The sequence below is a fragment of the Somniosus microcephalus genome, chromosome 3, assembly GCF_052327205.1.
Source record: "Somniosus microcephalus isolate GS21.2 chromosome 3, FLI_Smic_1.0, whole genome shotgun sequence".
Classification (NCBI taxonomy): Eukaryota; Metazoa; Chordata; class Chondrichthyes; order Squaliformes; family Somniosidae; genus Somniosus; species Somniosus microcephalus.
This window is the reverse complement of record NC_140989.1, coordinates 44175302-44247390: the sequence shown is the minus strand read 5'-3', so window position 1 is coordinate 44247390 and position 72089 is coordinate 44175302. Positions and strand designations below refer to the sequence as shown.

The 72089-nt window shown below is 45.9% G+C and overlaps 1 protein-coding gene across 1 annotated transcript; it reads left to right on the top strand.

Annotated features, from left to right (window-relative positions):
• The first annotated feature begins 29624 nt into the window (after positions 1–29624).
• grem2b (gremlin 2, DAN family BMP antagonist b) lies at positions 29625–47122 on the top strand. The gene is made up of 2 exons (XM_085980280.1): positions 29625–30060; positions 43818–47122. Exon 2 carries the CDS (start codon positions 43819–43821, stop codon positions 44320–44322), a length of 504 nt encoding a protein of 167 aa, XP_085836406.1. The 5' UTR covers positions 29625–30060; position 43818; the 3' UTR covers positions 44323–47122.
• The last annotated feature ends 24967 nt before the right edge of the window (positions 47123–72089 follow it).

The following is a 72089-nucleotide window of genomic DNA, read 5'->3' as shown; positions in this document are numbered from 1 at the left end:
CATACAGGAGAGAGTAATTAGAAAGGAGAGAGCAGTCATACAGGAGAGAGTAATTAGATAGGAGAGAGCTTTTGTATCTGTTAGCTCACCTCCAGACTTTGTTCAGTAAACGCCTGTTAAATCAACTCCTGCATTCCATGTCTCCATTAACACACGGATACAACAGTGGCGACGAGGATGGGATTCGAACCCACGCGTGCAACGCACTGCTACAAACGGGAGTAATTTGGAAATGGAGCGAAGACTGTAAACGTGCCTTCCATAAATGCAAAGGCTTGATCACATACATGGAAGTGTTGGCTCATTACAACCCATCACTGCCAATCAGACTGGCGTGCGATGCATCCCCTTACGGCGTAGGAGCGGGATTATCGCATAGATTCCCTGATGGCTCGGAGCGGCCGATAGCTTTTGCGTCACGCTCATTGAACTCAGCTGAGCGTAACTACGCCCAGATCGACAGGGAAGCACTCAGCCTGGTGTGGGGAGTGAAGTAATTCAACCATTACCTACACGGACAAAAATTTACCTTGTTGACTGACCATCAACCCCTCGTCTCCATATTCAACCCTAAAAAGGGCATTCCCATTATGACAGCGCAAAGGCTACAGAGGTGGTCCCTTTTCCTAGGGGCACACCAATATGACATAGAATACAAAGGATCAAAACAGCATGGGAATGCTGACGGTTTATCGCGCCTACCGTTGCCAACGGTAGAAGAGGCACCTACAGCGGACCCAGTGGAGATGTTCCACTCAACCATAGTGGAATGTCTACCAGTAACAAATTCTACCATTGAAAAGGAAACGAGAAATGACCCAACTCTCTCACGAGTCTACGATTTAACGGTGAAGGGATGGCCAGCACATGGCGAACCACTGTTGCCAGCATTCTCGCAAAGAAGAGAACAGCTGTCAGTGTGCCGAGGAACCTTGATGTGTGGATCCAGAGTGGTGATTCCACCCAAACTCTAGGATAAAGTGCTAAAGGAGCTTCACGAGGGGCATCTGGGTGGAGTGAAAATGAAGAACCTAGCCAGAGTGTTTGTGTGGTGGCCAGGTATCGATGGAGACATCGAAGAAATGACCACGAGCTGTCTAGGATGCCAGAAGGTCCAAAACGCCCCACCACAAGCCCCTCTACATCCATGGGAGTGGCCCTCATCTCCATGGCAAAGGGTACATATCGACTTTGCTGGTCCATTTATGGATTCAATGTTCTTAATCGCGGTTGATGCACACTCCAAGTGGCCGGAGGTAATAAAGATGTCCTCCACCACCACGGAAAAAACCATCACAGTATTAAGGACCATATTTGCCAGGAATGGGCTGCCTGAACAGATCTGTTCTGATAATGGACCGCAATTTGTGTCCGAAGAATTCAGGAAGTTCTTAAAAAACAATGGGGTTAAGCACTACACGTCCGCCCCATACCATCCCGCCACCAATGGATTAGCTGAAAGGTTTGTCCAGACCTTCAAGAAGGCCATAAAGGCCATGGGTAATGAAGACATAAATCTACAACATAAGGTAGATAACTTCTTGTTTGCGTACAGGAATGCAACACATGTGGTTACAAACCAAACTCCCGCCATGATGTTTTTCAATACAAGACTAAGATGCCGGCTGGATTTGATCAAGCCAAACATCAGAAGGAACGTAGAGAACTGGTAATTTCAAGGCATGAATGAAAGGCCAACTAGAACCTTCCAGATAGGTCAACAAGTTTTGGCCCGGGACTACCGTACCGAGAAATGGCAGCCTGAAACTATTTGCACACGACTAGGACCGCTGATGTATACCGTGGACATTGGAGAAAGCATAATAAGGCGCCATGCTAACCAGATCATAGAGTCATCCAAAAAGGGACAACCTACACCACAACTCTATACGCCTAATGATGAAGCAGAGATACCCATAATATCTACCTCCGATCCGGTGATACTGGAACCAGATGAACCCGACACTGGCATTCAAGCCGAATCGACCTTGCCAAAAGAACCTACTACACCACCGAAAATGACTGCACCACCGAGGCGTTATCCGGACCGAGTCAGGAAGCCTCCAGAGAGACTGACTTATAATTGATTAACTGCAGCAAATGTGTAGATTATTGTTCTTGTAAACATGTTAATTAATGATTACTTAAAATGTTATGTACTAATTATCTAAAAGGGGAGGAATTGTAATGTATGTACCTTTAAGAGCCCCTGTGTACTGTAATACCGGTAGTGACCACTCGGGTATATAAGCCTGTATAGCGTCTTGTATCTGTTAGTTCACCTCCAGACTTTGTTCAGTAAACACCTGTTAAACCAACTCCTGCATTCCGTGTCTCCATTAACACACAGAAACAACAAGAGCAGTCATACAATAGAGAGTAATTAGATAGGAGAGAGCAGTCATACAGAAGAGAATAATTAGATAGGAGAGAGCAGTCATACAGGAGAGAGTTATTAGATAGGAGAGAGCAGTCATACAGTAGAGAGTAATTAGATAGGAGAGAGCAGTCCTACAGAGGGAGTAATTAGATAGAAGAGAGCAGTCAAACAGGGTGAGTAATTAGATAGGAGAGGGCAGTCCTGCAGGGGGATTAATCAGATAGGAGTGTGAAGTCCTACAGGAGAGAGTAATTATCTATGAGACAGCAGACCTACAGTAGAGATTAATTAGATAGGAGAGAGCAGTCCTACAGGAGAGAATAATTTGATAGAGAGCAGTCGACAAGGGGAGTTATTAGATAGGAGAGAGCAGTCCTACAGGCAGAGTAATTCGATAAGGGAGAGCAGTCCCACAGGGGGAGTAATTAGACAGGCAATAGCAGTCCTACAGGAGAGAGTAATTAGATAGGAGAGCGGTGTGATAATAATAATAACTTCTGGGAAGTTATGTGCACATCACTTCCTGTGAACTGTGAACTCTGTGCATACATCACTTCCTGTGCACACGTCACTTCCTGTGTTTGGACTAGTATAAATACTGAACTGCTCAGTATGGTAAAAGGGCTTCACCTAGAGGCATGGTGAAGACCGCTCTTGTATATAGTTTAATTATAAGTTGCTTAAAGCTTACTTTAAAGTTCCTTGATGTGTGAGACTCTTTTGTTACACCAATTTAAGCAACTTAGTATTTACACTCACAAATACTAGACCTTCGGACAAACTCGGAGTTAAGGATCCAGGGAACCACCCATCATGGAAAACATCCTTAAACCTACTCGTCTGGACTTGGACCCAAATGCACCAGCAGCTGGCAGGGTATGGAAGCATTGGTACCGTACTTTTGAGAATTTTCTTGATGAATGTAAAGCGAATGCTTCTACTAAACTGAGGATACTTATCAACTATGTGACCCCAACAGTGTTTGAATATGTTGATGAATGGGATAATTACGATGAGGTGATCCGGGCACTTAAAAAACTATATGCCAAGACCGCAAATGAGGTCTATGCTAGACATCTACTGGCCACAGCCCGACAAGGGCCAGGGGAATCGATTAACGAATTCCTTCAAGAACTTCGCAGGCTCAGCGTAGATTGTAACTTTCAGGCAGCCTCGGCTGAGCTGTACCGCGAAGAAATGATTCGTGATGCTTTCATCTGCAGGATTGCCTCTCCATTTATACGCCAGCGTCTACTAGAAAGTAAAACACTTGAGCTACAAAAGGCTTTTGACCTGGCTTGTTCTCTGGATTTGGCAAAGAAAAATGCAGACCTCTATCAGCTGCCCAGATCTCGATCTGCTGCTGTAACTGCAACCAGACGATTCAATTGGCCTCAGGTGAGCCCTATCATGGAGGAATCTAATCCTGATGATACTTCTGATGAAGAAGAGGAGTATGACCCCACTTTAGCAGCCTCTTGGCAATCTAGGAAGGAATGCTTCTTTTGTGGAGATTCTTTTCACCCTAGGAAATTCTGCCCTGCTCGCAATGCGATCTGCAGTCATTGCGATAAAAAGGGACACTTTGCAAAAGTTTGCCAATCAAGAGCCTCTACGAGGGCCTATCCAGCTAAGGCCTACCAAACTGCCCCAATTAGGGCCTATCAAGATGCTCCGGCTAGGACCTATCAAGCTTCCTCTCGAGCTCTCTCCCGAAGAAGCACACCTAGATTTTCAGCCACTCTCTGTGCAACCACACCAATTGCAGCTGCTTGCCCACAGAACCTGTTTCATGCAGCTACAAAAGTTTCAATTAATGGGCATAGCTTCACAGAATCACAGAATCACAGAATCACAACAGTGCAGATAGAGGCCATTTCGGCCCATCGAGCCTGCACCGACACATATCCCACCCGATCCCCGTAACCCCTACACCAACACATATCCCACCCTATCCCCGTAACCCCACGTATTTAATCCCCCTAACACTAAGGGTCAAATTTTTTTTTTATCATAGCCAATCAACCTAACCCGCACATCTTAGATGCCTTAATTGACTCAGGAAGTACTGATAGTTTCATTAGAGAACAGATTGTTGTGAAATTGATACTACATATCTTCCCATCGGACCAGGCAATTGCGATGGCTCAGTCATCACTTAATACCAGAATCTCCGGCTTTTGTATTATTGATATGACACTTAATGGTCGCATGTATCCCTCCACCCGACTTTCGGTGCTCAAGGACTTATGTAGTGATCTCATCTTAGGGCTGGATTTTCAAAAACAGCATAAGAAACTCACCATTGAGTTCGGTGGATCCAAACCTGGACTTACTATTTCTAATATACTGTCTCAATTACCGTTTTGTGCATTATCAGCAGCTTCACTTGATGAACCCTCATTATTTGCCAGTATTCCTCCTCGATGCAAACCAATAATAACGAAATCGCGGCGCTTTAGTCAGGAAGACCAATCTTTTATTGAGGCTGAAATCTCTCGACTTTTAGCAGAGGATATCATCGAACCATGTTCGTCGCCCTGGCGGGCTCAAATTGTCATCGTCAAGAACCCTCTAAAACCTCACAAACAACGACTATGCATTGATTATTCGCAAACCATCAATCAATATACTGACTTGGACGCCTACCCATTGCCACGCATTGATGATATGGTTAATAAACTGGCCGAATACAAAGTGTTCTCAACTTACGATTTAAAAAGTGCCTATCATCAGGTACCCTTGAAGGTCTCAGATAAGCAGTACACGGCCTTTGAGGCTAATGGATGGCTGTACCAATTTCGTCGCCTCCCATTCGGGGTTACTAATGGAGTGGCTGTCTTCCAACGGACAATGGATGGCCTGGTTAAGCAGGAAAACTTAAGGGACACTTTTCCCTATCTTGATAACATTACTATTGCAGGTCACGATCAACAGGAACACGACGCCAACCTCCAAAAATTTCGGGATGCCCTCCATCACCGTAACTTAACTTTGAATGAATCTAAATCTGTTGAGTCGCAACCGACCATCAACATCCTTGGCTACTGCATAGGCAATGGTATCATTAAGCCAGACCCAGAAAGACTTCGCCCGCTCCAAGAGCTCCCGTCACCTAAGAATCCGGCTTCTTTACGTCGGGCTCTTGGTCTGGTTGCATACTACGCTAAATGGATTCCTAATTTTTCAGACAAAATCCAACCCTTGCTGCATGCTCGGTCATTTCCATTGGAAACAGTGGCTGTTGCAGCCTTTAACCTTCTCAAAAAACAGTTGGAGAAAGCAGCTCTTCACTCCATCGATGAGAATCTCCCTTTCATAGTCGAATGTGATGCCACAGAGGTGGCGATCTCGGCTACTCTAAATCAGGAAGGTCGTCCTGTAGCATTTATCTCCAGGACCTTGCAAGGTGCCGAGCTACATTATCCTCCGGTTGAGAAGGAAGCCACAGCCATCATAGAGGCGGTACGGAAGTGGAACCATTTCCTAGCTCGCCAGCACTTTACACTAATCACGGACCAGCGATCAGTCGCCTTCATGCTCGATAATCGAAAATGAACCAAAATTAAGAATAATAAAATACAGCTTTGGAGGATGGAACTGGCCTCTTTTGGTTACACCATTCACTATCGACCTGGCAAGGAGAATGTGGCCCCGGATACCCTCACACGAGCATTCTGCTCCACTATGTCGTCCTCTACTCTCATAGATGTCCATAATGGATTGTGTCATCCTGGCGTTACGCGCATGCTACATTTCGTACGATCACGGAATCTCCCCTTTTCTGCTGGAGATGTAAAGAAAATGTGCTCAGAATGTTGGCTTTGTGCAGAATTAAAACCTCAGTTCTTCCGCCCCTCAGATGGTATGCTCATACACGCAACCCAACCGATGCAATGACTTAGCATCGATTTTAAGGGCCCAGTACCCTCTTCAACTCGGAACACATATTTGCTCACCATGATTGATGAATATTCACGTTTTCCATTTGCCTTCCCCTGCTCCAATATGCTGGCGTCCACAGTAATCTGCTGCCTTGAGCAGGTATTTTCTCTCTGTGGCATGGCGGCTTACATTCACTTGGATCGGGGTCCATCCTTTATGTCAAGGGAACTCAAGGACTACCTCTCAGAACGGGGAATTGCTACAAGCAAAATGACGCCATATCATCCCATCGGAAATGGGCAGGTAGAGAGGTATAACAGTATCATCTGGAATTCCGTACATCTTGCTTTAAGATCTCGGGGCCTACCAAACCAGCAATGGGAAACAGTGCTTCCGGATGCATTGCACTCTATATGGTCCCTTCTTTCTACAGCCACAAATACTACACCTCATAAGCGGTTCTTTGGATTCCAGCGTCGCTCATCTTATGGGACATCCCTCCCGTCATGGCTAACTACTCCTGGACCTGTACTACTCCGAAGATACGTTCGGACGTCTAAAAATGACCCTCTTGTAGACGAGGTCGAACTAACCGATGCCAACCCCACCTATGCATACATACGATATCCCGATGGCCGAGAATCTACCGTATCATTACGGGATCTGGCTCCCTGCCCACCAGGACCTAGTGGGACATCGAGTGATGGTATTTTACCAGGAGCCTCTTGGAACCTACCGGGTATCCCTCTCCAGGATCCTGATCTGACACCAACTAGCTTGGTGCCGGTAGAACCCCGTACTCAAAGTTGCGACCCTCCCAGTACCGCGCACCAAAGTACTGATCCGCCACAGACCAGCTCTGCACCTCCCTCTGAACAGAGACAGACCGACTCTGCACCTATTGGGACTCGTACACGAAGCCATGATCTCCCCGACCCTTCACAGGGTAATCCAGGCCACAAAGACTCTGACCAATGGCCAACAGCATGTAAGCGGACCAGCGACCCTCTACGACGGGAACCCAAATGGGTGCGACTCTTCCTCGTTCGGCGGCTGCGGAATAAAAGGAAGACATAGAAACATAGAAACATAGAGATAGGAACAGGAGTAGGCCATTCGGCCCTTCGAGCCTGCTCCGCCATTCAATGAGATCATGGCTGATCTTCGTCTGAGATCATAGCTGATCTTACCAGTTCAGTACCCCGTCCCCGCCTTTTCTCCATAACCCTTAATCCCCTTAGCCTTCAGAAATATATCCAATTCTCTCTTGAAAATATTTATTGAATTAGCCTTCACAGCCCTCTGTGGCAGGGAATTCCACAGGCTCACCACTCTTTGAGTGAAGAAATTCTTCCTCATCTCTGTTTTAAATGATTTGCCCGCTATTTTTAGACTGTGGCCCCTGGTTCTGTGCTCCCCGGCCATTGGAAACATTCTCTCTGAATTCAGCCTGTCCAGGCCTGCCATAATTTTATATGTTTCGATGAGATCCCCTCTCAATCTTCTAAACTCCAGTGAGTACAAGCCCAAACTATTTAATCTCTCTTCGTAGGTCATTCCCGCCATTCCAGGTATCAGCCTGGTGAATCGCCGTTGCACTCTTTCCATGGCAAGAACATCCTTCCGCAGATGGGGCGACCAAAACTGTACACAATACTCCAGATGCGGTCTCACCAGCACCTTGTACAGCTGTAGTAAGGTATCCCTATTCCTATACTCGAACCCCCTTGATATGAAGGCCAACATACCATTTGCCTTCTTAATCGCCTGTTGCACCTGCATGCTCTCCTTCAGTGACTGGTGCACAAGAACACCCAGGTCCCTCTGCACTTCCCCATCTCCCAATCTATTGCCATTTAGATAATAATCTACCCTCCTGTTTTTACCCCCAAAGTGGATAACCTCGCATTTATCCACATTATAGTGCATCTGCCACGTATCCGCCCATTCCCCCAACCTGTCCAAATCGCACTGTAGCCTCCTGACATCCTCAACAGAGCCCACCCCTCCTCCTAGTTTAGTGTCGTCAGCGAATTTGGAAATATTGCATCCAATTCCCTGATCCAGATCATTTATATATATTGTGAACAGCTGGGGTCCCAGGACAGATCCTTGCGGCACCCCGCTGGTCACTGCCTGCCACTCCGAAAACGAGCCGTTTATTCCAACTCTCTGTTTTCTATCCGCCAGCCAGTTCTCTATCCACGTTAATACTTTGCCCCCAATCCCATGAGCCTTAATTTTGCATGATAATCTTTTGTGTGGAACCTTATCGAAGGCTTTCTGGAAGTCAAGGTACACCACATCCACTGGCTCTCCCCCATCTATTTTACCAGTTACTTCCTCAAAAAATTCCAGCAGATTAGTCAAACACGATTTACCCTTTGTAAATCCATGTTGACTCTGTCCGATCCTTTCCCCATTTGTCAAGTGCTCCGCTATTTTATCCTTAATAATGGACTCTAGCATTTTGCCCACAACCGATGTAAGGCTTACTGGTCTATAATTCCCTGCTTTCTCTCTACCCCCCTTTTTAAATATTGGGGTAACATTAGCTACCCTCCAATCCACGGGTACTGTTCCCGAGTCAATGGAGTTCCGGAAGATGATCCTTAGAGCATCTGCTATCTCCAGGGCCACCTCCTTAAGTACCCTAGGATGTAGTTTATCAGGCCCCGGGGATTTGTCGGCCTTCAGTCCCCTCAACTTACCCAACACCATATCCCTAGAGATACTAATTTCTGTCAGCTCCTCCCTCTCATTAGTCCCTATGTTTGCCGATATTCCTGGGAGGTTATTTGTGTCCTCCTTTGTGAATACAGAACCAAAGTATGAGTTTAATTTGTCTGCCATTTCCTTATTCTCCATTATATATTCTCCCGAATCGGACTGCAAGGGACCGACTTGGGATTTTACCAGTCTTTTCCTCCTGATATACCGATAAAAGCTTTTGCAGTCTGTCTTTATGTTGGCTGCAAGTTTACTTTCGTATTCTATTTTCCCCTTCCTGATTAATCCCTTTGTCCTCTTTTGCTGTATCCTGTACTGCCCCCAATCTTCCGGTCTGGTGCTTTTTTTTGCCAGTTGATATGCCCTTTTTTTTGATTTTATGCTGTCCCTAATTTCCCTCGTTATCCACGGTTGAGTCACCTTTTTAGGTTTATTTTTATGCCAAACCGGTATAAACATGTTCTGGAATTCTTCCATTCTATCTTTGAATGCTTGCCATTGTCTATCCACTGTCAATCCCCCCAGAAACACCACCCAATCAATCTTACCCAATTCCCGTCTCATACCCTCGTAATTCCCTTTATTTAAGTTCTGGACCTTAGTCTCTGATTCAATTTCCTCACTCTCCATCTCGACTGAGAGCTCGATCATATTATGATCGCTCTGACCCAAGGGGCCTCGTACAAGAAGATTGCTGATAAGTCCCTTCTCATTGCACAATACCCAGTCTAAAATGGCCTGATCTCGAGTCGGCTCCTCGACATATTGGTCCAGATAACCGTCCCGAAAACATTCCAGGAATTCCTCCTCCTCAGAATTTTTACTAATTTGGGTAGTCCAATCAATATGTAAATTAAAGTCACCCATGATGACAGCTGTGCTCTTATCGCACGCTTCTCTAATTTCCCTTTTTATGCCTTCCCTCACCTCCATATTACTATTTGGAGGCCTATATATCACACCCACTAACGTTTTCCTCCCCTTGCTATTTCTCATTTCTACCCATACAGATTCCGTTTCATCCGAGTTAATATCCTTCCTTTCCATTGCATTAATCCCCTCCTTTACCAGCAATGCTACCCCACCTCCCCTACCTTTTTGCCGATCCTTCCTAAATATTGTATATCCCTGGATGTTAAGTTCCCAGCCTTGCCCACCCTGCAGCCACGTTTCTGTAATCCCAATCAAATCATACTTGTTTACCTCTATTTCCACAACTAATTCATCCACCTTGTTCCTAATGCTTCTAGCATTAAGATACAAAGCCTTCAGGCTTGCTTTTTTCACACTCTCATTATGAATTAGTTTGGCCCTTTGTGTTTCTCTCCTTTGCTTATTGCTTCTCACCTTTCTACCATCTATTTCTGACTTCATATGACTTCCCTCTTTTCCACTACCTAGGTTCCCATCCCCCTGCCAAATTAGTTTAAATCCTCCCGAACCGCCCTAGAAAATATTACCCCGAGGACATCGGCTCCCTCACAGTTCAGGTGTAGACCGTCCCCTTGGTACAGGTCACTCCTCCCCAAGAACTGGTTCCAATGCCTCAAGAATTTAAATCCCTCTCCCTTGCACCACTGCTCAAGCCACGTATTTAGCTTATCTATCTTACTCTCTCTAAACTTATTAGCTCGTGGCACTGGTAGCAATCCAGAGATTACTACCTTTGAGGTCCTACTTTTCAATTTAGCTCCTAACTCCCTAAATTCAGCTTGTAGGACCTCCTCCCTCTTTTTACCTACATCGTTGGTACCTACATGTACCACGACAACTGGCTGATCCCCCTCCCCCTTCAGAATGCTCTGCACCCGCTCCGAGACATCCTTGACCCTTGCACCAGGGAGGCAACATACCATCTTGGAGTCTCGGTCTCGGCCACAGAAACTCCTATCTATCCCCCTTACAATTGAATCCCCTATCACTATAGCCCTATCCCTCTTTTTCCCGCCCTTCTGTGCAGCAGAGCCAGTCATGGTGCCCTGAACCTGGCTGCTGGTGCCTTCCCCTGATAAGTCATCTCCCCCAACAGTACCCAAAACGGTAAACCTGTTTTGGAGGGAGATGACCGCAGGTGACTCCTGCACTACCTTCCTGCCTTTACCCTGCCTTTTGGTCACCCATTTACTGTCTGAGCTAGCCTTTACCTGCGGTGTGACCAACTCACTGAATGTGCTATCCACAACATCCTCAGCATCGCGTATGCTCCAGAGTGAGTCCATTCGCAGCTCCAGCGCCGCCATGCAGTCCGCTAGGAGCTGCAGCTGGACACACTTCCTGCACACATAGTTGTCAGGGACAGTGTCCCTGATTTCCCACATGGCACAGGAGGAGCATGACACGGGTCTGAGCTGCCCTTCCATGACTTAACCCTTACAATACCTTTTTATTTACTACGATTTAGCTTAATTATTGAATTCTACTTAGAATAAGTTTGTGAAAGTACTCGCCAACCAGTCACCTACCTGTTTTCTGGTGTTGTATTTTCACTGCCGCCTCCTGTCCTGGAACCTTTTCCACCTAGGTTAGGCTCCTGAAATAAAATAAATTGAACCTACCTTTTCAACTTCCCCTAACCCCTAAAAGGTTAGAGGAGGTGGAAGGGTGGGAGACACTACACTGTAGTGTTTCGGGTTTAGCAACAGCTCCACCTATATAAGAGTTACTGGCCTCCTGCTCTCCCGACTGCACCAGCTGCTCCCTGGTGACGTCACACACTGATTACTATTTACCTCTCTCCTCTGCTGTTGATTTGGTATGCCTCGCAACTGCCGCCGGTTTTTAAGCCGGGCTCCTCCTCACTGCTCCCTGCCTTCTAATCTCGCAGGAGGGAAGAATGTGATAATAATAATAATTTCCGGGAAGTTATGTGCACATCACTTCCTGTGAACTGTGAACTGTGAACTCTGTGCATACATCACTTCCTGTGCATACATCACTTCCTGTGTTTGGACTAGTATAAATACTGAACTGCTCAGTATGGTAAAAGGGCTTCACCTAGAGGCATGGTGAAGACCGCTCTTGTATATAGTTTAAATATAAGTTGCTTAAAGCTTACTTTAAAGTTCCTTGATGTGTGAGACTCTTTTGTTACATCAAGCGGTCCTACAGGAGAGAGTAATCAGATAGGAGAGAACAGTCCTTTTGGAGAGATTAATTAGATAGGAGACAGCAGACCTACAGGCGAGATTAACTAGATAGGAGAGAGTAGTCTTACAGGAGAGAGTAATTAAATAGGAGAGATCAGTCCTACACGAGAGAGTAATTAGATAGGAGAGAGAAGTCCCACCGGGGGAGTAATTAGATAGGAGAGAGCAGTCCTACAGGAGTAAGTAGTTAGATAGGGGAGTTACAATCCTACAGGGCAGCACGGTGGCATAGTGGTTAGCACTGTTGCCTCACAGCGCCAGAGATCCGGGTTCAAATCGGGCCTCGGTGCGACTGTCTGTGTGGAGTTTGCACATTCTCCCTGTGTTTGCGTGGGTTTTCTCTGGGTGCTCCGGTTTCCTCCCACAGTCCAAAGACATGCAGGTTAGGTTGATTGGCTATGATAAATTGACCCTTAGTGTTAGGGGGATTAAATACGTGGGGTTACAGGGATAGGGTGGGATATGTGTTGGTGTAGGGGTTACGGGGATCGGGTGGGATATGTGTCGGTGCAGGCTCGATGGGCCGAAATGGGCTCTATCTGCACTGTGGGGTTTCTGTGATTCTGTGAGGAGAGTGGAATTAGATAGAGAGCAGTCCCACACGGGGAGTTATTAGATAGGTGATAGCCGTCCTACAGGAGGAATAATTAGATAAGAGAGAGCAGTCCCACAGGGGGAGTAATTAGATAGGAGAGAACAGTCCAACAGGAGAGATTAATTAGATATGGGATAGCAGTCATATAGTAGAGAGTAATTAGATAGGAGCGGGCAGCCCTACAGGAGAGAGTAATTAAATAGGAGAGAGCCGTCCTACAGGGGGAGTAATTAGTTAGGAGAGAGCAGTCCAATAGGAGAGAATAATTAGATAGGAGAGAGCAGTCCTACAGGAGAGATTAATTAGATAGGAGAGAGCAGTCCTACAGGGGGAGTAATTAGAGAGGATACAGCCGTCCTACAGGAGAGAGAATTTAAATAGGAGAGAGCAGTCCTACAGGAGAGAATAATTATATAGGAGAGAGCAGTCCTACAGGAGAGAGTAATTAGATAGGAGAGAGCAGTCCTACAGGAGAGAGTAATTAGATAGGAGAGAGCAGTCCTACAGGAGAGAGTAATTAGATAGGAGAGCGCAGTCCCACAGGGGGAGTAATTAGATAGGAGAGAGAAGTCCTACAGGGGGAGTATTTAGATAAGTTGGAGCAGTCATACATGAGTGAGTAATTAGATAGGAGAGAGCAGTCCTGCAGAGAGAGTTAATTAGATAGGAGGGAGCAGTCCTACAGGAGAGATTAATTAGATAGGAGAGAGTAGTCCTGCAGAGGGAGTTAATTAGAGAGGAGGGAGCAGTCTTATAGGAGAGATTAATTAGACAGGAGAGAGCAGTCCCACCGGGGAAGTAATTAGTTAGGGGAGAGCAGTCCTACAGGAGAGAGTAATTAGACAGGAGAGAGCAGTCCTACAGGAGAGAGTAATTAGACAGGAGAGGGTAGTCCTACAGGAGAGAGTAATTAGATAGGAGAGTGCAGTCCTACAGGAGAGAGTAATTAGACAGGAGAGGGTAGTCCTACAGGAGAGAGTAATTAGATAGGAGAGTGCAGTCCCACAGGGGGAGTAATTAGATAGGAAAGTGCGTTCCTACATGAGAGAGTAATTAAATAAGAGAGAGCTGTCCTACAGGAGAGACTATTTAGATAGGAGAGAGCAGTCCTACAGGAGAGAGTAATTAGATAGGAGAGAGGTAATTAGATAAGAGAGAGCAGTCCTACAGCGGGAGTAATTAGATAGGAGAGAGCAGTCCGACAGGAGAGAGTAATTAGATAGGTGACAGCAGTCCAACAGGAGAGAGTAATTCGATAGTAGAGCGCAGCCCTATAGGGGGAGTAATTAGATAGGAGAGTGCCGTCCTATTGGAGAGAATAATTAGATAGGAGAGAGCAGCCCTACAGGAAAGAGTATTTAGATAGGAGAGTGCAGTCCTGCAGGATAGTGTAATTAGCTAGGAGGGAGCAGTCCTACAGGAGAGAGTAATTAGATAGGGGAGAGCAGTCCTACAGGAGAGAGTAATTAGATAGGAGAGAGCAGTCCTACAGGAGAGAGTAATTAGATAGGAGGGAGCAGTCCTACAGGAGAGAGTAATTAGATAGGGGAGAGCAGTCCTACAGGAGAGAGTAATTAGATAGGAGGGAGCAGTCCTACAGGAGAGAGTAATTAGATAGGAGGGAGCAGTCCTACAGGAGAGAGTAATTAGATAGGAGTGAGCAGTCCTACAGGAGAGAGTAATTAGATAGGAGGGAGCAGTCCTACAGGAGAGAGTAATTAGATAGGGGAGAGCAGTCCTACAGGAGAGAGTAATTAGATAGGAGTGAGCAGTCCTACAGGAGGAGTAATTAGATAGGAGAGTGCATTCATACAGGGGAGTAATTAGATAGGTGATAGCATTCCTGCCGGAGAGAGTAATTAGATAGGAGAGAGCAGTCCTACAGTAGTCAGTAATTAGATAGGAGATAGCAGTCCTACAGGAGAGAATAATTAGATAGGAGAGAGCAGTCCTACAGGAGAGAGTAATTAGATAGGAGAGAGCAGTCCTACAGGAGAGAGTAATTAGATAGGAGTGAGCAGTCCTACAGGAGGAGTAATTAGATAGGAGAGTGCATTCATACAGGGGAGTAATTAGATAGGTGATAGCTTTCCTGCCGGAGAGAGTAATTAGATAGGAGAGAGCAGTCCTGTAGGAGAGAGTAAATAAATAGGAGAGAGCAGTCCTACAGTAGTCAGTAATTAGATAGGAGATAGCAGTCCTACAGGAGAGAATAATTAGATAGGAGAGAGCAGTCCTACAGGAGAGAATAATTAGATAGGAGAGAGCAGTCCTACAGGAGAGGGTAATAAAATAGGAGTGAGCAGTCCTAGAGGAGTGAGGATTTAGATTGGAGAGAGCAGTCTGTAAGAAATTAGCGCACAGGCTAGCCCGGCTGGGGTTATTTGTCTTTGGCCAGTCAGAAGCCTCTGAGCTGCTCCAGGGACCCCCTTGCCGTTTTGAAGCGCTGCTCCATTCCTGAGTTTTGACCGCCGGACTTATTCGGTGGCGATGTAGACAGAAAGCAATGTGACTCGTGGTTTGGGTGCAAAACAGACCAGTATTTATTGAAAACAAAAGAAAGAAAAATCGATATGGCTCTTATGCCTGGTACAACACTTTTGCTTAAACGCAGTACACTCAGTGTCCACTAGAGTGTTCCCTGCTCAGTGCAACACTGCTTTATTTTAAATACAGTACTTTGATATAGACTTTAAAAAAATAGCTACACAGCGTTCACCACAGCAACTTCAGCTTGATGCAACACCCCTTTTAATACAGTTTTACATAGAGTACTTTAAAACAGCTACTCAGTTTTAATACAGTTTTAAATGCCGAATTCAATGTTCACTATAGCACTTCTCTGCTAGGTGCAACACTGTCTTGCTTAAATAGGGGAGAAACGGACACAACGAAGGAAATCGACTAAAATCACAATTCTAACGAAATTCCCACTTTACTCCCACCCCTATACCTATTCTAAGTTGCCTTGTGGAAGGCCAGAAAAAAACATATGCTCACCACTGGAAATGCCTGCTCCGTGTCCTGCGAACTTAGATCTTCACTGCCCCGAAGTGAAAAACACCCCAGTGTTTTAAATGTAAACTGCTGGTGTTTTGCTTCTACAGGCAGACTCCCACGCTGTAGAGGGACACGGAGGCGAGGCCAGAGAGAGAGATGCTTCTGGGAAGCTGTCTTTTATACCCCCATTTGGGGCCCGCCCAGATCCTGATGTTTCTGGGTTAAAACAAAAGGGATCCAACTGCCCCATTGTCCAGTAATGGGTTTGAATGTGTTCTCCCATTCCTTTAAACGGTTTCTCCTCAGTTTGGATGTGTCCACTTGATATACAAACAAATGCTAATAGCATTCAATTTCTTTGTAAACAAAGCATTGTCCTGTGGTCATCTGGAACCGCAATTGATTGACAGTCTTGAGTGCTTAGCAAACAAAGTTCCTTTGTTCATGCTGGCAGTTTCAAGCACTTGATCTTAGAGTCAACATTGTAGAACATTCTGTAACCAGGCATCGATTATCCTGCTGCAGGGCGGGGGGGAAACTCCCCTTTGATTGACAGATTTGACTGCCATTGAACCTTTCTTCACAGACACACACACACAAGCTGTTTCCAAGTCCTTTTGCCTTCGGCCATGTGGTCTGATGGCCATTTTTGATCCCTGGAATCTTTTAAAGGCACATCACCCAGGGATTCTTTAATCAAAGAAATTAATCTTTGGAGCTGTAAATTATTGCGAAATCTTACAGTCCCCCATCGGATACTAAAACTTGCTTGTAGTATCCTTGCCAAAAGTGAGCAATAATTTCTGACTCCCCCCCCCCCCACAAACAACCTTCCCTTATACTTAACTAAATCTATCTTTGATCCCCCGACACCTCCATCTCCCCTGCCCAGAGAGAATCGTAGTACGGCAGGTATCTATTGACAGAAAACCCAAAATTAATTAAATAATCAATACACGGAGGGGGTCCAGTGCCCCTGCACCACTTATATTCACAATACGTCAGGCATGGAGGGGGTCCTACGCCCCTGCAATGCTTATATTCATAATAAGTCAAGCATGGAGGAGGTCCTACACCCCTGTACCACTTGTAACATAATTTCAACATCTTTAAAGGGATTGTCATCCAGCCAACATGTCTGCTAAAAAGATGGAAGGCAAACGAGCTTCCTTTAACTACAAACAAGCAGTGAAATAATTAATCAGTTCTATAAATTCTTAGTCTTAAATAGTATTTCCAGCAGCATTTTTAAATGTTGTGGGCATCTGATTCCTGCAGATCCCTTCCTTCGTGGACTAGGGGTGCTTCCTCTCGTGAATCCCACGACTCGTTGGTCCCTGGTACCTTCTGGAACTCTGGAAAACAAAAGAAAACATCTCGCCAGGTCCCCTGGCTTGGGGAAGTGTAATCAGGTCCCGTGACCTTGATCCACAATACAATCCTGGAACCATACCACACTCAAAACTTATACACTAATATATATCACTGAAATTAAAATTAACATGTTCTACCTTAACACGTTCTACCTTAATTCTTTGTACCTTAATACACGTTCTATCTTAATTCTTTCTACCTTAATACACGTTCTACCTTAATTCTTTAATCACACATTAACTGACCAAAACTTTATACAAGCGCCGCACGTCTCTGGGCGGCCAGCTCAGTCCCTGGTTGGGCTGCCACAGGCTGCTCCCTGCGGCGTGGCTGGACTGATTCCAGCTTCAAGTCCCTCGCAGCTTATGGCTGCTGATTGGGGACCTCTGTTCTTTGGCCTCTCCCTGGTTTGGGAGACCGCCCTACTCCACTGTAAAGTGGGTGACCATACTTTCTTGGGCTGGGGTACCCGAAGAAATCTCCTAGGGAGTGTCGCCGGTGGGGCTACCCTGGCGAGCAGACCTTTAGCTCAGGTCACACTCCATGCTGGCTGGGGACCTCCTCCTTTGGGTCCCTCCCTTCCCAAACCTGGGCTGGGGACAGGCAATCCCTTGCTACCAGCTGCCGGTGGCTGAGAGCCTTCCCCTTCAGGTCTAAAACCTGGTTCAGGCTCCTCCCCGGAGTCCCACAAGAGAGGGGGAATTGCTCGGGCCAAGTGCTGGGGAGCTTCTATAATCCCAGCTGCCTGTTCCCCTGCCCCCGCTTAAACAAACCACCTTGTTTGATATAAATGGCTGCCTGCCAGTAATCCTGTTCAAAATCATGAATGGCTCCTCCCCCCACACAAGCCACAGCGGCTGCCTGTGAACTTGGACCTGCTGTGGGCTGGGGATTTCTGTCCTCAGGTTCACTCCCAGCTGTCTGTTTCCCTGTGGGTCCCATTAAGCTAAATGGGACCTTGTTAGACCGGGGTGAATGGGTCAGGTCCTCCAAGTGGACCACCATGCTGGAGGCTCCAGTGTCCACCGAATATCTCCCCTGCACCATCTCCTCCCCCATCTCAACATAGGGCCTGCTCCCCTCAGCATTTTCGCTTTGACCCCGTCTGCCCCACCTCACTCCCAGCAATGACTAGAGCCAGCGCAGCCTGTTGACCTAAGCACCGGTGGTGGCTGCTATTTTTCCCTGGTTGGTCAGAAGAGACCGCAGGGACCGCAAAAATGATTCAATTGCTGCGGGAGGGAGGTCTGGTCCTGTCTTTTGGGCTGGGGCTGTGGGATCCTTTCCCTTGTCCTTCCAAGGATTTTTACAGTCTTTTCTCCAGTGACCGTCTCTCCCACACCCATAGCAGTTTAACCTAGCCTGAGAGGACCGGTTCCCCTCCTGGTGCCACTCTCTCTTACTCTGGCTCCCAGGTTTAACCTCATGGACCCTTCCCTTGGGCTGGGGAGCCTCGATACCCCTCAAGTTCCTGAAGGCTACTATGAGCCAGCGGATCACCGCTTCTTCAGTGGTCTGGGGGTTTCGGGGGCCAAACCAAGCCATGACCTGGGCTTGGATCTGGGGTAGGCTGTTTGTCATGAGACACCGGAGCCAGTGACTCAATTGGGCTGGATCCAGTGCTGCCCGCCCCAGCATTCCCGGGCATGCACTCTGGTAGACTGGCCACAGCCTGTCTGCGAACGCCTGCGGGGACTCCCCTGGGAGCTGCACTATTCTTTCCACCCGAGCGAACGGGCTACCATCTGAGTCCCATGGCCTCCAAAACCTCATTCTTGAGACCCTCATAATCCCTCTGCCCCCTCTTGCACTCGCCAGATAAGGACTGGAGGAGATCACCTGCCAGGGAAAACAGCAGCATTTTTGCTTGTTCTGCCTCATCGCAGTCATTTACATTAGCTGCCTGCTCTATCTCCCTGAAGTGCAGAGAGGGGTCTCCATTTTTAGTGAGCTTAGGGAGGTGGCTAACCATGTCCCTGAGCTGATGGGTGCCATACGGCACCACAAACTGGTTCTGGATGGCGCCTGGGTCATCTTCATCAACGGACGGACCGTACCTCTGTTGTCGGAGGGGGTACACTGGTCCTGGTCCCGGCCTATCTAGCGGGGCCTGCTGTGCTTCCTCTACCTTCCCATCCTCCACCCCCCTTTGCTGCCAGAGCTCCTGAAAGCTCGGAGCCATGGGTGGCGGTTGTGGGACCTCTGATTCCCTGGCCAACCTTTCCCTGGGTGTTGCCTGTGAGGCTGTTTTACTTAGGTTGCCAGTAAAATCTGGCTGACCTGCCTTCGGGCTGATCAGACATATCATCCCCTTTGCTCTTTTTAAAGCCATATTCAGGCTTTCTATCTCTGCCCTACAGGGGCCATGATCTGCTTCGTCAAACCCTTGCTCGCAGGCCAGCTTATATGCTGCCTTTACTTCCCTAACCTTCTCCTTCTGCTCTTTTAATTCTTGTATGAGGCAAGCGTTCTCTTCCCACACCCTCATCTCATTGTTCTTGGCCTCTGCAACTAGGCAATTCAGGTACTCTGACTCGTGCCTCGTGTGGCTTTTGCCCTCACTAAACTGAACTACCAGGCGCTCTACCTTGGCCTGGTATTCTTCAACCTCCCTTTCCCTATCCCAACTCTCTGCCCTGGCTTCCCTAAGCCTGCGGGTAACCTCCCCAAGCCTGCGTGAACCTAACCACAAACAAACCAGTGGGATAAAAAGAAACTCAATAACTGCTGCTCTTTCCAGACCCAAACCACTGTCTGCCACATCGCACACCGTTGCCGAGGGTCCTGCCGCGGTCGCCATTTTGTAAGGAATTAGCACACACTAGCGGGGTTGGGGTTATTTGTCTCTGGCCAGTCAGAAGCCTCTGAGCTGCTCCAGGGACCCCCCTTGTGGTTTCAAAGCACTCCCCTCTTCCTGAGTCCTGACCCCCGGACTTATTCGGTGACGATGTAGACAGAAAACAACGTGACTCGTGGTTTGGGTGCAAAACAGACCAGTATTTATTGAAAACAAAAGAAAGAAAAATTGATATGGCTCTTATGCCTGGTACACCACATTTGCTCAAATGCAGTACAATTAGTTTCCACTAGAGGGCACCCCGCTCAGTGCAACTCTCCTATATTTAATACACGTAGTACACTCAGTGTCGACTACAGCGCTCCCTGCTCAGTGCAACACTACTTTATTTTAAACTAGCTGCGGGGGCCCGGCATTGCCAGGGCAGTTTAAAGGGCCACGCGGTTGGCGGCCGGCCGCTGCCGCTCCCCCGCTCTGTTCTCGGGCCGCGCGGTTGACGGCCGGCCGCTGCCGCTCCCCCGCTCTGTGTCTCGGGCCGAGCAGTTGTAAGGCCCGGCCCGAGTGACCCCAACTCACCTCCCGCTCCAGCAGGCCGACGCAGCTGCCCCGCTCGCTGTTGAGGAAAAGCAGGGGAAAAAATGGCGGCTACGTTTCGGGAGGCTGCAGGATTAGGTCCCACCCGTGATGCACCGATTGGTCAACCATCAGGTCACTGAACTGTAGGATTGGTCAACCATCACGTCACTCAATGCTAACGAGTGGTAGGATTGGTCAACCGCTAATGAGCGGATTTTTGAAAGTTTTTTGTATACTGTCCGAACAATTATTGTCTGACCAAAAAGCAAATACACCTATGACACTCCCCTGATCATCAGCTTTCTTTTGATATAACATATGTATAGGTACACTCTATAACTTTTGAGTGTATAACGGACAGACAGACAGACATACAGACAGATGGACAGACAGACAGACAGACGGACAGACACCACTATCCTTTTATATATATAGATACAGTACTTTAATATAGACTTTTAAAAAATAGCTACACAGCGTTCACCACAGCAACTTCAGCTTGATGCAACACCCCTTTTAATACAGTTTTACATAGAGTACTTTAAAACAGCTACTCCTTTTTAATACAGTTTTAAATACCGAATTCAATGTTCACTATAGCACAGCTCTGCTAGGTGCAACACTGTCTTGCTTAAATAGGGGAGGAGAAACGGACACGATGAAGGAAATCGACTAAAATCAGAATTCTAATGAAATTCCCACTTTACTCCCACCCCTATACCTATTCTAAGTTGCCTTGTGGAAGGCCAGAAAAACATATGCTCACCACTGGAAATGCCTGCTCCGTGTCCTGCGAACTTAGATCTTCACTGCCCTGAAGTGAAAAACACCCCAGTGTTTTAAAAGTAAACTGCTGGTGTTTCGCTTCTACAGGCAGACTCCCATGCTGTAAAGGGACACAGAGGCGAGGCCAGAGAGAGAGAGAGATGCTTCTGGGAAGCTATCTTTTATACCCCCATTTGGGGCCAGCCCAGATCCTGATGTTTCTGGGTTAAAACTAAAGGGATCCAACTGCCCCATTGTCCAGTAATGGGTTTGAATGTGTTCTCCCATTCATTTAAACGGTTTCTCCTCAGTTTGGATGTGTCCACTTGATATACAAACAAATGCTAATAGCATTCAATTTCTTTGTAAACAAAGCATTGTCCTGTGGTCATCTGGAACTGCAATTGATTGACAGTCTTGAGTGCTTAGCAAACAAAGTTCCTTTGTTCATGCTGGCAGTTTCAAGCACTTGATCTTAGAGTCAACATTGTAGAACGTTCTGTAAACAGGCATCAAATGTCCTGCTGCAGGGCGGGGGGGAAACTCCCCTTTGATTGACAGATTTGACTGCCATTGAACCTTTCTTCACAGGCACACACACACAAGCTGTTTCCAAGTCCTTTTGCCTTCGGCCATGTGGTCTGATGGCCATTTTTGATCCCTGGAATCTTTTAAAGGCACATCACCCAGGGATTCTTTAATCAAAGAAATTAATCTTCGGAGCTGTAAATTATTGCAAAATCTTACAAGTCCTACAGGAGAGTGTAATTAGATAGGAGAGAGCAGTACTACAGGAGAGAGTAATTAGATAGGAGAGAGCTGTCCTACAGGAGAGAGTAATTAGATAGGAGAGAGCAGTCCTACAGGAGAGTGTAATTAGATAGGAGAGAGCAGTCCTACAGGGGGAGTAATTAGATAGGAGAGAGCAGTCCTACAGTAGAGAGTAATTAGATAGGAGAGAGCAGTCCTACAGGAGACAGTAATTAGATAGGAGAGAGCAGTCCTACAGGAGAGTCTAATTAGATACGAGATAGCAGTCTGATAGGAGAAAGTAATTAGATAGAAGAGAGCAGTCCTACAGGGGGAATAATTAGATATGAGGGAGCAGTCCCAAAGGATGAGTAATTAAATAGGAGAGAGCAGTCCTACGGGAGAGAGTAATTAGATAGGAGAGAACAGTCCTACAGGGCAGAGTAATTAGATAGGTGGGAGCAGTCCTGCAGGAGAGATCAGTCCTACAGGAGAAAGTAATTAGATATGAGAGAACAGTCCTACAGGGCAGAGTAATTAGATAGGTGGGAGCAGTCCTTCAGGAGAGAGTAATTAGGCAGGTGGGAGCAGTCCTACAGGAGAGAGTAATTCGATAAGAGTGAGCAGTCCTACAGACTGAGTCGTTAGACAAGTGGAAGCAGTCCTACAGATGTGTTTAATTGTGTAGAAGGGGAGAGCAATCTTTTGGAGAGACCATTCACTGAGAAGAAACCATTTATATAGAAGGATAGAGTAATCATGTTGGTGAGTGCAGGCCCAATGAATGGAACAACCATATAGAATGAACGAGCAATCATAAAAGTGATAATTATCACATAGGATGGAGCATCGTATAAAATAGAGCAGTCACACTGCAGCTAGCAATGAAATACAAGGAGACATGTATCACTTAGGAGTGACAATCATAATTTGTAGAATCAGCATATAAAAGAGAACAGGCACATATAAGGAAGCAGTCATGTAGGATAAAGCAATCATATGGGCGAGAGCAATCCTCGGAGAGAATGATTCTACAGGAAAGAACAAAAATAAAAATAGAAGTGGCAAACAGAAGGAACAGTTATATAGTTGAAGAGAACAGTCACGTAGGAGAGAACAGTCACGTAGGAGCGAACAGTCACGTAGGAGAAAACAGTCACATAGAGAATGGTAGCATCGTGGCTATGTTGCTGGACTAGCAATCCAGAGGCCTGGACTAATGATCCGGAGACATGAGTTCAAATTCCACCACTGGCAGTTGGATTTAGATAATTAAATAAATCTGGAATGAAAAGCGAGTATCAGTAATGGTGACCATGAAACTATCAGATTGTCGTAAAAACCCATCTGGTTCACTAATGTTCTTTAGGAATGGAAATCTGCCATCTTTACCTGGTCAAGGTCTGTATGTGACTCCAGACCCACAGCAATGTGGTTGACTCTTAACTGCCCTCAGAAATGGCCTAGCAAGCCACTCAGTTGTAAAAAACCACTATGAACATCAATATGAATTAAAGCGGACGGACCACCCGGCATCAACCTCGGCACCGGCTATGGACACGACAACGGCACCCAGCCCAGTTGACCCTGCAAAGTCCTCCTCAACAACACCTGGGGACTTGTGCCAAAATTGGGAGAGCTGTCCCACAGACTAGTCAAGCAACAGCCTGACATAGTCATACTCACAGAATCATACCTTTCAGCCAATGTCCCAAACTCCTCCATCACCATCCCTGGGTATGTCCTGTCCCACTGGCAGGACAGACACATCAGGGGTGGTGGCACAGTGGTATACAGTCAGGAAGGAGTGGCCCTGGGAGTCCTCAACATTGATTCCAGACCACATGAAGTCTCATGGCTTCAGGTCAAGCATGGGCAAGGAAATCTCCTGCTGATTACCACCTACCGCCCTCCCTCAGCTAATGAATCAGTACTCCTCTGTGTTGAACACCACTTGGAAGAAGCACTGAGCGTAGCAAGGGCACAGAATATATTCTGGGTGGGGGGACTTCCATGTCCATCACCAAGTGTGGCTTGGTAGCACTATTACTGACCAAGCTTGCCAAGTCCTGAGGGACAGAGCTGCCAGTCTGGGCCTGCGACAGGCGGTGAGTGAACCAACACAAGAGAAAAACCTACTTAATCTCGTCCTCACCAATCTACCTGTTGCAGATGCATCTGTCCATGACAGCATTAGTAGCAGCAACCATCGCACAGTCATTGTGGAGACGAACTCCCGTCTTCACACTAAGGACACCCTCCATCGTATTGTGTGCCACTACCAATGTGCTAAATGGGATAGATTCAGAACAGATCTAACAGCTCAAAACTGGGAATCCATGAGGTGCTGTGGGCCATCAGCAGCAGCAGAATTGTATTCCACCACAATCTGTAACCTCATGGCCCGGCATATCCTTCACTCTACCATTACCATCAAGCCAGGGGACCAATTCTGGTTCAATAAGGAGTGTAGAAGAGCATGCCAGAAGCAGCACCAGGCATACCTAAAAATGCAGTGCCAATCTGGGGAATTTGCTACACAGGACTACATGCATGCTAAAAAGCGGAAGCATCATGCTATAGACAGATCTAAGCGATCCCACAATCAATGGATCAGATCAAAGCTCTGCAGTCCTGCCTCATCCAGTTGTAAATGGTGGTGGACCATTAAACAAGTAACGGGAGGAGGAGGCTCCAAGAATATCCCAATCCTCAATCATGGTGGAGCCCAGCACGTGAGTGCAAAAGACAAAGCTGAAGCGCTTGCAACCATCTTCAGCCAGAAGTGCCAAGTGGATGATCCATATCGGCCTCCTCCTGAGGTCCCCACCACCACAGAAGCCAGTCTTCAGCCAATTCGATTCACTCCACGTGATATCAAGAAACGACTGAGCGCACTGGATACAGCAAAGGCTGTGGGCCCCGATAACATCTCGGCTGTCGTGCTGAAGACTTGTGTTCCAGAACTAGCCGCGCCTCTAGCCAAGCTGTTCCAGTACAGCTACAACACTGGCATCTATCCGGCAATGTGGAAAACTGCCAAAGTATGACCTGTCCACAAAATGCAGGACAAATCCAATCCAGCCAATTACCATCCCATCAATATACTCTCAGTCATCAGCAAAGTGATGGAAGGTGTCGTCGACATTGCTATCAAGCAGCAATTACTCACCAATAACCTGCTCACTGATGCCCAGTTTGGATTCCGCCAGGACCACTCGGCTCCAGACCTCATTACAGCCTTGGTCCAAACAAATTAATTCCAGAGGTGAGGTGAGAGTGAGATCAAGGCAGTATTTGACTGAGTGTGACATCAAGGAGCCCTAGTAAAACTGAAGTCAATGGGAATTGTGGGGAAAATTCTCCACTGGCTGGAGTCATACCTAACACAAAGGAAGATGGTTGTGGTGGTTGGAAGTCAATCATCACAGCTCCAGGACATCGCTGCAGGAGTTCCTCAGGGCAGTGTCCTAGGCCCAATCATCTTCAGCTGCTTCATCAATGACTTTCCCTCCATCATAAGGTCAGAAGTGGGGATGTTTGCTGATGACTGCACAGTGTTCAGTGTCATGCACAACTCCTCAGATAATGAAACAGTCCATGCCCGCATGCAAGCAAGACCTGCATGACATTCAGGCTTGGGCTGCTAAGTGGCAGGTAACATTCAGACCACACAAATGCCAGGCAATGACTATCTCCAACAAGTGAACATCCAACCACTGCCCCTTGACATTCAATGGCATTACCATTGCTGAATACCCCAACATCAATATCCTGGGGGGTCACCATTGACAAGAAACTTAACTGGACCAGCCACATAAATACTGTGGCAACAAGAGCAGGTCAGAGGCTGGGTCTTCTGCAGCAAGTGTCTCACCTCCTGACTTCCCAAAGCCTTTCTACCATCTACAAGGCACAAGTCAGGAGTGTGATGGAATACTCTCCACTTGCCTGGATGAGTGCAGCTCCAACAACACTCAAAAAGCTCGACACCATCCAAGACAAAGCTGCCCGCTTGATTAGCATAAGAACATAAGAAATAAGAGCAGGAGTAGGCCAATCGGCCCCTCGAGCCTGCTCCACCATTCAATAAGATCATGGCTGATCTGATCCTAACCGCCAATCCACTATCACAGAACCATCTCCTGAATCTAACAGAATTAGACACACGAAATAGGAGCAGGATCAGGTTACACGGCCCCTGGGCCCGCTCCGCTACCCACAGGGCCATGACCGATCCAAACCTAGACTCATGTCCAAATTCCTGCCCGCTCCCCGTAACCCTTAATTCCCTTTACTTCTAGGAAACTGTCTATTTCTGTTTTAAATTTATGTAATGATGTAGCTTCTACAGCTTTTTGGAGCAGCATATTCCATGGACCTACCACCCTCTGAGTGAAGTAGTTCCTCCTCATCTCAGTTTTGAAAGAGCAGCCCCTTATTCTTAGACTATGCCCCCTAGTTCTAGTTTCACCCATCATCAGTAACATCCTCCCCGCATCCACCCGATCCAACCCCTTCACAATCTTATATGTTTCAATAAGATCGCCTCTCATTCTTCTGAACTCCAATGAGTAGAGTCCCAATCTACTCAACCTCTCCTCATATGTCCATCCCCTCATCCCCAGGATTAACCGAGTGAACCTTCTTTGTGCTGACTCAAGAGCAAGTATGTCCTTTCTTAAGTATGGACACCAAAACTGTACGCAGTATTCCAGGTGCGGTCTCACCAATACCTTGTACAACTGAAGCAATACCTCCCTATTTTTATATTCTATCCCCCTAGCAATGAAAGCCAAAATTCCATTGGCCTTCTTAATCACTTGCTGTGATTGGCACCCCATCCACCACCTTAAACATTCACTTCCTCCACCACTGGCATACCGTGGCGGCAGTGTGTACCATCTACAAGATGCATTGCAGCAACTCACCAAGGCATGAAGAGAACAGCGATGTAGGATGGAACAATCATCTAGATGGAGAAAGCAGCCATATAGGAGTGAGCATTCATTGGAATGAGCTTTCACAAGTGAGAGCGAGAATTCTGAAGGAGAGGATGGACATGTAGAAGGAAAAAACAGTCATATAGATAGAAAAATCACATATAGGAGGAAGCAGTTACATAGAAGAAAACATACACACTGAAAGAGAACAGTCAGATAGAAGGAATGAGCAGTCATATAGGAGACAGCCCTGTTCTCTTCATCTATAGAACTGCTTTCTCCAATGTCACTGCTCTCTCCTATATGCTTGCTCTCTCCTATATGCTTGCTTTCTCCTGTGTAACTCCTTGCTCCTATATGACTATTCTCTCCTTTAATGTGACTATTCTTTCCTATGTAACTGATCTAGGAGAGCAGTTACATAGGACAGAGCAGTAGGAAAGGGTAGCTGTATGGAAGGCAACTGTCATATAGATGAAAGCAGTACTAAGACAAAGCAGTCATATGGGAGGGAGCAGCCATAGGAGGTGCAGGGGAGCAGTCACATAAAATAGAGGGGTCATATAGTGAACAGACATAGTGGGGGAGAAAATGATCATATATAAATCATATATAGGATAGAATAAGCATATAAAAGAGAACAGACACATAGGAGAGAGCAGTCATATAGGATAAAGCATGTAGTCATATAGGATAGAGCGATAACAGAAATCACAAAGACAATTATCAGAAAGACGTGCACTTCTGTCCTCCATGGACCTCCTCAGATCACACTGATAGAAAACTGGCGTTGGTTCATTTTTAGTACAGCACTCTAACAAGTACTCTTCAAACAGACATGAACCAGATCCTCGTGTGCTCTGAGAGTTAACAAAAGTGATCATTTTTCCCGCCGTTACGATAAATACATTCAACCCTCCAAAAATGGTTTTGAACCTGACATGCATAAGACTCGGACCACTTGTACCAGTACTGACCGAGGACAGGACAAAGTGGGACTTGGTTATTAAAGAGCGCTGTCAGTACATGGATCAGACCTGGGTTCTGTCAGCATTTCATATAAGTGGGTCAGCTATTTGTTGGAGAGGGGAAGCAGCAAATTGCAGCTCATGGAAAGACAGCTTCTTGAGCAAATTCCCTGCTCCCGGGATCAGAGTCTACAAAGCAACATATCAGAGATGACAAGTGGCCAATTGGACAGAAAGTGGACACGTTGAACACATTTCTGCACCAATTCTAGTGCGAGGTCTTGGTTTCTTTTGTTCCCCCTTGCCTCACATTTAGAGGAATGCTGTTCCAGTTTAAGGAATTAGTTGCACGCCAGTAGCTTGTCCAAGTTTTAGCAGCGTTGCCGTTGATAAGATGCAGGATCCCTATCTAAAATATCGCCGGGGCTCGCTCTCCTTCCCTTTGTTGAAAGATGTGTTAAACACTCGGGCACTTACACTGGGACATGACATGAATGTTAGATAAATCAAAGTGCCTATATTTGGTTTGTAAAAATCGTTAGAAGAATACTTTTTATAAAAATGCAATCATAAAACAAACATATTTCAGTGATAGACAGTTGACATCCGTTCATTTTTTATACATCGCATTGAAAGGTACTCTTCAAACAAACATGAAGCAGAGACGTGCACATTCTGAGACTTTAAAAAAAATGATCGTTTTCCTACGTCTTACGGTAAGTAGGACAACAAATAAATGCACCAGTTCTGGTTGCCACATGAAGTTTGCGCCCTATAAGTTATCAAAAAAAACACCCCAAGCATCTCAATATCCATGTGATTTATAGTGAAGTACAGTTAATTGTAAACATGCACCCATTTTGGACCCAGCATTGCAATAGCTCAGTCCAAGTATGCTTCACAGAATATCCATCGCCCGTAAACAAATGGTTTGAAAAGAGTACAGCGGTGAAACTGGTTGCGTGAGTGCTTGGCGCGGTCTCTGTGCCAACTTAAGTGCGGCCCAACCGAATCTGGGCCCCTTTTTTGAGTCCTGCCATCCTGTGCCATCTTGGCAATAGGCACCAGCTTAGAGCCTGTACGACTAGAAGAGAGGCCGTTCTGAGGCACTGTGTGTGTGTGTGGCACAGTGAATCTAAGACAATGGCCCGAATCTATTATCCAGCCCACATTGATGTGATGCGAGAGTCGCCCCCAGCCGCTGGCCCTAGATGAATTGCATGTGTCCAGTCTTACCCTCCGTTGCTAATGGATGTGGGCCGACTTTGAGGTTCAGGCTGAGCCATATTTCGGAGGCACAGCAGAGGGAGTGTTATCCTGCAGACAGTTTAGTTCTGTGGAGTGCTTGACAGCGACACTGAACGAGCCAGTAAGTCCCATTCCACTAATATCCCTGGCCTTGAGCACACAAATTGATCAGAGAAACAGGTTCTATTGTGGGAACGTGCTACGAGGCACCCGGAGATTACCTTCAAAAAAAAAATTGTCCCTTGCTTTAGTTTGCCAATCGGAGTTCGTGCTGCTTTTGGAGAACTGTGTGGCATTCTGATAAATATGTGACAATTAATATTTTGTTCCATTTTGGAGAACTTTTACCATTAAGAGTTAAGAGTTCTATCGTGCTTTAAAACAAAGTATGTGCCCTGACTGGAGTCGTTCTGTGTCACTGCGAGCCTGGTGTGTCAGTCTCAGACAGTTGTGTGGGTTTACTTTTTACAGATGCTGTGCCATCTCGCCGCCCGTGTCATTCTATGAGTGTGCCACTCTGAATGTCCGCCTGGCGAGCCGTGTCCTGCAGACGGAGGTGAAGGAGTTTCCCTCCGCGGCACCGTGGGCTGTTACTTGTGTAATATTAGTCAGAGGAGTGTGTGATTTGTTTTTTTGGCTGAGTGTTTGATCACAGCCAATCCGAGCCCCACATTCTGATAACATCCACATGCAGAGTCTCTGATCAGCCAGAAGTGAGACTCAACGGCGCTGGCTGTACAACCAGCCCAGTCTGAAGCTCTCTTCACCTCCACTTGTGTGTGTGTGTGTGTGACACAGCCCTCCAGACAACAGGGCAGCTCACTCCTGACAACCCTCACAACAGATCAACATCCCAGGCGGTAGACAAGTGCGCTGCGACGGGTCAGCACCTCGGCTTTACAGGTAAGGGCAATTAAAACATGGACAAGGGTGAACAAGGGAGATGGACCCTTCCAATCTAACATCAAAATCTGTAATATCAAATCATGGGTATCGACCTATGGTCTGATACTGATCATTCATGACTGCTACAGACTGTAACGTGTTCAGTAGAGTAGTATTTTAAGGCATGATGTTTAGTCATGGGACTTTGTTATACTTTTCGGAAGACTTTTCATTTTACAATTACCTTGTTTATTTTCCCCAAGTATATATTTATATTTACAACCCTGTAATACTTGAGGCGCTGTGGATGGACCAAGTCTGTGCTCTTGAGCTGGGGGTTAATCACTGACGGGTGACCTTAGAGAAGCGGTTCCCTTTCACCACGTAGAGCTGAGAGAGCTTCCACATCTACCGTGTGCCGCACGCAGAGTCTCGCGTCTTTCAAGTGGCATTTTATTAATGTGAAACCGGATCAGTAAATTACAGTTCCCAAGTGGTTTCAGCCGAGAGACGCTGGATCAAGTTTTTTTTACGGGCCAGGTGTCAGCAGTGGGCACTGGTTACTTCACAGCGGCCTCTCCATCCTATCACTCTTTGATCAGTCGCTGTGGCAATCCTGAAGAGCGCGTTCTGTCATCCCGAGTTCCCGATCCGTGTGACGCCCCGCAGGGACGATGGATGGAACTCACTGAGTATCCAGGTGGGAATAGAAAGGGGATTTTATTTTCCCTCTGAAAAACCTAACAGTCATAAACTGGACCTTTAAATGGGATCATTTCTAACCCTGGTTGTCAGCTATGTTGGAACCAAGCAGAATGATGCTGCATTTTGCAAAGTAGCGCCGAGTAAAGGAAGTGTTATTTTGGACCGAATCCCGCGTGTGATGAGCATGACAGGCGCCCAGGGCGGTCTCGGCACCATCTCTGCCACTACAAAAACATAGTTAAAGGAACACTCGCCCACCTTTCAAATGCGCTGGTTTTACGGACTGACGGTGATGATTCCGCACAGCATGTTTTGGGGCGCGGGTCTGCCACCGTCTCTGACAATCTTCACACACACACACACACAATAAAAACCAAACAGTCACACGCCGCTATTCCACCAGGAAAGCGGCACAAACAGAATTAACTTTGAAAGGAGAATGAAATGCTCAGAAGTGATATTAACAGTTGTGTTATGAATTTCCCCGTTGACGTTCCAACCAGGTTCGCTCCTTTTTTTGATAATTCCTCTCCGCGCACACACACACACTCACTCTCAGATGGAAGGCGTGCAACTTGCTCACAAACCTGGAGCAGACCGCTAGGGGGACGGCGAGCCCACTCGCTTTCTGCACCAGTGGTGAAGTCTCTCCGCTCATCACCCACCCCAGCCCATGATCGCCAATACAATGGGAAACTCACTGATTTTTGAAGTGCAGTCACTGTTGTAATGTAGGGAACGCAGCAACCAATTTGCGCACAGCAAGCTCCCACAAACAGCAATGTGATAAGGACCAGATCATCTATTTCAGTGATGTCGATTGAGTGAGAAATATTGGCCAGGACACCAGGATAACTCCCCTGCTCTCCTTCGAAATAGGATATTTTACCTCCACCTGAGGGAGCAGTTTAACTTCTCATCCGAAAAGCAGCACCTCCAACAGTGCAGCACTCCCTCGGTACTGCACTGGAGTGTCAGCCTGTGTTCTCTGCATTGCCAAGTTAGACCCTGCCCTGAGCTACCTGCTAGCAGCTGGTTTCAGAGTCACACATCTTCAGAGTCACTCCTTGGGTCTCAAGCCAGATGTTGTGCCCAGCACAGAGAAACAAAAACAAAAGGAGAAAATGGACCGTGGTGCATTGGTGGAGCGAAGATGCTGGCAAGTACCAGAACCTCCCTCCACATACTCCGCTGTCCCATTCCCTTCATGATCAGCGGGCTTTGGCCGAAAGGGAAAGGAGTATCAGTAAATCCTCAGCGAGTTTAGTCAGAGCTTGAAATATTGACCTCGAAAATCGCCCATATCCGGCAAAATCAGCGAGGACTTGGCGACAGCTCGCTGCCCCGTTTCAATTTAACCAGGGTAAATGATTACAGTGCGGGCCGGGCTGAAGCCAGCTTTTCCCCGCAGCATCTCATATTCCATCATTTTCTTTCACTGAGTGACATTTTAATGAGATTTTCCAGTGGGTGAAGAGATCTCAGTAAAGTGCAATGTTTCTCGGGTCTCCTCGGTAACAGATCTGTTGTCAGTACTGTTTTGCCTCAGTAAAGTGTTGGCACCGTGCACAGGACTCCAGTCTGCCGTCTCCCAACTAGATTTATACCAACAGACCGACATATCAGTGTTGGAATGGGCATCTATTCAGCTTCCCACTCCTATCTACAGACACGCACACACTTTATTTAGATATATATATATATCTGCCCTTGGTTCTTAGCTTCTCGCTTTCATGTATTCGATCAGATAAGGCGGCAGGGATCAGGAAGGAGGCCTCGCCTCCCCCTCCTTCTCTACTTTAGAACTTGGTCCTGAGACAAGCAGCGTTGAAATATCGACAAAGAGGGTCGATGTGCCCCCCCCCCCCCCCCCCCCGGGGGATATCTCTCATCCCGGCTCTGCTCTCGTGGGCTGGGGCTGGGTTGACTGTCCCCACTGGTTGTAGTGGAACTTACTATCGCCCCGCCACCACTCAGGGTCTCAATCGCAGCATCAGCCAGTTCACATTTAACTGTTATAACTCTTTTGGAGAAGATCCAGAAATGGTTGTTAGTGATTGGGAAAACAAATCAGGATTATCTCCTGCAAAGATCGAGTTTGCACCAAGTTCTATCAAAGGATGGAGAGATCGAGACATTGAACATTCATTGATGGTGAACATTTGGTTTAAAATGTCCATATTCTTAGATTCAGGGTGAACCTTCTCCAGATACCCCGAGGATTCGGTCAGTTTCTCTGATCAGGAATCACCAGCTATCCCCCAGTCGCTCCAGTTCCAGCCTTTAGCCAGCCCCTGAGACAGTCCCAATTGGGCCAGTCAAAGGCTGAGCTCCCGCTACCCGCCGACTCGGTACAGTGTGCAGCAGTTTGAATGACTGGAGCTCAGCACCACCACCACCACAGGCACTCGCGAAACCAAAAATCGCGTGGCGATCGCCAGCTTCAACACTGCAGTTGCCGCCGGCTGTGAAGGGGACACGAGGACTGTCCCTAGTCCCCAGATCCAATGCCATCCATTACCCGCGTTACTTCTAATGTGGATGCGCTATTCATGGATAACCTATCTAAAAACAAACCTTAAAAACACACACCCGGTATTTTCCTGCGTGCGCGAGCTTTTAACGATTTCCCACACGCATTGTTTGTAAATATGTTCCCCAATGCGTTAAAACTAACACAACAGACAATACGTGTAGGAACCCACACCCAAAGAACATTTTACTTTTGAATGTTTTGCAGCTCAGATGGTAGCCAGCAATGGCTTGTCTTCCCACCCACCCCATCAATGGCCCCAGAGTCCCCCAATGATCTGTTCTTGGCCCTCTTCCCACCTGCTGCCCCTTGGCGACATCATCCGCAGACATGGGGTCAGCTTCCACATGTATGCTGACCACACCCAGCTCTAGCGCTCCACCGCCGCTCTCCACCCGTCTACTGCCTCTATGTTGTCAGACTTACCTCAGATATTCAGTCTTCATGAACTGTAATTTCCTCCAGTTAAACATTGGAAAAACTGAGGTCATTGTCTTCGGCCCCCGCCACAAAATCTGAATGATCATCACTGATTCCAGCCCCTTCCTTAGCCACTGTCTCAGGATGAACCAGGCTGTTCGCAATTTTGGCGTCCTATTAAACTGTGAGCTGAGCTTCTGACTCCATATTCGCTCCACCATGAAGACTGCCTACTTCAACCTCCATAGCATCACCTACCTCTGCCACTGCTTCAGCCCATCTACTACTGAAACCATTATTCATGCTTTTTTCACACCCAGACTTAACTATGCTAAATAACAACAGAAAATGCTGGAAAAACTCAGCTGAGTTTTTCCAGCATTTTCTGTTGTTATTTCGGATTTCCAACATCTGCAGTATTTTGCTATTACATTAACTATGCTAATGCTCTCCAGCCCCCATCGTTCATCCTCTGTAATCTTCAGCTCAACCAAAAGTCTGCTGCCCCTATTCGATCTCGCACCAGGTCCTGCTCGCCCATTATCCCTGTCTTTGCTGACCTACATTGGCTCCTGGTTCCCCAGTACCCCCAATTTTAAATTCTCATCCTCATGTTTAAATCTTTTCATGATTTTGCCCCTCCTTATCTCTGTAACCTCCTCTGGTTTGCGGAGGCAAACTCTCCATTCCTCCAACTCTGGCCTCTTGTGCATCTCCTCACCCTATGCCCCACCATCGGTGCTGTGCCTTCAGCCCTCTAGGTCTAAAGCACTAGAATTCCCTTCTGTTTCTCCAGCACCCTCTCCTCCTTTAAGGTTCTCCTTAAAACCCACCTCCTGACCAAGCTTTTGCTCATCCCACCTAATATCTTCTTTGTTTTGGCATTCATTTTTATCTGATTACACCTCTGTAAAGTGCCTTGGGACTTTTCCCCCACATTAAAAGCACTATTAAAAGCAAGTTGTTGCTGCTGCTGATGTTGACTGTGGACATTTCAGGTTGAAATCAGTAGAGCTGCAATATATAAAGAATCGAATTATACCCGAGCAACGCTGGGATACGATGTGTAGTCTGCAATCCACTGTATATAAAAAGGTTGCAAGAGGAAGAGATGGAATGAGTGAATATGGAACAGTTAAGGGGTGGCCTAAATTTCTAGCGTGGACAACTTGACGTGAAGTACTAATAGCCTGAACTGTGTGGGATCTTCAGAGTGTGGTCTATAGTGAGAACAGACACAGAGAAGCCAACATGAAGAAAATCTGAGGAGTGAGATTCATGATAAAAAATGAGACAAATCACAAAACTGTTGAAGTAAAAGGAGCTGTATTTATTTCTAGGTGTGGAAGTAAGTTAAATGATTGGGAGTTGAAAAGACTAGGATAGGTTTTGGGTAGATACAAAGTACAGATCTTCAACACTGAGTAGGGTTATAAAATTAATAATGATCAAATGGATCTTAGGTTATCTAGTCTTTGCTCTCAATAACTGTTTATTTCAGGGTGGTGGGACAAGAATCACCCCAAGATTTTTCTTTATTAAAACTCACCTAAAACTGGAGCCAAAAGCCCCACATGGATGCAATGTTTTACATTTGTCCTTGGGATGTGGGTGACCCTGGCAAAGCTGGATTCATTACCCAGCCCTAGTTGCTCTGAGAAAGTGCAGTGGGTCTGCAAACTTCATAGCGATTATCTGTACAACTGAATGGCTTGCTAGGCCACTTCATAGGGCATTAAGAATTGATCACAGTGTAGACTAGAGGCACGTGTAGACTATAACAGGTGGGAGTGACAGGTTCCCTTCCCTGAAGGACATTAGTAAACCAGTGGGGTACTTGCAGCAACCCGACAGCTTTTATGACCATTTTATCTGGTGCTAACCAACAAATGATCAGAACTCAATTTCACAACTTGCCAAGGTAAACTCAGCCTCTAGAATCCAACTGTGTATAACCACTATAGTACCATGCTCATCATCATCTTTGTTGCATGCTCCTTCAGAAGGTTGCTTGGTGAGAATTGTATGTCTCCATCTCTCACAAACCTCCGCTCTCCTGATGGTGGAGAAGATCCCTATATTCTGGGATCTGAGTTCAGCTGTAACAGTTGAGAGCCAGCTGCTTTGTGGCTTCCAGAGGAGCATTTCAAGGTCTTTGGAGGTCAGATTCTGAGACTCCTGGAGGTGTCGTGTGACCGGTTGAGTCTGGTCACATGCTTAAACAGCGATAAAGGCCTTTCGCAATTGTGATACTTAGGGGAGGATGAGCAGCCACATTTCTGACCTGACTAGTGCACATCACCGCATGCAGAAGATGCAACAATGACTCCATTGGTCCGCTGCTTCAATTTATGCCCAGTATGTTTGGAGTGATGCAAGCATTATACAGGCAAAGGTTTGTTGGGAGCGGGCGATGCAATGCGCTGACCTTATGTTCTTGCCCAGGTCCATCATTACCTGGTGCATCAGCGCAATTCTGCGTCGTATTGCTGGTGTACTTTGACATGACTTATGGATCACTGATCCCAGATATGTAAACTGCTCCATGCATTTCACAGTGCCACCTGTAATCCCTAGGTTATGCGACCACGGGAGAAAGTCACCAAGTGGCTGGACTCTTATTTTCATCTAGTTGACTTGCAAGCCTAAGGTCCAACTTCCTGGGTGAAGATTTCAAAAGTCGGGACAAGATATACATATAATATCCCACTACCCAATGTACCATAGGTGCAGTCATATTGCTGTCAAGCAGTTTCAGGTGTGCAATGACACAAAGATGGCACTATAACTCAGGAGGCAGGTCCTGAGCACATTAAAGTAAGATAGACACAAGCTTGAATTTGAACGTGCCTGGTGCAGCACAATGGCAACCCAGGCAAAATTCCCAGATCATCAAAAGCACCTCCTAGGTGACATGAATCTTGTCATTCATGTGGAAATTACTTATGAAGTAATACTGGGTGGCCTACTGGTGGCGCTGTCCAGGGAGAGTATAAATAATCGGGCATGGGCCCAGCTTGCTCAGGACATTCTTTAACAGGAACTAGTGAAGGACACAACTAAATCTCCATGTTGAAAAACATTTGATTAAAGCCTTGTTTAATACTCAGACCAAGTGCCTAGTAGTTTTCTTACGTCACTAGGTATTTTATAAAATTATTTGTTGACCTTTTTAATATTATGAGAAGATGGATGCTGCTGTCCGGGCCCACATAACATTACAAAAAATACAACTCAGAACTGGAAGTCAGGAGTGTTTGCAAATAAATCAAGCAGCGATTTGCTGAACACACAATGAGGATGGCATAAATCATATTAAAACATATTACTTGTGTGTTACATTATTATGATGAAAATGACATGTCAATTTTCCATGCCTATAAACAAAGATTTGCCAAACACTTTTACACAAAGCTAGTATCCTTTTAAAATGACGAAGTACAGTAACTATTCAACAGATAATAAAATGCGTGACTATAAATTTACAGAAAGTGAAGCTGGCACGCAGGCATTCAACTAACAAATATACTTCATATAAAAGCATGTATCTCATATGTTTATAAAGTGAAAAGCTTTCAAGCAACAGAAATGAATAGAGCAGTAGTGGCTAACAAAGGGGTTTTAATTGTTCTTGTCTAGTTAACACGACATTGATTTACAGGTGGCTCAATAACTCAAGTGGTACAGCCCATGATGCCTAAATGAGTCTAAGCTCCAGGGCTGCCCATCACTCATACTTACACTTGGCTTCATTGTGGGAGTTTATTTTTTGGATAGTTTTCAGCTGGGTTGCTGGTTGGAGTGATGCCCAGAGAAATGGGAGAGGGTGTTTGTGTCTCAGGAGAACATAATGGTAACCAACCAGCTTTACCCAAATTAAACATTTGTGGAATTTCGTTGACCATAGCGGGATCTGCGGCTCTGGCAGTGCTGACATCCAGTTCAAGGTGGGTTATGAGGGGATGAACAGCGTTAATGATCAGATATGTATTTCTCAAGTATTCTCAGATAGCGCTGCGGCTTCGCGTGCAACATCCTCCGATACAGCTCCATGAGGGTCCCTCAGAGTTAGGAACAGAGACTGTAGCATGCACAAGAGGCTGTGTAAACATCAGTCACATGTGGGCCAGTCTCACCACACACAGTGCTAGCTGAAACTCAGGAGTCTGTAAGAAATGGTCTTGGATCAACTCAAAGTGCAAATCTGCTACAGATACATTATAAACCCAGCAGGATTTGGGTTGATTTCATATTGTGATTGTCTGTGAATTATGTCGAGTGTATTTTAAATTAGACATTAGTAAACCAGCCTAGCCTAATGGAATCCATTAAATACTTGGTGGCGGATCATAGCCAACTGAAAGTATGCAGGAGAGTAAGGCCACAGCAGTATGTGTAAAAGAAGCTCTTCAGCAACCTCTTGAGAATTCCAATATGTAAATCCAAACAATTTCCCACAGCCAGCGTCAGGCTGTGTACACACACACACACACACACACATGCATGTGCTCACACACACGTATGTGTACTCACATGTATGTGCACACACACGTGTACTCACACACAAACACACACGTGTACACACGAGTACTCACACAAACACCCACACATGTGTACACATACGTATGTGCACTCACACACAAACACACACGCACATAGATTCTTCATTCTGCCTAATAACAAAAGTGATTCCCGAGTTATTTACAAATTAATTTGTTTTTTATCTCACCAAATCTGGAAAGAAACTAGCCATAGATTTTTCTAGCCTTTATTATAAATATACATAGTAAGGTAGATAAGAGGCATTTTTAATAATAGTGTGCAATCAGAAGCAACTGTAATGGGAAAAGACTTCTCATGAACCTAACCCTGGTTGCTGCTGGGAGGACAGTAAGACCTTCGGAAATTGTACTGTGGTCTCAGACAATGAGCCAGAGATTTTACATAACCTAATGCATGTTCCGTCAACATTGATATACATCTTCACTGTCCATAGTATTAAATATCATACCACACTTTGAGTCTGACCTTCTTAATAACAGTTATACAGATGGAACTTATGAAGGGATGTGTTTGATACATGAAAAATAACTTTAAAATATTAGTTGGTAGGACAGAAGATGTTACATCAACAACAACTTACATTTATGTAGCACTCCTCACATAAAGGAATGGCTCTAAATGCCTTGCAGAAAGGAAAGGTAGACACTAAGCAGGAAGTTATGGGAACCAAACGCACAATTAGAGAGATTGTTTTTTATGAGGCTTTTGAAGCCAAGGATGGAGGTAGCAAATTCACTACAACTAAACTTATATGTGCAAGATGCATGGTTAGTAAAATTATGGAAGAAATTTGGGATCAAATTCCACTTATGTAGATAACCTGATGATCCAGACTATTTTGGTCCCAATAGCAGCACTAGAAATTCATGGTGCTGGGTGGACCCGTCACCTCATGAGATAACACCCACAATATATGATCTTCATGGAACTATTTCCATAACAGGATGGAATTGTCCTATGAGGAGTGAGTGAGTAGACTAGGCCTATATTTTTAGAGTTTAGAAGAATGAGAGGTGATCTCATTGAAACATATAAAATTCTTAAGGGGTTTGATGGGGTAGATGCTGTGAGGATGTTTCCCCTGGCTGGAGAGTCTAGAACTAGGGGCTGGAATAAGGGGTCGGCCACTTAGGACTGAGTTGAGGAGAAATTTTTTCACTCAAAGGGCTGTGGATCTTTGGAATTCTCTACCCCAGAGAGCTGTGAATGCTCAGTCGTTGAGTATATTCAAGGCAGACATTGATGATACGAAGGGAATCAAGGGATATGGGGATAATGTGGGAAGGTGAAGTTGATAGAAGATCAGCCATGATCTTATTGAATAGCGGAGCAGGCTTGAAGAGCTATATGGCCTACTTCTGCTCCTACTTTTTATGATCTTATGTCCTTATGGGATCACTGTTTAAACACTTACCAACTGTTTGCCCTTCACCCACATCCTATGGAATATCACACATTAAACACAAACACCTCCCTATCAATGATAGTGCCACCAATGAGCTGAACTATGAACCAGTGAATAAGCTAAAAATGTTCAGTTCTAGTACTCCTGAAACGTACACTAGACCCTTTTGAGAAAGTAAGCAGGAGGTCTGTTCTTCAGTCCCTGCCATTGCTACCCATATTGGGTTACTTGACTGCATACAAGGGCATTCTTGCGCCCTCTGCATTGGGTAGTGTCCTGTGCCACTTGTCACTTTCCCACAACAGTGTTATCTGAGATAGGAAGCTCACCATTAAGAAGAATTGCAGTTGTAAACCTGCACCTTCTGCTACTTTGTGCACTGACACATAGCCATAAAAAATACATCGCATTCATATCAAAGCCTTAGTGCCTTGAATCAATGACAAATAACATGTGTTTGGAGCCAAGACTTCTTCATGAACTTAATTCCTTTTCTCTGATATTGCAAAGTCTTTAGAATTGTTCACTGAAAATTTAATTAAAAATATTGTTAAACTAACAAATACATCCACACTCATAATTTAACAGCAACAATGAACTCAGTGGCATATATTTAAAAATAATTGTATTCAAATCGCTCTTTACTTATAAAGAAAGAAAAACTTGCATTTATATAGCACCTTTTATGACCACTGGACATCTCAAAGCGCTTTACAGTCAATGAAGTACCTTTTTGAAGTGGAGTCGCTGTTGTAATGTGGGAAACACGGCAGCCAATTTGCGCACAGCAAGGTCCCACAAACAGCAATGTGATAATGACCAGATAACCTGTTTTTGTTATGTTGGTTGAGGGATAAATATTGGCCAGGACACTGGGGATAACTCCCCTGCTCTTCTTCAAAATAGTGCCATGGGATCTTTTACGTCCACCTGCGAGAGCAGACGGGGCCTCGGTTTAACGTCTCATCCAAAAGACAGCACCTCCGACAGTGCAGCGCTCCCTCAGTACTGCACTGGAGTGTCAGCCTAGCTTTATGTACTCAAGTCCCTGGAGTGGGACTTGAACCCACAACCTTCTGACTGAGAGGTGAGTGTGCTACCAACTGAGCCACAGCTGACACTATGGGCAATATGAAAATAGTTATTGAATCCCATGATTAACACTTTTAATTATTTAACAAAAAAGGGGAGCTGAAGCCCTGTCGAGGAGTTTGAACCATGTCCTAAACCACCAGTCCGAACTTGAAGGACTGCTGCAGCCGCAAGAGTATGTTACAGCATGCGCACAATCCCAAATTCTTTTTCTCAGCTTTCTCAATGGCCTTTTTTTGCCAGAATTTATGTCTCCTGTTACTCAGTGTGTTATAAATCTCATCATCAAGAAACTACTTATGAAATAACGCTGGACGGCCAGCTGGTGGCACCATCCAAGGAGTATAAATACTCAGGCGTGGGCCCAGCTTTCCAGGGACATTTTGTAAGACAAGGAGCTAGTGAAATACAACTAGACCTCCATGTTCTGAAACAAGTTGAATAAATAGCCTTGCTTTATGCTCAAACCAAGTGTGTAGTGAGTTTTATTACGTCACGGTGTATTAACGCTGAGGATCACAGTTACCTTGGACTAAACTGATAGTAAAGGTTCACCAGGTTACAATGCAATTTGTTTTACATAGGTATAGGTCTGTGCTTTATGTTACACTGAATGTACTTCCTATATGATTAGTCCTTTGTTTTGCGATTTTGGTTCATCCACATGGCTAGGACTTGCACAACTTCTCTTCAATCAACTGCCCTCAGCAAAGTTGGATCTCCTTTATGCAAGAGAACACACTATGTTACGCAGTCCCTCCTGACTATGTCCAATGACCTAGTACGGTCAGCGCACGTGTTAAACAGTGTATATTGCATGGATGTTACGTGCTTTAAATCCTGCTTATGTCAAATAGTGCAGTAAAATTACTTTGTTGATGCTATATAAAAACTGTTCCATCACCACAGATACTAAACTATAACTGTAGTTTTAATTTGTCAATTTGTGAGCAATGGAAATTTTGACCAGTGTTGTGAGGCCACTTTCATTGTAGTGTAACTGGCATAAAGCCATCTTTTCAAATGAAAATAAAGTTCAGGATAGTTGACTCTTTATTAACATCCTGATACCGGTGAGTGGAGCTCGGCACAATGCATGCCCAGAGCCAGAACTTTGTCTGAGTACACCACGTGGAGCCGTCAGTATAATGTGGTCCTGCTGGCTTTCACTGTTGTTATTAAGGGCCCGTTAGTAAACGGTTAAGTAAAATCAATGATACTGGCCAGCAGTCAGTAATAGGGTTGCAAATAGCATTCCAGAAAATGCTGTACTGGGATACGGGACACAGAGCTTAGAAGGATAAGACTATTCCAGCCAAAATATTCAGTGTAACTATTAGATGAATGACTTTTTAAATCCGTTCTTAGAGTGTGCTGGTTCACAGTCTATTAACCTAGACACTTTCTGAACTATTGCACCCATTTCTTTTATCATGTATTAATTCCTGCTTTTACAGTAAAGACTTTTGAATTGAAGCATAATTCTTAAGCACTGATTTTAACCTAACCCGCTTGGTGGGAACGAGGCGGATTCAGGTCAGATGCTCATTTTACTCCCCATTGTCTTTTCCGTTTTGCCCAGGTCCTGCACCACAGGTCTTGGTCCTTCACCCGTGTTTCTAAAAAAAAAGTAACTGCCATAAAGTCAGCTTCAATCAACCAATGTGTACACGGGCACATTTTTCAATTGTGTATCTTTTGGTCCATTAGGAGATACGTGATCAATTGTAGATTGACCAAAAGATGATGGAGTTTAATTCTCAGTAGCTTAAGAGCCCACAGAAGGCAAGGGAGACAGCTTTTAATATTTATTAATACATCAATTCACACATGGAGAGGAAGCAGACAATCCCGTATAAAAGTAAAATCATGACAAAATTGCTCAATAGCATCTGATTTTTCCACGATTTTCTCCCTTTAAGGGCACTCGTCACCACAGGTCCCTGCAGGAAGCCTGTTAACATTGTTCCTTTACTGTATCAGTCAAGGATGGATACCAAATGGAATCACGGGAACGACGTCAACTTTCCCTCTCAAGATGGGAAATCTCATCTCTGTGCAGTGCTCCATCTAGTGGAATGGCTAAGAGTTAATAAACTATCAATTGAATGCTGTAGGTCCAAAAGTCAGGCTGGGGACTCAAATATGCCATCTCCTGGTTGTGAGGAAACTGTTCATTTATTTCTGTTGCTGAATTGCTTGTACGGTCTGTGACTGTCAGTTTTGAATAACAACAGGCATCGCTATTTGTGAACAACAAATTGACATAGTATCACAGCCTATGAATTCAGGCCCACAATTACATGTGATATGTTCTGCGTGTTGTGCTACTGTGGGGAGGAAGTAAGGTCTTTTTCCTCTTGGGAGGGAAGGAAGGAGAAAAAAATAAGATGGACTTTATAGCAGCCAGTTACAGAGCAGCACTGGGGGAGCTCCTGGAGCCGATCCTCCACCTACCCTCTTAACAACAACAACAACTTGCATTTGCACTGTGCCGTAAACATCCCAAGGTGCTTCACAGGAGTGTAATCAGGCAAAAATTGATGCCGAGCCCAAAGATGGAGATATTAGGACAGGTGACCAAACGCTTGGTCAAAGAGGTCGGTTTTAAGCAGCGTCTTAAAGGAGCAGAGCGAGATGGAGAGGAGAAGAGGTTTGGGGAGGGAATTCTAGTGCTTAGGGCCTAGATCGCTGAATGCACAGCTACCAATGGTGGGGCAAAGGAAGTGGGGGGATGCACAAGAGGCTAACCAGGAATTGTGTATTAGACATGAAATGCCAAGAAAGGAAATGCACCTGGAAATTGGAATGGGGGTCTTATCTTGAAAAAAATGTGTTCACTCTGTACTGGTGAACCCCAGAACTGATATTGCATAAAATCAGAACAGTATGAAAAAGTGACATAACCACTGCAGCAGGCTGATTGGAATGATTATATTTTATTTTAAATTGGAGAACATTAATACACCCTTTTCATCAAAAGACAAGGAATGATAATAAAACAGATAATACAAAGCTGTTGAATCTCACTTCACTGTTGACTCTGTTTTTCTGTAGGATGTATCCGAAACTTGTCATCCTTCTTTTCCTGGTGGGGATGTTAATGGTAGCAGTGGAGATGAAGAAAAATCGGCCTCCAGGAGCCATCCCACCTCTTTACAAGGGGAACACCAACAGCTCGGAGAAACGCACACATCGGAGGCAGGACGTGCTTGCCTCCAGCCAAGAGGCGCTGGTGGTGACGGAGAGAAAGTACCTGAAGAGCGACTGGTGCAAAACCCAGCCCCTTAGGCAGACCATCAATGAGGATGGTTGCGTGAGCAGAACTGTCATCAACAGATTCTGCTATGGACAGTGCAACTCCTTCTATATCCCCAGGCATGTTAAAAGGGATCAAGAGTCCTTCCAGTCCTGCGCCTTCTGTAAACCGCAGAAATTTACTACCCTGACTGTCAAGCTGAACTGCCCTGACCTGCAACCTCCCTTCAGACACAAGAAAATCCAACGAGTCAAGCAGTGCAAATGTATATCAGTAAATGTGAATGACTGGAGCAAGCAGTGAGATAAGATAAACAATCACAGCCTCCCCAGTCAGTAGGAAATACACCCAACTCTCAACACAGCCATCAGATAAATACCCATAGAAAGCAAACACTGTACAAAACCCTGCCCTAATGTGTGAGCAACTTTTTAGTTTGAGCACGGTCAACTTTTAGCAGGGAGGGAGCATTGAATTGGGCACCCCCAGCACCCAAACACTGGATGCCCATAAGAATTCTTATTTGTTACAGAAATGGGTGTAAAATTCTTTTGATAACATTTTTGTTTAAAAAAAAAATTCTGCTCTAATATTACAAGCCACCCCAAACCCAGTCACAGACACCAAATAGTCGAAACACAGCCATCCCTATTCTGACTATCTTTAAAGATTTTTTTTTACAGTCTGGACATTTTCACTTTCATTTTGCTCACTGCTGTCGCCTGCGATTTGATACGGATGTGGTGCCAAAACAGATAGGAGACTTTCTGATGGTTCAATGCAGATAAGAGAATTTGAACTTCTTAGACTGTGGACAGACATGCACTGTGCTCCTGGAAGCACAGAGATAGAACCTGGGACTGAGCCAGCATTCTGCACCTCTGGACTGCCAGAAATCCAACTTCTCAACAATGTTTTATATGGATTATTCTGATCAACCTGCATTGAAGATAATAGTATATATTTAACTATACAAAACATTGTTTAATTATTATTTTCCTTCGTTATGCCTTTTATATTTCAGTACTCATGACCATAATTTTGTACATGTAAGTATGAATTAATGGCACTTTTCAAAACATAATCCCATTGAAGCTGAACATAGCAAAGACACTAAAAGACGATGGATTATATTTCCTTTCTTTTTTTATAAACAATTATTGTTAATATATGATGAAAGTGTAAATTAGTACAGTTATTGATGTATATTCTTTATTTTATCTTTTTAAACTGCATGTGGACAGTATTTTGTTCTGATGATTCAGGAGTGCCAGTGACCCATGTTATGGAGGTCTCAATAATACTCCCCTGTAATAGGATGCAGTTATCCTGTTGTATGCTTTTGTTGTGTTCAGTACCACATAGAAATGCAAGTTGAAACTTAACTATCAGAAAGGACATGGTATTAGTTAAGAGAAAAGTTTGTGCCGTGAACATTTTTGCTCAATTAAGCCCTCCTAGTGAAACGTAAAATACCAAGTATTACTGTAGATTAAAGAGAGCAATGGGGAAAACTGCATTCATAGCATTACTATTTTACAATTGAAAGGATTTTAAGCACTTGGGATCCAAATATCAGACTCACAAGACACAAGCGGAAAAATGTAGAGTTGTAATGCTAAAAGCTTTTTAATTGAACTGTTCAGTTGGTTGATAGGCAAACACATTTTTGCTGCGTAGATTGCAGCAAACATTGTTTAGACGGTGTTGCAGTGTGTCTGTAACTCTTAGCATGACACTTAGTTCAATTCCGTTTAACAGTCGAATGCTAAAATGGACGTGTAACATACAAAGAGCTGGGTCTGAGCTGACCCATTGACTGGGGTTATGGGGTGGTACTGATGATCTCATTGTGTCGACCGTGACAGGTTGGTTGTTAGACTTAGGTCTTTTGCAGCGGAGGTGGCTTACCAAACCCAGCTGTGATGTACAACTTCTAAAACACGCATCACAGCTTCTCAAAGTTTTGACTGTGGTCTGCCTTTCCAGATCTCTCTGAATCTGCTTTCTTTTAGTGGAACTACATCATCGACAATACTTCTTCATCCAACTGTAAACTTAGCTATGACTTCTCAAGAGTCAATTTGCTTTTTGCAACTCCTCATCCTCTGATTTATGGTGTTTTTAAAACACCTTTTTCTTGGCCACCAAAAGTCCATGTTCCTTCCTTAAGCTCTCAGTACAGAACAGTATAGTCCTGGGAGTCTGACATCCTCACCATGCACTTAATTCATCTTATTTGTGCTTTTACCAGCATGGACTCAATCTCGGTTGTTCCTCTTCCAAATTAGATATCCATGTTGGGGGTGGGGGGGGGAGGTGGGGCTTGTCCTGTCACTTGATGTTAAAACCAGTATGGAGCCACTTCATGAGAAAATTCCTTTAGTTTCTTGCTGTGCTTATGATAACCACCCAGATTTCATAGCTATAGAGTACAGTTGTCAGCATTACAGCATGGTAAACCTATATTTCAGTTTGCAAGTCTGATACCACATTAGCCTGCCAAATCTATTATTGTAACATTGGATAAGGTGTTACTCAGGTAGATAAACTGTGTTACAGGATGCAGTGTAGTACTCACAATGTTCATGGAGAATGGAGGTTGAGCATTCTGAGTTTTAGACTGGTACATCATTTCCATTGAGTAGCATTCTAAACAATACTTTTGCCGGCTATGGAGAGAAGGGAAGTACCCCTATAGTTCCCACAGTCTGACTTGTCTCCTTTCTGTTTGTACAGAGTGACAATACACGCGTCCTTCAAATCTTATAGACCACCTAATCTTCAAATTGTAAGAAGTCTGCCAATTCCTATCATCACATTTAAATACACATTAATCACATCGAATAATTGTACCGAGGAAATATCGGGCATACTGTTGGATTTGATTCATTCAAAGAGGTTTCTCTGAACAATGTAATGTTCCTAGCAGGGGTCCTGATGTGTAAAAGTGGTTGCCCTGTACTGGTTAGACAAACTTACAAAGGTTTATGGATACTATCAAAATGAAGAAATGCTATGAAACTGAGAAATATGACTATTTTATAGGTATTCTGTAAATTATATAGAATAAAATAATAAAGAAGTTCTTGAATTTAAAAAATTTACTTTGTCCAACGTCTCAATTTTTGTGAATTACATTTCTCTGAAATATCCAGGTGTTACCTGCAAACTTAGACACTGCACTTGCAATCCTTTTATTGAGGTGAATCATAAATATTATACACATCTATACTGTGCAGCCCATGAGATAAAACCCACCTTTACTCATTTTTACAGAGGACTTTTTGTCTTTTTCCATCCTTATGTTCTCATGTTGTTAACATTGCAATTAGATGATGTAATTGGAATAGCCAAAACATCATCTATGTACTAGGCAACAGCCACGCTAGGGAGCAATCAAATTGGCCTAATGTTCGTAAAATAATTTTTTTTAAGATGTGAAAGATGTGAATGGTTCATTTATTGAACTAAATATTTCCAGGTTTACTTGGTGGTTTGGAGATAAAGTTACCATCTCTGATCCACACACAGTAGCAATGTACAGGCTTGATCCTCAGTATGTACTCAGTGCTGATATCAGCAGGGAGCAGTGGTAAGGGTATTACAGTTGAATCCAAGGTAATTACCCAGGGATCATGCGTCATAGGCAGGGACACCTACTGGAAAATTGCACGTGTGGATGCTGCATGAAGGCATAATCCGGCTTCCTGTCAGGTGTTCCACAGTTGGATAATCTGCTCGTGCTCGCTGTCAGGGCTCTCACAAGAATAATGGCCACCTGTGTGACATACTACAACAACAACTTGTATTTATATAGCACCTTTAATGTAGTAAAATGTCCCAGGGTGCTTCACAAGAGCGTTATGAAACAAAACCTGACACCGAGCCACATAAGGAGATTTTAGGGCAGATGACCAAAAGCTTGGTTAAAGATGTAGGTTTTAAGGAGCATCTTAAAGGAGGAATCAGAGGTAGTTAGGTGGAGAGGTTTAGGGAGGGAGTTCCAGAGCTTAGGGCCTAGGCAGCTGAAGGCAGGGCCGCCAATGCTGGAGTGATTAAAATCGGGGATGCTCAAGAGGCCAGAAATAGAGGAGTGCAAATATCTCAGATTGTTGTGGGGCTGGTGGAGATTACAGAGAGAGGGAGGGGCAAGGCCATGGAGGGATTTGAACACAAGGCTGAGAATTTTAAAATCGAGGCATTGCTAAACTGGATGCCAATGTAGGTCAGCGAGCACAGGGGTGATGGTTGAATGGGACATGGTGCGAGCTGGGACTTGGTGCGAGTCGGGACTTGGTGCGAGTCGGGACTTGGTGCGAGTCGGGACATGGGCAGCAGACATTTGGATGACCTCAAGTTTACGGAGGGTAGAACGGGGGATGCCAACCAGGAGTGCATTGGAATAGTCAAGTCTAGAGGTAACATTCTCCACCGATCTGTTTTCTGGAAATGCACTGGCTGCTGTCAGAGGTAGGAATGAAGCCAAGCAAGGGCAGGCCCATGGAGTTGGATGGCAGAAGAGATGGATGAGAAGACCCATCAGTTTTCTCCATAACACCACCTCATCTCCAACCTTATTATCCTCTCAAAATCTTAGAATGTCTCTTCACCTCCCAGCTCTAGCTCCATCTTTCCCAAAGCTCCCTCTTTGAATTCCTCCAGTTTGACCTCCGCCCTTCTCACAGCATCAAAGCAGCCCAACTTAAGTCATGAATGATATCCTGTGTAACAGTAACAGTGGTGCGTTTTCCCTTCTTGACTTTTCCACAGCATTCAACAGGGTTGACAAAGAGATCGACCTCCAACATCTACCTCTTCTGTCATCCAGTTCCACGGGACTGCTCTTACTTGCTTTCATCCCTACTTCTGACAGCAGCCAATGCATTTCCCACAATGGCTTCTTTTCTCTCTCCCATATTGTTACCTCTAGAGGCCTTCTTGCTCTACATGCTACCCTTTAATGACACCATCTGCCGACAGGGAGTTAGCGTTCAGATGACTCAGCTTCCTCTGTGTTACCAGTCTGCTTGTCTGACATCCAGGGGCTGATTTTCAACTGGCCGCTACCTGTTTTCAGTCTTAAAAATGAGTGTCCAGCAGTTGAAAATGGGGACGGGGGGGGGGGGGGCACACCCGCCCAAGGCCCATCTGATGTAATTTTCAGGTGCCCCTGTAAATGGGTGAGCAGCACACCTGCCTGTTTCCGGCGAGTGGTTGCTTAAATATGTAAATAGGGGTCTTATGCCAGTTGCACGACCTTAAAGGGACCGCTGGAGAATGCTCAAAAATGGCCTGCTGCTGACTCGGTGTAATTCGTTTTTATGGCATCAGGGCGTCACTGGCAATGCCAGCATTTATTGCCTACCCCTAGTTGCCCTTGAGAAGGTGGTGGTGAGCCACCTTCTTGAACCACTGCAGTCCGTGTGGTGATGGTACTCCCACAGTGCTGTTAGGGAGGGAGTTCCAGGATTTTGACCCAGCGACGATGAAGGATCAGTGATATACTTCTAAATCAGGATAGTGTGTGACTTGGAGGGGAACTTGGAAGTGGTGGTGTTCCCATCCGCCTGCTGCCCTTGTCCTTCTAGGTGGAAGAGGCCACGGGTTTGGGAAGTGCTGCCGAAGAGGCCTTGGCGAGTTGCTACAGTGCATCTTGTAGATGGTACACACTGCAGCCACAGTACACCGGTGGTGGAGGGAGTGAATGTTTAAGTGTGAAGGAATAAGCCATATTTCAGAAAAATACACCATCATATGAACAGAATTCTGATTTTATTAATACATGACCTGCTGGGTTTAAAAATCTAGTCTCAGTGACAGAAGCTGTGCAAACAAGCTTCTGAGATGGGATGGTTTGGTTTGATAACACAAAAGTTGTAAACACCACAAGCTTTTGAAATGGGAATTGGTTAAAAATACTAAAACAATGGCCCTATTGAAATAGCAGTTTGGCGCTTCCAGAAGGTCTGGAGTTTTGGAGAAACACAATGGAATGACCCAAGTAAAGTGTTAAAAACTACCACTTCGAACAGGAACACAGAATATTAAAAAACCATGTGCCTTTGTAAAAGTAACATCAAATGGAACAGGAAACACGATATAATATAACCAACTAAGATGGCTAGGAAAACAAACACCCTAGTTGAAGAGCCTTTAATTTACATGTTGTAAATATGACCAACAGAACACTTTGAAGATATGACTTCAATAGATGCACCAAGCAATTACATGGTTTTTGTATTGAACTTGGAACACCATGGAGACAGGAGTCTGTGGTTGTAACCAGTTAAGGTGGTTTTAGAATTGAATGGAAGACCTTCATAAGAATGGCATCAAAGAGATAAATCTGTAATAAGAATTTTATATGATAAGTTTGTAGAACATCTGAAAGGTAGAGACATAATTATGCATGCAGCGGCTAAATTGACAGGAGGAATAGAAGAAAAGTCAACAGGAAGATGACTAGAGATAATTAGCTTACATCAGCAGAAAACTTAAGGCTAAACCAGTAAAAAAAGGTATAAAAATAGAGCTTTTCAGATAGGCAGTCAGAAGTCGCTGGAAAGGGGCAAAGCGATTCTCTCAACTTCAGAGCCACGCTCTGTAAGTTTTTAACTCTGAGTCTCGGGGATCAAGGTACTTTTAATTTGATTTTGGTGGATATTCTGGATTAGAATTAAGAATAAGAAATGTAAGCTAATTGTATTTTGAACTGTTAAAGCTGTGATTGACTCACAAGCTGTTAACTATATGTCAGCTCTTAAATAAATCTATATATTTTTAGAATTGTCTCAAATAGTATTTCTGTGTCAAACTCACAAACTCAATTTCTGTACACTCTTTTGTAAGGAGTTGCAGAATTCTGGGGGTGTATTCTGTACCCTCATAATATCCGGAAGGTTACAGTCTAGTTAAACTTATTAAAAGTGCTATCCAGAGGACGGTAACATCTTCACGTCATTCCTTTCCTTTAGGGAGAGATAGTCTGAACTTTTAGACCCAATTAAGTGTCCTCTGGAATTCGGCTATCTTTAACTTTAGTTGAGGTGAATGTCTGGGGAATACGCCTGATCTGGGGTAGCCCAAAAGGGATAGGACTAGTAATTATCCCTTCATAAGGTGGTGGATGGGCTGCCAATCAAGCGGGCTGCTTTGTCCTGGATGGCGTTGAGCTTCTTGAGTGTTGTTGGAGCTGCACTCATCCAGGCAAGTGGAGAGTATTCCATCTCCTTACTTGTGCCTTGTAGATGGTGGAAAGGCTTTGGGGAGTCAGGAGGTGAGTTACTCACTGCAGAATACCTAGCCTCTGACCTGCTCTTGTTGCCACAGTATTTATATGGCTGGTCCAATTAAGTTTTTGGTTAATGGTGACTCCCAGGATGTTGACAGTGGGGGATTCAGTGATGGTAATGCCATTGAATGTAATGGGGAGGTGGTTAGACTCTCACTTGTTGGAGATAGTCATTGCCTGGCACTTCTGTGGTGCGAATGTTCTTGCCACTTATCAGCCCAAGCCTGAACGTCGTCCAGGTCGTGTTGCATGCGGGCATGGACTGCTTCATTATCTGTGGTGTTGCAAATGACGCAAAAACAGTGTTCACACTGTGCAGTCATCAGCAAACATCCCCATTTCTGACCTTATGTTGGAGGGAAGGTCATTGATGAAGCAGCTGAAGATGGTTGGGCCTAGGACACTGCCCTGAGGAACTCCTGCAGCGATGTCCTGGGGCTGCAATGATTAACCTTCAACCACCACAACCATCTTGCTTTGTGCTAGGTATGACTCCAGCCAGTGGAGCATTTTCCCCCCGATTCCCACTGACTTCAGTTTTACTAGGGCTCTTTGATGCCAGACTCGGTCAAATGCTACCTTGATCTTAAGGACAGTCACTCTCACCTCACCTCTGGAATTCAGCTCCTTTGTCCATGCTTGGACCAAGGCTGTAATGAGGTCGGGAGCCGAGTGGTCTTGGTGGAACCCAAACTGGGCATCAGTGAGCAGGTTATTGGTGAGTAAGTGCCGCTTGATAGCACTGTCGATGACACCTTCCATCACTTTGCTGATGATTGAGAGTAGACTGATGGGGCAGTAATTGGTCGGGTTGGATTTGTCCTGCTTTTTGTGGACAGGACATACCTGCGCAGTTTTCCACATTGATGGATAGATGCCTGTGTTGTAGCTGTACTGGAACAGCTTGGCTAGAGGCGGGGCTAGTTCTGGAGCACAAGTCTTCAGCGCAATAGCCAGGATGTTGTCGGGGCCCATAGCCTTTGCTGTATCCAGTGCACTCAGCTGTTTCTTGATATCACGTGGAGTGAATCGAATTGGCTGAAGAATGGCTCCTGTGATGGTGGGGGCCTCGGGAGTAGGCCGATATGGATCATCCACTCGGCACTTCTGGCTGAAGATGGTTGCAAACGCTTCAGCCTTGTCTTTTGCACTCACGTGCTGGGCTCTGCCATCATTGAGGATGGGGATATTCTTGGAGCCTCCTCCTCCAGTTAGTTGTTTAATGGTCCACCACCATTCACGACTGGATGTGGCAGGACTGCAGCGCTTTGATCTGATCCGTTGATGGTGGGATCGCTTAGCCCTGTCTATAGCATGCTGCTTCCACTTTTTAACATGCATGTAGTCCTGTGTTGCAGCTTCCCCAGGTTGGCATCTCATTTTTAGGTATACCTGGTGCTGCTCCTGGCATGCTCTTCGACACTCGTCGTTGAACCAGGGTTGGTCCTCTGGCTTGGTGGTAATGGTAGAGTGAGGGATATGCCGGGCCATGAGGTTACAGATTGTGGTGGAATACAATTCTGCAGCTGCTGATGGCCCACCGCGCCTCATGGATGCCTAGTTTTGAGCTGTTAGATCTGTTCTGAATCTATCCCATTTAGCATGGTGGTAATGCCACACAATACGATGGAGGGTGTTCTCAGTGTGAAGACGGGACTTCGTCTCCATAGTGACTGTGCGGTGGTCACTGCTGCCAATGCTGTCATGGATAGATGCATCTGTGAGAGGTAGATTGGTGAGGACGAGGTCAAGTAGATTTTTCCCTCTTGTTGGTTCACTCGCCATCTGTTGTTACCCAGACTGGCAGTTATGTCCTTCAGGACTCGGCCAGCTCGGTCAATACTGGTGCTACCGAGCCACTCTTGGTGATGGACATTGAAATCCCCCACCCAGAGTACATTCTGTGCCCTTTCAAGTGGTGTCCAACATGGAGGAGTACTGATTCATCAGCTGAGGGAGGGCGGTAGGTGGTAATCAGTAGGAGGTTTCCTTGCCCATGCTTGACCTGAAGCCTTGAGACTTCATGGGGTCCGGAGTCAATGTTGAGGACTCCCAGGGCCACTCCTTCCTGACTGTATACCACTGTGCCGCCACCCCTGGTGGGTCTGTCCTGCCGGTGGGACAGGACATACCCAGGGATGGTGATGGAGGAGTTTGGGACATTGGCTGAAAGGTATGATTCTGTGAGTATGACTACGTCAGGCTGTTGCTTGTTTAGTCTGTGGGACTGCTCGCCTAATTTTGGCACAAGTCCCCAGATGTTGGTGAGGAGGACGTTGCAGGGTTGACTGTGCTGGGTGTGCTGTTGCCGTGTCCATAGCTGGTGCCAAGATCGATGTCGGGTGGTCCGTCCGGTTTCATTCTTATTATTTTGTTTCGTAGCGGTTAGTTACAACTGAGTGACTTACTAGGCCATTTCAGAGGGCAGTTAAGAGTCAACCACATTGCTGTGGGTCTGGAGTCACATATAGGCCAGACCAGGTAAGGTCGGTAGATTTCCTTCCCTAAAGGACATTAGTGTGGGAGACGACTGATTCTCCGCCCTACCGCAACTGGAGAGCTGCAGCATGCTTAATGCTCACAGCCCACCAGCGACAGTTAAATGAGGCCCAACCCCAAAAATAGTTTGGGCAGATTGGGTTTGTTTTCCTTGGAGCAGAGGAGGCTGAGGGGGGACATGATTGAGGTGTACAAAATTATGAGGGGCATAGATAGGATGGATGCTGAGGAGCTTTTTCCCTTAGTAGAGGGGTCAATAACTAGGGGGCATAGATTCAAGGTAAAGGGCGGGAGGTTTAGAGGGGATTTGAGAAAGAACTTTTTCACCCAGAGGGTGGTTGGAGTCTGGAACTCACTGCCTGAAAGGGTTGTGGAGGCAGAAACCCTCACAACATTTAAGAAGCATTTGGATGTGCACTTGAAATGCCATAGCATACAAGGCTACGGGCCAAATGCTGGAATATGGGATTAGATTAGGCAGGGCTTGATGGCCGGCACGGACACGATGGGCCCAAGGGCCTCTATCCGTGCTGTATTACTCTATGACTCTATGACCAGTTCTGAGCGTCTGGCACACCTGTTCCGCCGACTTTGCGTCCATTTTGGGTAGAAGTCTAAAATCATCCCCCCTTGTCTCATATGAGTCCTCCTGCTCAACATTGGGAAGACCATTATTTTTGCCACATCCTCTCCCCCTGCCACACACTCCACTCATTGACTACATGCCCCTCCCTGGCTACTTTCTCAGGTTGAACCAGACAGCTGGCAACCTTGGCATCCTGGTTACTCCCGAGGTGAGCTATAAACCCCATATCCTGCCCATTACAAAGACTGTTTAATTCTCTCTCTGGAACATTGCCTGCCCCAACCTTAATTCACCCCCATCACCGCTGAAACCCTTATACATGTCCTTGTCACCTCCGGACTTGACTATTCAAATGCTTTCTTTCTTCTCCTCCTATGCTAAACTTCAAATTATCTAAAACTCTGCACTATGTACCCTGTCCTGCAATAAGTCCCACTTGCCTGTTACCACCATCCTCACTGAACTATATTGGCTCCTAGTCCCCCAACACATTAAATTTAAATAGCTTCATCCTTGTCTTTAAATTCTACCACGGTCTTGCCCCACCCTATTTTTGCCATTTTCTCCAGCTCTGTATGCCCTCCTGAATACTCTGGGGCTGATTTTCAGCAAACATCGAGCGGGCAGTGGGTGGAGTGATCGCACTACCCAGCTGATGGCTCTAGCAAGAGGCCCAAACCATTTTCATGGTCGTGCCTCATGTGACTGGGACTGGCCAGCGGTCAATGTGTGCGGACAGGCAGCTTGCCGGCTAGGCCGCTCTGCATCCAGTACCAGTGGGTGGAGTGTGCACAAAAGGAGGAAGTTCTCATTAGCAAAAGGTGGAAGATTAACAGAATTTGAGGGTGATTATTGATCAGTGGCTGGAAGTACAAAGTCACTGCGAAGCTACAATGCTTATCACATACTGGAATGTATCTTGAAGGCACTTATTTACAAGTCACAACAGGCTGTTTCAATCCTGTATTTTGAAATTGTGGAAAATTCTTGGTAGTTTATCTTTAACAGGATATAAATACATTGGGATGGTGCAGAGAAGGTCAACAAGGATGGTTATGGAATTTAGTGCTTCAAACAACGAAGACTGAACTGATTTTAGGGGAGGAAAAAAAGCTCGACATGGCCTAGAATCATACAGCTCAGAGGTGCCTGTGCCAGCTCTTTGAAAGAGCTATCCTGCTTTTTCCCCATAGCCCTTAAATTTTTCCTTTTCAAGTATATATCCAATTCCCTTTTGAAAGTTAGTCTAGTTGGTCTAAGCTTTTAAAATGAAAAAAAAATCATCAATTTTGTGGATTAAAAAAGATTTAATTTAAACTGTAACTGCAAACTAGAGGCTGTGAGTGTATAACGACAAGCTTCAAGGATGGCTAGAGATTAGAAGCAGCTTTGCTTTCCCCACACGGTGGATATGGGGAACAGACTCCCAGCAAAAGTAATTTATGCCACATTTAACTTCTTTAAAAAAATGCTTAATTATCTAAGAATGGAATTGAAGGTTGTAAGGCTAAGGATAAATTGGGATGATCTAATATTCTGTTGAATATCCTGTTTCTTGCATGTCTAGAAGCATTAATGGGCCACCTGCAAAATGCAAGTGGTAAGATCATACAATGGTTACAGCACAGAAGGAGGCCTTTTGGCTCGTCAACCTGAGCTGGCTCTCTGCAAGAGCACTTCAGCTAACCCCAATTCCCTACTGCTGCGTTTGCAAAGATAATCCAGAGGCCGTATGCAGAGCTCAGTTCATGTTGCTTTTAATGGCTGATCCAAACACTCTCTCACAGGCAAAAGCAATCGAATACCTATATCCAATGTCAGACACAATATAACGATAACAGCACTATCAAACTCCATGTGCTCAGGCCAAGGCAATCGAGTACCTATCACCAATGTCAGACATAACATTTCCTCCCCCCTCAGAATTTCAAACATGAAATGTAGTGACAACGCCCTGTAGGTGGCCAGGGCGAGAACGTGTATGGACAGGCCGAGGTGCGGACTGGTGAAGAGCAGGCCGAAGTGGGGACTGGTGAGGAGCAGGCTGAGGCACAATATCTGCTTGAGGGTTGGCTGGCTGAGCCACATGTGCATCCCGCCACACTGGGGGTAAGGCTTGGGGATTAGGTCCGTATAATCCCGCATCAGGGGGTGCTGGCACCTTCCGAAGGCGGCTGGCATGCCACCGAGAGCCGTCAGTGAGGCAGAAAGTGGCTGGTCCAAGTTGGCGGCTGATTTGGAGAGGGGAGGACCAGAATGAGGCCATCTTTTGTTGCGGTGAGGCCTGCGGACGCTGATCCAATCGGAGACTGAGATGTTGGGCGCCTTGGCCCTCTTCGACTGGTCGAAGCGGAGTTTCATCTTCTCCTGCTGTCTAACGACTGTGGCTTGAGCCCGTGGAGCAGGGCTCTGAGCTAGCGAGGGGCGCAGCCTGCCAAGGGGCAGCATGAGCTCACGGCCTAGCATGAGGGATGCGGGTGAGACCCCTGTAGTGGAATGCAGGGAGGCTCTGTAGTGCAGCAGTGTGTGGAGGACGGCCTTGTCAAATGCACACCCCTGGGATAGGTGTGCTCTGAGGCCATTTTTCAGTGTCTGGTTAAAACGCTCCACCCCCCCATTTGACTCGGGGTGGTAGCTCTCAAAGTAAGAGGAGAGTTCCGAAGAGAACATTTGGGGAATATTGTCTGTGGTGATGACCTTTGGATGCCCCCAGCGGGAGAAGAGGGACTCAAGGATATCGATGATGACCCGAGAGGTGACGGAGTCCACGGCAGTGACCTCTGGCCATTTTGAGTGCAGGTCATAGGTCACCACTAGGAACCGTTGATGGTGGGGACACCATGGATCATCCCGCAGACGTCCAGCTGCAGGTGCTCCAAGGGCTGAGAGGGCCAGGCAAGGGGTTGCAGGGGTGGAGGAGCTTGGTGGCCAGTCTTGCCACTTACAAGGCAGGCTGCACAGTCCTTGACCAGGGCCTCAATTTCCCTGTCGATACCCAGCCACCACACTATGTCTCGGCATCATTGTTTGAGCTTCACTATGCCCAAGTAGCCCTCGTGCGCCATGGATAAAACACGCGCACGAAGGGCACTTGGGACCACAGTGCAGAACCCACGTGCAACACAGGAGTCATTCCAGCAGGAGAGCTCCTCTTTAACTCTGGAGTAGGCAGACAGTTCCTCAGGCACCTTGCGAGGCCAGCCATCTCTGATGAAGGTGCACAGCTGGGAGAGGGCCGGATCCTGTTCAGAGGCCCCTTTGAGCTCCTGGAGAGAGACTGTGGTTTGGAGGGGTGTGTGCAGCATCTGGACGATATCCTGTTCCACATGTTCAGACCTGATGAGTGGGGCTGGGGCAGAGACAGTGCAGGAGAGCAGATCTGCAACAACATTGTCACGTCCTGGTGTGAACTGGAGACTGAAATTGTATTTGCGGAGGCGGTCAGACCAGCGGTGTAGACGCGGTGGTCTGTGGCCCGTGCCGGATGTCGACAGCAGGGCAGTGAGAGCCTGGTGATCGGTTCACAGGGTGAAGGCACGGCCATACGTGTACAGGTGCCACTGCTCACATGCCCAGGCGCACGCCAGCGCCTCACGCTCGCCTACTGAGTACTTCTGTTCAGTGGGGCTAAGGGCTCGGGAGGCAAAGGCGATAGGTTTCTCCACTCCATTCTGTATCTGCAATAACACCGCCCCCACAGCTGCACTGGACGCGTCGCAGGTGACGAGGGTGGGCCTGGCGACATCAAAGTGAGCTGCGATTTGAGGAGGTGAACAGCTTCCGTACAGGCTTGTGACCACACCCAGGGCTCATCCTTTCGCAGGAGCTGGCGCAGTGGGGCTGTGGTGGCTGAGTACTGGGGCAAAAACTTCAGGTAGTACCCAGTCATGCCAAGGAAGGAGGCAACCTGTGCTGCAGAGCTGGGTTCTGGGATGCTGTGAATGGCATCCACGTTTGACTGGAGTGGGGATATACCGTCAGCCAACAACCGAAACCCCACAAATTCGATCTCTGAAACAGCAAAGACACACTTTTCGCCATTCAGTGTGAGCTTGTGTTTTGTTAGAGCCGTGAAAACTCTGTGAAGGCGTTCGTCATGAGTGGAGGTCGAGGGCCCATGCACGACGATGTCATCCAGGTAGATGGCCACCCCAGGAATGCCCGCAAGCACAGAGGACATCACCTTTTGGAAGCAGCTGGGTGCAGAGCTAAGTCCAAATGGCATCCTGGTGTACCGAAAGATGCCAGCATGTGTCACAAAAGCAGTGAGGTCCCTGCTGCTGGGGCGGAGGGGAACCTGTAGATAGCCCTGTCGAAGGTCCAGTTTCGAGAACAGGATGGAACCATAGAACTGCGCTGCGAGTTCCTCTGACGTGGGCAGTGGATATTTGTCAGGGATTACAGCCTTATTCACTGCTTGAAGATCGACACAGACGCGTAGACCACCTGAATTTTTTGTTGTGACCACCAGGTTGGAGACCCATGGGGAGGCATCAACTGGTTCGATGATGCCAGCTTCCAGTAGCTGCTTTAGTTCAGCTGTGACCCCGTCACGGAGAGCAAGCGGGATGCGGCGCAGTGGCTGAATGACAGGGGTAACGGTGGAGTCAACCATGGGCTGGTGGGTGAAGGCAGTCAGGCAGCCCAGACCCTCGAAGAGTGCTGGCCATGTTTGGCGCCACGGTGAGGCGACGTGCAGAATCGCAGACCTGCCGGTGTCCAAGAGAGAAAAACCCAGGTCAGTGAAAAGATCCAGTCCCATCAGGTTAGCTCCTTGGCATGCCACATGAAAACAAAAATCTGGCAAAACTTTTGTTCCATAGCGTACAGTGAGGTTGACTGAGCCCACTAGTCCAATTTTCGAATTACCATACCCGCAAAGGGCAGTGGAGGGCGGAGAGAGTGACAGGGAGCTGAAAAAGCATTTGAATGTGTCCACATTCAGCAGTGAGACGCTGGCACCGGTATCCAACAACAGAGGGATGCACACATCATTCAGGTTAATTGTGCATGACTTGAAAGCCACTACTGGCCCAGAGCCCATGTTGTGAATTACAGGCCAACTGCTGGAGGACTGAGTGTGTTCATCTGTAGCAACAGGGGCAGAGCGGCAGACATTGGCAAAGTGATTTTGTTTTCCACAATTGCGACAGGCTTGGCCGTGCGCGGGGCAATTCTGCGCTCTGGCAGCATGTGAACGAGATCCGCAGTTTCCACACTGTCGCCGCGGTAGCGCGCGTTGCTGCCGTCGCGCGAGCATTACAGTGTCAGGGCTGTCGGGGCCGAGGGCGCCATCACTGGGTGTGTGTGCTAGTTTCACTGCACATTCGGCTGCAGGCTCCACATGAAAGGCAATGTTAACTGCCTGTGACAACGACAGATCGTCGGACTCGAGTAACAGTCTTTCACGCACTCTCACGTTGTTGGTGTGCTCTATTAGTTGATCATGCACCATCACGTCTTGTAGTGCAGCGAACTTGCACAAGCTAGCTAACCCCCTCAAATTAGCCACGTATTGATGCACCGACTCGCCGGGGAGTTGGTGACGCTGTCTAAAAATGAATCGCTGCAGGAGGGCACCTTGTGGGGCAGAGAAGTGTGTGCTTAACAGAGCCACAGCCACATCATACGTTTGAATTGAGTCTGCTTTGCATAATGTCCCAAGAACACACTGGCCCTCCGCTCCCAAGCAATGGGATAACAGTGCCTTTTTCCGTGCTGCACTCACATTTTCTAGTCCAAGAGCAATGAGGTAGGTTTCAAAGGACTGCAACCAGTGAACCCATGGGATCGGGGGCTCACTAGATACTGCAAGGAAGGGAGGAGGTGGTGGAAGAGAGATTTCAGCCATCCTCGTCGCCAAATGTTGCGTTTGCAAAGATAATCCAGAGGCCGTATGCAGAGCTCAGTTCATGTTGCTTTTAGTGGCTGATCCAAACACACTCTCCCAGGCAAAAGCAATCAAATACCTATATCCAATGTCAGACACAGTACAACGATAACAGCACTATCAAACTCCATGTGCTCAGGCCAAGGCAATCGAGTACCTATCACCAATGTCAGACATAACACCTACCCTTTCCCCGTAGCCCTTTTTTTTCCTTCAGATACTTATCCAATTCCCTCTTGAAAGCCACGATTGAATCTGCCTCCACCACCCTCTCAGGCAGTGCATTCCAGATACTAACCACTCACTGCGTAAATACATTTTTCCTCGTGTCGCCTTTGGTTCTTCTGCCAATCACCTTAAATCTGTGCCCTCTGGTTCTCAACCAGTCCGTCAATGGGAACAGTTTCTTTCTATCTACCCTCTCTAGACCCCTCATGATTTTGACTTGGTGGCTGTAGCACCTCTCCCCAGGATAAGGTCTTTTACTTGGGACACCCCAGCTCCTCATCAGGGAGTATAATTACTGCATTACCTCAAATGCTATGTTTTGTTTTCTCACTAGCTTTATTGCCATTAGGAGACAGTTACATCTGGCTCTGAGCGTGGTTTTCACGTGCCATGACTGTGCACAACATTTCAGTGTGCCTAAAGTTAATTGTTGTTTTTATCCCCAATGTAAGAGATTTACTGCTGTGTTAAACCTGTGTTAGATAATGCAAACCAGTAGAAATACCTCCCAGATGACATAATACCTAGAATTTCATTCTACACACAGTCAATGGAAAAAATCAACCCTATCTAATTCTTTTTATGTTTCAAATTGAATAACACTGTTCACTACCTGAAAATATATTATAGAAAATTATTAAACAAATCCTGTTTACAGAATGTGGTAATCTGTAACAATATTTGTTGTTCAAATACTATGTACATTTGTTCTATTGAGAGACTTTATAATGGACTTTCTTTCAAACCCTGCGATGACCTCATTAGATAGACACCCCAACAAGGTCACAGTCTAGTTCTGGTGGATCATCAGCTACAGAAGAACTTGATGTTGGCCCAACAGCCCACCCAGAGATCGGAAGACTCAAAGGAATCCTGAAGACTGACATCCCGGAGCTGTGAGACAGAGGGTTGCTGGGTTCTTGCCATTGCGCTGAGCAGATAAACAAGGGAGACAACATACTCTATCAACTGGATAACATTGCACAAAAATCAACAACTGGGTGTTACTAGACCACACAATGTCAAAAGCAGTTCCAATGACTGGAGGAAGCAGAAATGTGACCACCTCCAGTGTACTCTGGGTACAGGGTTTGGTTGTTGAAAGGCCAGCACCTGTCAGCTGTGGCTAGTTCCCCCTCGGTCTTTTATGGCCCGCCCTTCAGCTTATTTGAGAGTAGCTAGAATCCTGTGGAGGATCCTTCTATATATGTACAGTCCCGCAGCGTCTTGGCAGCACAATGGACTTTGCACCCTTTGGTTTTCAAAAACTGTGTATAGCCCCCCCGCACCCCACTCCTTACCAAATGTTTCAGTCACAGACATTATCCTTGGTCCCCTACAATAAAATAATAAATGAGGATTGGAAGAATTATGGTTGGAGTATGAAAAATATTTCTATTAACTAATTTTGGACTGTTAAGGGTTTGTGTTCTAGTGTTAAGTTTGTGTAAAGTTTTCAACTATGGGGGTCCCTAATTCAGATTTCCGAATAAAGTGGGCTGCAGCCTATCCAGCTGCTGAATGGCGACCAGCATTGATTGGATGTCAGCAGGAGTCTTGTGCAAAACGACATGCACACGGATTGCTTCAGGCCAACGAAAGACAGATGGAGACTATCCCCTCTGGTCAGGACTTTGATTAAGAGCTGGTTGCAAGCAATTTGAACTGTGTATGAACTGCACGCTTGTACAATAATACTGTTTCGAAACGTGGTGTGTTATAAGGCCCAATTTTCCATCCTTATAGAAACATAGAAGATAGGAGCAGGAGTAGGCCATTCGGCCCTTCGAGCCTGCTCCGCCATTCAATGAGATCATGGCTGATCATCCAAATTCAGTACCCTGTCCCTGCGTTCTCCCCATATCCCTTGATCCCTTTAGCCTCAAGAAATATATCCAACTCCTTCTTGAATATATTTAATGAACTGGCCTCCACCGCCCTCTGTGGCAGAGAATTCCACAGGTTCACCACTCTCTGGGTGAAGAAGTTCCTCCTCATTTCAGTCCTAAATGGCTTACCCCTTATCCTTAGACTATGACCCCTGGTTCTGGACTCCCCGGCCATCAGAAACATCCTTCCTGCATCTAGTCTGTCCAGACCTGACAGAATTTTATAGGTTTCGATGAGATCCCCTCTCAATCTTCTAAACTCCAGTGAGTATAAGCCCAATCGACACAATCTCTCCTCATACATCATTCCTGCCATCCCAGGTATCAGCCTGGTGAATCTTCGCTGCACTCCCTCCATGGCAAGAACGTCCTTCCTCAGGTAAGGCGACCAAAACTGCACACAATACTGAAGGTGCGGTCTCACCAAGGCCCTGTACAACTGTAGCAAGACATCCTTGTTCCTGTACTCAAACCCTCTTGCTACGAAGGCCAACATACCATTTGCCTTCTTAACCGCCTGCTGCACCTGCATGCTTACCTTCAGCGACTGGTGCACAATAACACCCAGGTCTCTTTGCACTTCCCCTTCTCCCAATCTATTGCCATTCAAATAATAATCTGCCTTCCTGTTTTTGCCACCAAAGTGGATAACCTCACATTTATCCACATTATAGTGCATTTGCCATGTTTCTGCCCAATCACCCAACCTGTCCAAATCGTACTGGAGTTTCACGACATCCTCCTCACAGCTTACCCTCCCACCCAGCTTTGTGTCGTCTGCAAATTTGGAGATATTACATCCAATTCCCTCGTCCAGATCATTAATATATATTGTGAACAGCTGGGGTCCTAGGACCGATCCTTGCAGTACCCCACTTGTCACTGCCTGCCACTCGGAAAACGACCCGTTTATTCCAACTCTTTGCTTTCAGTCCGCCAACCAGTTCTCTATCCAAGTCAATACCTTGCCCCCAATCCCATGTGCCTTAATTTTGCACGCTAATCTCTTATGTGGGACCTTATCGAAAGCCTTCTGAAAGTCCAAATACACCACATCCACTGGTTCTCCCTTATCTATTTTACCAGTTACATCCTCAAAAAATTCCAGTAGATTAGTCAAGCATGATTTACCTTTTGTAAATCCATGTTGACTTTGTCCGATCCTGTCACTGCTTTCCAAGTGCTCTGCTATTACATCTTTTATAATAGACTCCAGCATTTTCCCCACTACCGATTTCAGGCTTACCGGTCTATATTTCCCCGCTTTTTCTCTACCACCTTTTTTGAATAGTGGGGTAACATTAGCTACCCTCCAATCCATGGGTACCGTTCCAGAGTCTATCGAGTTCTGGAAGATGACCAGCAATGCATCTACTATCTCTAGGGCCACTTCCTTAAGTACCCTGGGATGTAGACCATCAAGCCCTGGGGATTTATCGGCCTTCAGTCCCATCAATTTTCCTAACACCATTTCCCTACAAATACTGATTTCTTTCAGTTCCTCCCTTTCATCAGACCCTATGTTCCCCGGCATCTCTGGGAGGTTATTTGCGTCCTCCTTTGTGAAGACAGAACCAAAGTATGTATTTAGTTGGTCTGCCATTTCCTTGTTTCCCATTATAAATTCCCCTGATTCTGACTGTAAGGGACCTACGCTTGACTTCACCAATCTTTTTCTCTTCACATATCTATAAAAGCTTTTACAGTCAGTTTTTATGTTCCCTGAAAGCTTACTCTCATATTCTATTTTCCCTTTCTTAATTAATCCCTTTGTCCTCCTTTGTTGACTCCTAAACTGCTCCCAATCCTCAGGATTATTGCTTTTTCTAGCCAATTTATATGTCCTCTCCTTGGATCTTATGCTATCCCTAATTTCCCTCATTAGCCACGGTTGAGTCACCTTTTTTGTTTTATTTTTATGCTAGGAACTGAGCGCTCTCCAGGCACAAAGGGCAGGAAGAAGGGGCAAGAGACTAGGATTACTGGGTCTCCACCCCTTTCATAATGACTTGGGATCTCTAGGGCTATCCTGGCGGGTGGAGCCTGGCCTGCACCTGCGAATGAGGAACGGCCGTTAAATTCAGTTGAGCCTCTCCATTAGGCAATGTTCCCACCCTGGACTTAAAATTGACCCCAGAGGGTCTATAACAGTGATGGTCTTTGTGACCAACTGAAAACATTTATCATTTCAATTGGTTAAAGCAAACATCCATAACACACTATCCCTATAAATGATTTATGTATTAAAAAGACTTCCCCTCCTTCTAAATGGCATGTCCTCCTCTGTAGATTTTCTTCTGTTACCTACCTGCTCCAAGCAAACGTATTCAAATTCTGCCCTTGACTTTTAAGAAAAAAGCCACCCCAATGAAGTTTACTGAATGAACCCTAAAGCCAGAATCACCACAGATTGGCAGGGTTAAGGGTTGAGGGGGCTAGAGCTGAACACTCTTTTTTAATAAAATTCTACATGAAGCAGTACTTGCACAATGCTTGGGCACAGGGATGATGGTGTATGGGATAGAAGATGGCTTGCAGAATTCAACTGAAGGAAACAATTTGGGATCTCAATTTTTAAATGAAGTAAGCAGTCATATAACAACACAGAAACTGACTACATACCATCATTTTGTTCTACGGACTATAACAGAGCTTTCAACTGCAATCGTTCTATTAGGAGAGAAATTTAAAATATTTACGATTATAATTAGGCTTGAACACACGTACAAGCTATATTTATGTAGCACTTTTCATATAACCAAATGTCTTAAGGCTCTTTACAGGGGGAGCAGTTGACATTAAGCTGGAGGTTACAGGAGGTCAAAGCAGTAGGGTTTGAGGATGATGTTGAAAGTGGGGAAGAGAGGTAGTGAGGTGAGATTAGGGAGAGAATGTGTGTACGGGAGTGGTGGCTAAATGAACTGATTCCTATGCTGGACAGAAGAGGGGAGGGGGAGGGGTGAGTGTGTGGAAACTATGCAATAGAGCATAGTTGGAAAGGTACAGTATGTAACATACAGTTTAGGGTTGACAAGAGTTCAGAAGGATGGTGGAGCAATGCCATGAAGGAATTTGAAAACAAGAGCAAGTATTTTCATAGAATCATACAGCACAGAAAGAGGCCATTTGGCCCATCATGCCTATGCCGGCTCTTGGAAAGAGATATTCAATTAGTCCCACACTTACCTCATAGCTCTGCAAATGTTTCCTTTTCAAGCATATATCCAATTCCCTTACTCTAATCTTTCAGACAGTGCATTCCAGATCATAGCAACTCGCTGTGTAAAAAACAAAATTGCCCCATCACCCCTCTGGTTCTGTAGCCAATTACCTTAAATCTGTCTCCTCTGGTTACCGACCCAGCCACTGCTCCAAATGTATGAGCAGTTAGTCGATGGAATTTTACTGCTGCCCGAGCATGAAAATTGGTCTGGTCTCTCGTCGCCAACACTGGGCAGGTGTCCCAAAAATTCCATCCACCTGATACATTTAAGGGGAAGCTAGATAAGTACGTGCGGGAGAAAGGAATAGGAGGCTGTGCTGATAGGGTTAGGTGAAATAGAATGGGAAGAGACTCGTGGAGCATAAACTCCGTCAATGGGAAGCCTTCAAAGAGGAGATGGTTCAGGTACAGAGTAGACACATTCCCATGAGGGGGAAAGGAAGGGCATCCAAAGCTACAGCTCCCTGGATGATTAAAGGTATAGCGGTTAAAATGAGACAGAAAAAGGAGGTGTGGTGTATGTGCCTTTAAGAGCCCCCTGTGTACTGTAGTGCCGGTAATGGCCACTCGGGCTATATAAGCCTGTATAGTGTTTTGTATCTTTTAGTTCACCTCCAGACTTTGTTCAGTAAACACCAGTGAAACCAACTCCTGCATTCCGTGTCTCCATTAACACACGGATACAACAGTGGCGACGAATTGGAAACGGACTTACCTGCAATTCGGCAGCACCTCAAGGAGATCGATTCCTCAGACGAAAGTCAAAGAAAAAAAAACAAAACTGTGGTTTCACCAGCTAGCCGAGCTGGTGGCAGGTACTGCAATAATCCTTCTTGGGTGGCGGGCTGGGGCTCCATCGGCTGGCTCTGCAGCGGGGCCGAGCAGCGAAGGCGGAGGCAAACAGAGACAGAGGGTGGAGCACTCGGGAGACGGCCGGCGCTGCAAAGCAGGTCGGCGTTCAGACCAAGCAGAGGGAGGGAAAAGTCCCAGAGAGTCTGGCAGGAATGAGTCTCCACCTATTAAAAATACCTATGTAAATAAAAACCGCGGAGAACAGCGTTGTCAGCAGCGGCAGCAGCGGGAAGCGCCATTTTTTTTCTGCGGGGAAGAAAGGAAAGCACGGGAGGCGCCATTTTTTTTTCCCCAAGAGGCCTAAGACTGGCAATATTACTGCTTTCGATAGCGATATAGAGGATTGGACCACATATGTGGAAAGAGTGGAGGTATATTGCACAGCAAATGAAATAGAGGATGATAAAAAGGCATCAGTACTTCTAAATCTAATGGGCGCAAGGACATATGGGCTGTTACGAAACATAATCACTCCAGCCAAACCGAAGGACAAGAATTTTAAGGAGATTGTTGATACCCTACAGGAGCACTTAAACCCAACACCGCTGCTGATAGCGGAACGATTCAAATTCTTCAGGAGGAATCAGCACAAGAATGAAAGTAACGCTGATTACCTCACCAAATTAAGGAAGCTGTCAAAGCACTGCCAATTCGGGGCAGGACTGGCAGATTCTCTTCGAGACAAATTCGTCTGCGGTCTCCTAAGTGAAGGAACACAGAAAAGGCTACTTTCTGAGAAAGATTTGACACTGGACAAGGCTTTCAGTGTGGCTGTATCATACGAAGCAGCCGCAAGAGGAGCTGCAGAGATACAGCAAAAGCCACAGGACTTCGGCACCCATGAAATGACACAGGGTTTCGAGAGATGTTATCGCTGCGGCAGATCCACCCATGACCAGAGGGACTGCTGGTTCAAGGACAAAGCATGCAGGCAATGCGGAAAGATTGGACACATTGCACGGGTATGCCGATCTGGAAACAAAAAATTCACGGACAGGAAAAAAATCAATAAGGAAAAGTACAGAAAGGTACAAATGATGACGGACAGCAGCTCCGAAGGCCAGAAGAGCGATAGCGACTCCGGAAACAAGAGACTAAGCTGCCTCAAATTACATAATGTAATTGCCAAAGAAGATTACCAGACCATTTGGGTTACCCTCACGATAGCGGGGTCCCCAGTTAAAATGGAGCTAGATACAGGATCAGCTCTGACCGTCATAAGTCGACGGGATTACGAGCGGCTATTTCCGCATATACCTTTGAAAGACACATCCATTATCTTGAAAACATATACGGGGCAGAAAGTATACCCCAAAGGGAAAATAAGGGTGCCTGTTGTATACAACGGCAAGGAAATACAGAAGTTGTAGTTATACGTTCTGCAAGATGGTGGTCCACCGCTGTTGGGACGTGAATGGATCAGGAAGATACGTTTAGACTGGCACTCCATTCAGGCACTGACGGTGACCAGTAAGAAAAAAAATGATGATGACATCATACCTGAACGATTAAAAGACATCTTGGCCAACGCCAAGGAAGTGTTTCAACAGGAACTAGGAACCTTGAAAGGCGTCACCGCCTCAATAAAAGTGGAAGATGCATCAATTCCCAAGTTTTTTAAGGCAAGGCCGGTGCCATACACAATTCGTCCAGCAGTCGAGGCAGAGCTGGAGAATTTGGAAACGGCAGGCGTATTATCCAAGATAGATTGGAGCGAGTGGGCAACACCCATCGTCCCGGTCATGAAGAAAACGTTGAATAATGATAAACCTGAAGAACAGAGAAAAATTTGCATCTGTGGGGACTTCAAGGTGACTGTAAACCCGGTCCTTCACAAGGTACAGTATCCCGAGGATAGAAGATATTTTCGCCTCACTATCCGGAGGGAAACGTTTCACCAAAATTGACTTGGCACAGGCATATCTACAGATGGAGGTTGAAGAGGCCTCTAAAAAGTATCTCACGATAAATACACACAAAGGCCTGTACCAGTACAATCGACTGGTTTTCGGAGTAGCATCAGCTCCAGCTATCTGGCAAAGAGCTATGGAGCAAGTCCTCCAAGGGATTCCGGGGACTCAATGCTACCTAGACGACATCCTTGTAACAGGAGAAAACGACAACGAGCACCTTGCCAATTTGGAGCAGGTGCTCACTAGGCTGAGAGAACGGGGCCTACGAGCAAATCGCCCCAAGTGCAAATTTTTCCAGAAACAAATATCATATTGTGGCCACATAATTAACGAGGAAGGGTTGCATAAGTCACCTGAAAAAATGGAAGCGTTCATAAAAGCCCCAGCACCTGAAAATGTCTCACAATTAAGGTCATTCCTGGGATTGATAAATTACTATCATAAATTTTTACCGAACTTGTCAACTCTTCTGCACCCTCTTAACGAACTGCTACAAACGGGAGTAATTTGGAAATGGAGCGAAGACTGTAAACGTGCCTTCCATAAATGCAAAGGCTTGATCACGTCCAAGGAAGTTTTGGCTCATTACAACCCATCACTGCCAATCAGACTGGCGTGCGATGCATCCCCTTACGGCGTAGGAGCGGTATTATCGCATAGTTTCCCTGATGGCTCGGAGCGGCCGATAGCTTTTGCGTCATGCTCATTGAACTCAGCTGAGCGTAACTATGCCCAGATCGACAGGGAAGCACTCAGCCTGGTATGGGGAGTGAAGTAATTCAACCATTACCTACACGGACAAAAATTTACCTTGCTGACTGACCATCAACCCCTCGTCTCCATATTCAACCCTAAAAAGGGTGTTCCCATTATGACAGCGCAAAGGCTAGAGGTGGTCCCTTTTCCTAGGGGCACACCAATATGACATAGAATACAAAGGATCAAAACAGCATGGGAATGCTGACAGTTTATCGTGCCTACCGTTGCCAACGGTAGAAGAGGCACCTACAGTGGACCCAGTGGAGATGTTCCACTCAACCATAGTGGAATGTCTACCAGTAACAAATTCTGCCATTGAAAAGGAAACGAGAAATGACCCGACTCTCTCACGAGTCTACGATTTAACGGTGAAGGGATGGCCAGCACATGGCGAACCACTGTTGCCAGCATTCTCGCAAAGAGAACAGCTGTCAGTGTGCCGAGGAACCTTGATGTGTGGATCCAGAGTGGTGATTCCACCCAAACTCCAGGATAAAGTGGTAAAGGAGCTTCACGAGGGGCATCTGGGTGGAGTGAAAATGAAGAACCTAGCCAGGGCGTTTGTGTGGTGGCCAGGTATCAATGGAGACATCGAAGAAATGACCAAGAGCTGCCTAGGATGCCAGAAGGTCCAAAACGCCCCACCACAAGCCCCTCTACATCCATGGGAGTGGCTCTCATCTCCATGGCAAAAGGTACACATCGACTTTGCTGGTCCATTTATGGACTCCATGTTCTTAATCGCGGTTGATGCACACTCCAAGTGGCCGGATGTAATAAAGATGTCCTCCACCACCGCGGAGAAAACCATCACAGTATTAAGGACCATATTTGCCAGGAATGGGCTGCCTGAACAGATCTGTTCTGATAATGGACCGCAATTTGTGTCCGAAGAATTCAGGAAGTTCTTAAAAAACAATGGGGTTAAGCACTACACGTCCACCCCATACCATCCCCGCCACCAATGGATTGGCTGAAAGGTTTGTCCAGACCTTCAAGGCGGCCATAAAGGCCATGGGTAATGAAGACATAAATCTACAGCATAAGGTAGATAACTTCTTGTTTGCATACAGGAATGCAACACATCTGGTTACAAACCAAACTCCCGCCATGATGTTCTTCAATAGAAGCCTAAGATGCCGGCTGGATTTGATCAAGCCAAACATCAGAAGGGACATGGAGAACCAGCAATTTCAAGGCATAAATGAAAGGCCAACTAGAGCCTTCCAGATAGGTCAACAAGTTTTGGCCCGGGACTACCGTACCGAGAAATGGCAGCCTGGAACTATTTGCACACGACTAGGACCGCTGATGTATACCGTGGACATTGGAGATAGCATAAGGCGCCATGCTGACCAGATCATAGAGTCATCCGAAAAGGGACAACCTACACCACAACTCTATATGCCTAATGAGGAAGCAGAGATACCCATAGTATCTACCTCCGATCCGGTGATACTGGAACCAGATGAACCCGACACTGGCATTCAAGCCGAATCGACCTTGCCAAAAGAACCTACTACACCACCAAAAACTACTACACCACCGAGGCGTTATCCGGACCGAGTCAGGAAGCCTCCAGAGAGACTGACTTATAATTGATTAACTGCAGCAAATGTGTAGATTATTGTTCTTGTAACATGTTAATTAATGATTACTTAAAATGTTACGTACTGGTTGTCTAAAAGGGGAGGAATTGTGGTGTATGTGCCTTTAAGAGCCCCCTGTGTACTGTAGTACCGGTAATGGCCACTCGGGCTATATAAGCCTGTATAGTGTCTTGTATCTGTTAGTTCACCTCCAGACTTTGTTCACTAAACACCTGTGAAACCAACTCCTGCATTCTGTGTCTCCATTAACACACGGATACAACAGGAGGGTTATGACAAATGTAAGGTTCATAATACAGTAGAGAACCAAGCTGAATATAGAAAGCACAGAGAAGATCTAAAAAGAGGAAAATGGGGGAGCGAGAGGTTGAGAATAGATTAGCGGCTAACATAAAAGGGAAACCAAAAGTATTTTATAACCACATAAATAACAAAATGGTAGTCAAAGGAAGGGTGAGGCCGATTAGGGATCAAAGAGGAGATATTCTTGTGGAGGCAGAGGGCATGGCTGAGGTATTAAATGAATACTTTGCATCTGTCTTCACTACAGAAAAGGATGCTGCCAATGTGCAACAACAACAACTTGTATTTATATAGCACCTTTAACATAGTAAAATGTCCCAAGGTACTTCACAGACGTATTTAGCATTAAAGGAGGAGACAGTAGCCTTATTGGATAGGATAAAAGTAGATAAAGCGGAGGTACTCAAAAGGGTGGCAGTCCTCAAAGTAGAAAAGTCACTGGCCCAGATGGAATGTACTCTAGGTTACGGAGGGAAGTAAGCGTGGAAATTGTGAATGCTCAGGCCACAATCTTCCAATCCTCCTTAGTTATGGGGGTGGTGCTAAAGAACGAGAGGACTGCAAATGTTACAGCTCTGTGTTAAAAAGGTAGAGGGATAAATCTGGCAGCTACAGGCTCGTCAGCCTAATGTCGGTGGTGGGGAAATCTTTAGAAACAATAATCTGGGACAAAATTAATTGGCATTTGGAAAAGTATGGGCTAATAAATGAAAGTCAGCATGGATTTGTTCAAGGGTAATCATGTTTGACCAACTTGATCGAGTTCTTTGATGAAATAATGGAGAAGGTTAATGAGGGTAGTGCGGTTGATGTTGTGTACATGGACTTTCAAAAGGCGTTTGACAAAGTACCACGTAATAGACATGATAGCAAAATTAAAGCTGATGGGATTGAAAGGACAGTGGCAGCATGGACACAAAATTGGCTAAGGGACAGAAGGCGGAGAGTAGTGATGAACGGTTGTTTTTCAGACTGGAGGGAGATATACAGTGGTGTTCCCTGGGGGTCGGTAGTAGGACCTCTG

What these genes read in the sequence shown, in the direction of transcription:
- grem2b (XM_085980280.1), top strand. Translation starts at nt 43,819, where the DNA reads ATGTATCCGAAACTTGTCATCCTTCTTTTCCTGGTGGGGATGTTAATG.